This window comes from Pristiophorus japonicus, chromosome 20 (assembly GCF_044704955.1).
Source record: "Pristiophorus japonicus isolate sPriJap1 chromosome 20, sPriJap1.hap1, whole genome shotgun sequence".
Taxonomy (NCBI): Eukaryota; Metazoa; Chordata; class Chondrichthyes; family Pristiophoridae; genus Pristiophorus; species Pristiophorus japonicus.
Window position 1 is genome coordinate 6273051 of NC_091996.1, and position 72089 is coordinate 6345139.

Sequence of the window (72089 nt, forward strand, 5' to 3'; positions counted from 1 at the left end):
TGCAGGAAGAATGTTCCCAATGTTGAGGAAGTCCAGAACCAGGGGTCACAGTCTAAGGATAAGGGGTAAGCCATTTAGGACCGAGATGAGGAGAAACTTCTTCACCCAGAGAGTGGTGAACCTGTGGAATTCTCTACCACAGAAAGTTGTTGAGGCCAATTCACTAAATATATTCAAAATGGAGTTAGATGAAGTCCTTACTACTAGGGGGATCAAGGGGTATGGCGAGAAAGCAGGAAGGGGGTACTGAAGTTGCATGTTCAGCCATAACTCATTGAAAGGCGGTGCAGGCTCGAAGGGCTGAATGGCCTACTCCTGCACCTATTTTTCTATGTTTCTATGTTTCATCACAGACTGGCTCGCCCCTGTGTTGATCTCCATGGAGACGGGACCCCATCGATATCCACTTCCATCATCCACGAAGAACTTCCAGTGTACCGGTAAGGTGTGTGCAGTGTAAGGGTACATTCAATGTGGCATAACAGTGTTACAGACATCACACAGTAAATAGGCATGCATACACAACAGGTATGGGGAAAAAAACCAAGTAATTGCTTTTGAGAAAATCAGAAACATTTTATGCTCCAACAAGCTGCTTGTATTGTATAACCCATGTAAAAGACTTGTGCTAGCATGTGATGCATCGTCGTATGGAGTTGGGTTTGTATTACAAGCTAACGTTGCGGGGAAGTTGCAACCTGTCGCCTATGCCTCCAGGAGCTTGTCTCAGGACGAGATGGCCTGCAGCATGATTGAGAAAGAGGCATTAGCTGGTGTGTTCGGGGTAAAGAAAATGCATCAGTACCTGTTTGGCCTCAAATTTGAGCTGGAAACCGATCACAAGCCCCTCATATCTCTGTTCGCTGAAAACAAGGGGATAAATACTAATGCCTCAGCCTGCATACAAAGGTGGGCACTCGCGCTATCAGCATATTATACCATCCGCCGCTGGCCAGGCACCGAGAACTGTGTGGATGCTCTCAGTCGGCTACCATTGCCCACCACGGGGGTGGAAATGGCGCAGCCTGCAAACTTGTTGATGGTGGCGCAGCCCGCAGACTTGTTGATGGTCATGGAAGCGTTTGAAAATGATAAATCACCTGTCACGGCCCGCCAGATTAGGACTTGGACCAGCCAAGATCCTCTGCTGTCCCTAGTAAAAAACTGTGTATTGCATGGGAGCTGGGCCAGCATCCCCGTTGAAATGCAAGAGCTAATCAAGCCGTTCCAGCGGCGAAAGGACGAGCTGTCCATTCAGGCAGACTGCCTGTTGTGGAGTAACCGCGTAGTGCTACCCAAAAAGGGCAGGGAGACGTTCATCTCGAATCTCCACAACACACACCTGGGTATAGTAATGATGAAAGCGATAGCCAGATCCCACGTGTGATGGCCCGGTATCGACTCTGACTTAGAGTCCTGTGTACGGCAATGCAGTGTGTGTGCTCAGTTGAGCAATGCGCCCAGAGAGGCACCACTAAGTTTGTGGTCCTGGCTCTCCAGACTTTGGTCGAGGATCCATGTCAACTATGTGGGCTCATTTCTCGGTAAAATGTTCCTGGTGGTGGTGGATGCTTTTTCAAAATGGATTGAATGTGAAATAATGTCGGGAAGCACCGCTACCGCCACCATTGAAAGCCTGAGGGCCATGTTTGCCACCCACGGCCTGCCTGACCTACTGGTCAGTGACAACGGGCCATGTTTCACCAGTGCCGAATTTAAAGAATTCATGACCCGCAATGGGATCAAACATGTCACCTCGGCCCCTTTTAAACCAGCCTCCAATGGGCAGGCAGAGCGGGCAGTACAAACCATCAAACAGAGCCTTAAACGAGTCACAGAAGGCTCGCTCCAAACCCGCCTGTCCCGAGTACTGCTCAGCTACCACACGAGACCCCACTCACTCACAGGGATGCCCCCGGCTGAGCTACTCATGAAAAGGACACTTAAAACCAGACTCTCGCTGGTTCACCCCAACCTGCATGATCAGGTAGAGAGCAGGCGGCAGCAACAAAATGTAAACGATGGTCGCGCCACTGTGTCACGGGAAATTGATCTGAATGACCCTGTGTATGTGCTAAACTATCGACATGGTCCCAAGTGGATCGCGGGCACGGTGATAGCTAAAGAAGGGAGTAGGGTGTTTGTAGTCAAACTAGACAATGGACAAATTTGCAGAAAGCACCTGGACCAAACGAGGCTGCGGTTCACAGACTGCCCTGAACAACCCACAGCAGGCACCACCTTTTTCGAGCCCACAACACACACCCAAAGGATCAACGACACCACGCTGGACCAGGAAATCGAACCCATCACGCCCAACAGCCCAGCAAGGCCAGGCTCACCCAGCAGCCCTGCAGGGCCAACAACACGCCAGCCCAGCGAGGGCACAGCCAACACACCAGAACAGACATTTGTACCGAGGCGGTCCACCAGGGAAAGAAAGGCTCCCGACCCCCTCACCTTGTAAATAGTTTTCACTTTGACTTTGGGGGGGGGGGGGGGGGAAGTGATGTTGTGTATCTGTAAAGCATGCACTCCCATGTTCCGCCACCAGGGAGCGCATCCCTTGACGTCCCAAGGGATCCCAGCATCCCTTGGGAGCACTGTATATAAGCCGGCCCCTAAGGCCTGTTCCTCACTCTGGAGTGTCTTAATAAAGACTGAGGTCACTGTTACTTTAACCTCCCTGTATGCAGTCTCATCTGTGTTAGGAACACAATAGATGCGAAAGAGGTGATGCGGAGAAACCGGTACATGTGGTGACTGGGGTCGAGGCACAGATCGTCCACAATGTCCTCGAATGGCAGGACAGGCTCGGGGGTTTGTGGGGGGCATAAAAGCTGCCATCGTTACTATTCCGAAGCAGAGCGGGGGATGGGGGGGGAGTTACCCAAGTGTCCTGGGGCCAATATTTATACCTCAATCAACCACTTCGACAAAACAGATTGTTTGGTCATTGCAAACAGAGAGAGAGAGAGAGAGAGAGACAGAGGGAAAGAGAGAGAGACGGAGAGAGAGAGATGGAGAGAGACAGAGACATAGAGAGAGAGAGACAGAGAGAGAGATAGAGATAGAGATAGAGAGACATAGAGAGAGATGGAGAGAGACATAGAGACAAAGAGAGAGAGACAAAGAGAGAGAGACAGAGAGAGAGAGACAGACAGAGAGAGAGATAGAGATAGAGAGAGAGACATAGAGAGAGATGGAGAGAGACATAGAGAGAGATGGAGAGAGACAGAGAGAGAGGCAGAGATCGACAGAGAGAGAAATGGAGAGAGAGGGAAATGGAGAGAGAAATGGAGAGAGAAACGGAGAGAGACTTAGAGAGACAGAGAGAGAGAGATGGAGAGACAGAGAGAGGGAGACAGAGAGAGAGAGAGAGAGAGAGAGAGAGAGACAAGAGTGACTATTCTTCAGTCTGTGAAGGGTTTCTGGGACACTGAAAGGCGCTGTATGGATGCCCGAGGTTGACAGGAGGTGCGTGGAGACGGAGGATTTTGTGATGTAGGGGAGATGTTTTTCTAACCCCTCTCCCCCCGCTGCGACGTGCAGCCTGTGAGCTGGGGCCGGATCAGTCGCCAGTCTCCATTACCGAGTCAGTGGGACTGCCAACATTCCGAACAAGCCCTCCTAAATCAACACTTGACTCAGGAGTATCACAGCGGGGAATAGAGAATATCGCAGACATGGCCCTGGGCTGCTGGTGTCTCAACACGGAATGCTTTCACAGGGCACAGGGTTAGCCCAGCCCTAACCCTGTCTAAAACAGAAAGACTTGCATTTCTATAGCGCCTTTTACAACCATTGGATGTCCCAAAGTGTTTTACAGCCAATTATGTATTTTTGGAGTGTAGTCACTGTTGTAATGTGGGAAACAAGGTAGCTAATTTGTGTACAGCAAGCTCCCACAACAGCAATGTGATAATGATAATCTGTTTTTGTGATGTTGATTGAGGAATAAATAATGGCCCCAGGACACTGGGGAAAACTCCCCTGCTCTTCTTCAAAATAGTGCCATGGGAAATTTTTCGGTTACCTGAAAGAGCAGACGGGGCCTCGGTTTAACATTTCATCTGAAGATGGCATCTCCGACAGTGCGGCGCTCCCTCAGTACTGCCCCTCCGACAGTGCGGCGCTCCCTCACTACTGCCCCTCCGACAGTGCGGCGCTCCCTCAGTACTGCCCCTCCGACAGTGCGGCGCTCCCTCACTACTGCCCCTCTGACAGTGCAGCGCTCCCTCAGTACTGCCCCTCCGACAGTGCGGCACTCCCTCAGTACTGCCCCTCCGACAGTGCGGCACTCCCTCAGTACTGCCCCTCCGACAGTGCGGCGCTCCCTCACTACTGCCCCTCCGACAGTGCGGCGCTCCCTCAGTACTGCCCCTCCGACAGTGCGGCGCTCCCTCAGTACTGCCCCTCCGACAGTGCGGCGCTCCCTCAGTACTGCCCCTCCGACAGTGCGACGCTCCCTCAGTACTGCCCCTCCGACAGTGCGGCGCTCCCTCAGTACTGCCCCTCCGACAGTGCGGCGCTCCCTCAGTGTCATGTATTCAACCAGCATTGTAACCCATGTATAATCTGATCCAAGTTGTACACTGTGAGAACACTGACCACAAGGTGGTGAACTTGTGGGAGACACTCCTAACCTGGACCTTCCCAAATTGAGCACGCTGCTAGAGCCGCTACACGTGCTTCTACGCAAAGATTGCGAATGGGTCTGGGGGGACAGCCAGGAAAGGACTTTTAATAGAGCACGCAATTTGTTATGTTCCAACAATCTGTTAACGCTATATGACCCATGTAAGAAACTTGTGTTAACGTGCGATGTGTCGTCCTATGGTGTCGGGTGTGTGTTGCAGCATGTCAATGCCAAAGGTCAGATTATACATGGGTTACAATGCTGGTTGAATACATGACACTCAGTACTACCCTTCCGACAGTGCGGTGCTCCTTCAGTACTGCCCCTCCGACAGTGCGGCGCTCCCTCAGTACTACCCCTCCGACAGTGCGGCGCTCCCTCAGTACTGCCCCTCCGACAGTGCAGCACTCCCTCAGTACCGCCCCTCCGACAGTGCGGCGCTCCCTCAGTACTGCCCCTCCGACAGTGCGGCGCTCCCTCAGTACTGTCCCTCCGACAGTGCGACGCTCCCTCAGTACCGCCCCTCCGACAGTGCGGCTCTCCCTCAGTACTGCCCCTCCGACAGTGCGGCGCTCCCTCAGTACTGCCCCTCTGACAGTGCGGCGCTCCCTCAGTACTGCCCCTCCGACAGTGCGGCGCTCCCTCAGTACTGCCCCTCCGACAGTGCGGCACTCCCTCAGTACTGCCCCTCCGACAGTGCGGCACTCCCTCAGCACTGCCCCTCCGACAGTGCGGCGCTCCCTCAGTACTGCCCCTCCGACAGTGCGGCGCTCCCTCAGTACTCTACCGGGAGTGTCGGCGTGGATTTATGTGCTCAAGTGTCTGGAGTCATATTGACTCTGAAGTCTGGAGGTCTTTAAAAAAAAAATCACTACATAGTGGAATAAATGTGCTCCCAATTGTGTGACTATTTAACTGAATATTTTAATGGAAGATATATGTGCGATGTGTTTCATTTCAAAATGGAATGTTGCCATCCGCATGGGCGTGTGAGCGTGGGAAATAGTTTCCGCCGCAGATCGATATGGAAAGTTGTGCGTTTGCCTTTGTATTGAAACGCAGTTTGTTTAGTACAATATATTTCAGCGCCATCTCTCTAACAGCTCAGTAGTGTGACTGTCCCTGTTTACAGCGGTGCTTGCGAGGCTGCTGGAGGTGGTGTTGTGGTGGGAGTGGGGCCGGGGCCGGGGCCCGGGGCGAGTGGGCCAGAGCCGCTCCAGTATCCCTCCACGCCCCCTCCATCGTGCTCGTGTTTGCGGTGACTGATTATACCACGCTGGATTTTTATTACCCAGGTCTCTCCTACGTAAACTAGAGGTGAGCCAAAACACAGCTGCCCCGTGTCCGAACTCGCACCAAGTCCCACTCACCCAACACCCCCTGTGCTCGCTGACCCGTGTCCGAACTCGCACCGAGTCCCACTCACCCCTCACCCCCTGTGCTCGCTGACCCGTGTCCGAACTCGCACCAAGTCCCGCTCACCCCTCACCCCCTGTGCTCGCTGACCCGTGTCCGAACTCGCACCAAGTCCCGCTCACCCGTCACCCCCTGTGCTCGCTGACCCTTGTCCGAACTCGCACCGAGTCCCACTCACCCGTCACCCCCTGTGCTCGCTGACCCGTGTCCGAACTCGCACCGAGTCCCGCTCACCCGTCACCCCCTGTGCTCGCTGACCCGTGTCCGAACTCGCACCAAGTCCCACTCACCCGTCACCCCCTGTGCTCGCTGACCCGTGTCCGAACTCGCACCGAGTCCCACTCACCCGTCAACCCCTGTGCTCACTGACCCGTGTCCGAACTCGCACCGAGTCCCACTCACCCGTCAACCCCTGTACTCACTGACCCGTGTCCGAACTCGCACCGAGTCCCACTCACCCGTCAACCCCTGTACTCACTGACCCGTGTCCGAACTCGCACCGAGTCCCACTCACCCGTCACCCCCTGTGCTCGCTGACCTACATTAGTTCCCGGTTAATCAACGTCTCGACTTCACAATTCTCATTCTTATTTTCAAATCCCTCCATGGTCTCACCCCTCCCTATCTCTGTAATCTCCTCCAGCCCCACAACCCCCGAGATATCTGCGCTCCTCTAATTCTGCCCTCCTGAGCATCCCTGATTATAATCGCTCAACCAGTGGTGGCCGTGCCTTTATTGCCTGGGCCCCAAGCTCTGGAACTCCCTCTCTACCTCTCTTTTCTCCCAAGATACTCCTTAAAACCTACCTCTTTGACTAAGTGTTTGGTCACCTGCCCTAACTTCTCCTTATGTGGCTCGGTGTCAAATCTTTTGGTCTAATAATACTTCTGTGAAGCGCCTTGGGACATTTCACAACATTAAAGGCGCTATATAAATACGAGTTGTTGTTGAGCAGATGCACATCCCAAAATACTTCCCACTGACTCAGGAGAGTCAGTATATATCAGCCTCAGAGAGATTCAATATTATTCAGGGACATCGAAAAATAGAAACATAGAAAATAGGTGCAGGAGTAGGCCATTCGGCCCTTCGAGCCTGCACCACCATTCAATAAGATCATGGCTGATCATTCACCTCAGTACCCCTTTCCTGCTTTCTCTCCATACCCCTTGATCCCTTCAGCCGTAAGGGCCATATCTAACTCCCTCTTGAATATATCCAATGAACTGGCCTCAACAACTCTCTGCGGTAGAGAATTCCACAGGTTAACAACTCTCTGAGTGAAGAAGTTCCTCCTCATCTCAGTCCTAAATGGCCTACACCTTATCCTAAGACTGTGTCCCCTGGTTCTGGACTTCCCTAACATCGGGAACATTCTTCCCGCATCTAACCTGTCCCGTCCCGTCAGAATCTTATACGTTTCTATGAGATCCCCTCTCATCCTTCTAAACTCCAGGATATAAAGGCCCAGTTGATCCAGTCTCTCCTCATATGTCAGTCCAGCCATCCCTGGAATCAGTCTGGTGAACCTTCGCTGCACTCCCTCAATAGCAAGAACGTCCTTCCACAGATTAGGAGACCAAAACTGAACACAATATTCCAGGTGAGGCCTCACCAAGGCCCTGTACAATTGCAGTAAGACCTCCCTGCTCCTATACTCAAATCCCCTAGCTAAGAAGGCCAACATGCCATTTGCCTTCTTCACCGCCTGCTGTACCTGCATGCCAACTTTCAATGACTGATGAACCATGACACCCAGGTCTCGTTGCACCTCCCTTTTTCCTAATCTGCCACTGTTATGTAATGATGTGTGTATCGTCCCAGTACCTTAAATGTAATGTAAGTACTATGCCACACCACAGAGGGCGCTGCGGTGGGAAACCCTGGTAGTACCTGTAACAAGGACTATATAAGGCTGACCACCACACCTGAGAGGCACTCTGGAGCTGAACAATAAAGGACGAAGGTCACAGCAGTTAGACTTACACCAGACCGTGTGGAGTCAGTGATTTGTGTGCTCCATACACCACATTGGCGACAAGGAAGCGGACGAACTCCACGCAACCATGGCAACTCTGGGCTCGCTAAAGGATTTTACCGTGGGCAATGATTGGAGGCCTTTACGGAAAGGCTCGAGTACTACTTCACAGCAAACAACCTGACGGAGGACACATACGCAATGAGAAGCGGAAGGCGATATTGCTCTCCAGTTGTGGAGATGAGGTTTACTGTCTCGTCAGGGATTTGCTGGCACCCGGGAGCGCCAGGGACAAGTCATACGAGGAGCTGACTGAACTCATTCGTGAGCAGTTGAAACCGAAGGAGAGCATCCTCATGGCCAGATACAAATTTTACCATCACTGCAGACCTGAGGGCCAGGATGTCACCAAATATGCTGCGGACCTCAGGAGACTCGCGGCGCCGTGTGATTTTTGGCGCACACCTTGACGAGGCTTTGCGGGATGTTTTTGTTATGGGGATTGGCCACGAGGATCTCCTTCACAAGCTGCTGGCCACGGAACCCACAGTCACTCTGACAAAGGCCATCACCATCACCCGGGCATATATGACCTCGACTTGCAGCACCAAGCAAATGATCCACACAGTCCCGAACCCGGCAGGCACTGTCCACAGGATAGCGCCCACCACGGACAAAACTGCAGAACGTGGCTCTGCCCGGGGCAGAGAGCACGGACCTCGGGGTCCTGGAGCTCAGAGTCCGCCGAGGGGGGCCAATCAAGCAGCACCATGCTGGCTCTGTGGAGGAAGCCATGGGGCTCACCGGTGCAGGTTTGCGGAGTACACGTGCAATACCTGCCACGTTAAAGGCCACCTTCAGCGTATGTGTAAAAGAAATCGGACTCACCGTGTGTCTGGGGAGATGGGGGATGATCCACTGTTCAGCGAGGAGCAGGTAGAAGAAGATGAGGTGCTTGGACTGTACACGTGCACCGACAATTTGCCCCCAGTGATAAGTGAAGTAAAAATCAACGGAGTCCCAGTGAGTATGGAAGTGGACACGGGCTCGGGTCCGTCGTTGATGAGTCGGAGAACTTTTGATAAACTGTGGATTAACCCAGCTGCACGACCCAAGCTGGTCCCGGTCACGGCGAAGCTGCGTACCTACACCAGGGAACTGATACCTGTTCTCGGCAGAGCGATGGTGCAGGTATCCCACGGGGTCGAGACGCACGCTTTACCTCTGTGGGTCGTTGCAGGCGATGGGCCGACGCTCCTCGGCCGGAGGTGGATGGGGAAGGTCCGTGGGAGCTGGGAAGACTTCATCACCCCACAGGCTGCTGCTCCCCGGGGTGCTGCCGTGCCCCAGGTCCCCAGAGAGCAGCGCCGACCGAGCTGGAGCTGCAGCCTCAATCCCCCCACAGGCAAGTCCCAGGCCCGGGCCTCACACAGAGACCCTGCAGCCCCAGCCCCCACAGGCAAGCCCCAGGCCCGGGCCTCACACAGAGACCCTGCAGCCTCAATCCCCCCACAGGCAAGCCCCAGGCCCGGGCCTCACACAGAGACCCTGCAGCCCCAGCCCCCACAGGCAAGCCCCAGGCCCGGACCTCACACACAGACCCTGCAGCCTCAATCCCCCCACAGGCAAGTCCCAGGCCCGGACCTCAGGCCCCAGCCCCCACAGGCAAGTCCCAGGCCCGGACCTCAGGCCCCAGCCCCCACAGGCAAGTCCCAGGCCCCAGAGATCCCGCAGCCCCAGCCCCCACAGGCAAGCAGCCCTGCAGGGAGGGGCCCAAGGGGGTGGTGGGGGGTTGAGCCGGCGGGGCGCTGCGGGCGGGGTGCTGAGGGATCCAGGGGCCGGCGGATCGCAAGAGCCCCGCAGAGAAGCTGTTAGCGTCGGGCGGCGGCAGCAGCTGGAGGTCGGGGGCTACGGAGGCCGCGAGGGACGCGGCAAGTGCGGCCGCTGGACAGGCCACGACGGCCGCAGGAGAGGCGGCAAGTCAGGTGGCAGCGGAGGCTGCATCGTGTCGGAGCTGCAGAGCATCAAAGATGGCGGCGCCCAAGGAGAAGCCTCGTGGAATCCTCCTGCATCAAAGATGGCGCCTTAAAGAGGAAATGCACCTGGGAGTCTTAAAAGGGCCTTACAAAGAGGTGGTCCCCACAAAGGACTTCTATTTGGCAGAGCGAGTCCAGCTATGTTAATGTGAGATCGTGAATTTATAATAAGAATTACTTTTTTTATGCTGAATGGCCACTGTAATTGTGTAAAATAATGGATGAAGTACAATTAATGATAACGGTTAATAAGGAAATCAAGGTTCCGCTACCAGTCAATAACCAGTTAATGTACCAGATAATATGTACCATACTAACGCACTGTCTATGCCCACCTGCCTTCCGTTGGACAAGTGTAATGTTATGTAATGATGTGTGTATCGTTGTCCTGCGTCCAGGTGTGGGGGGAAGGTGATGTTATGTAATGATGCGTGTATCGTCCCAGTACCTTAAATGTAATGTAAGTACTATGCCACACCACAGAGGGCGCTGCGGTGGGAAACCCTGGTAGTACCTGTAACAAGGGCTATATAAGGGTGACCACCACACCTGGGAGGCACTCTGGAGCTGAACAATAAAGGACGAAGGTCACAGCAGTTAGACTTACACCAGACCGTGTGGAGTCAGTGATTTGTGTGCTACATATACCACAGCCACCATTCAGATAATATTCTGCCTTCGTGTTTTTGCCACCAAAGTGAATAACCTCACATTTATCCACATTATACTGCATCTGCCAGGCATTTGACCACTCACCTAACCTGTCCAAATCACCCTGCAGCCTCTTAGCTGCCTCCTCACAGCTCACACCGCCACCCAGTTTAGTGTCATCTGCAAACTTGGAGATATTACACTCAATTCTTTCATCCAAATCATTAATGTATAATGTAAAGAGCTGGGGTCCCAGCACTGAGCCCTGCGGCACCCCACTAGTCACTGCCTCCCATTCCGAAAAGGACCCGTTTATCCCGACTCTCTGCTTCCTGTCTGCCAACCAGTTCTCTATCCACGCCAGTAGATTACCCCCAATACCATGTGCTTTGATTTTGCACACCAATCTCTTGTGTGGGACCTTGTCAAAGGCCTTTTGAAAGTCCAAATACACCACATCCACTGGTTCTCCCTTGTCCACTCTACTAGTTACATCCTCAAAAAATTCCAGAAGATTCGTCAAGCATGATTTCCCTTTCACAAATCCATGCTAACTTGGACCGATCCTGTCACTGCTTTCCAAATGCGCTGCTATTACATCTTTAATAACTGATTCCAACATTTTCCCCACTACTGATGTCAGGCTAACCTGTCTATAATTCCCCGATTTCTCTCTCCCTCCTTTTTTAAAAAGTGGTGTTACATTAGCTACCCTCCAGTCCATAGGAACTGATCCAGAGTCGATAGACTGTTGGAAAATAATCACCAATGCATCCACTATTTCTAGGGCCACCTTCTTAAGTATTCTGGGATGCAGACAATCAGGTTCTGGGGATTTATCGGCCTTCAACCCCATCAATTTCCCCAACACAATTTCCCACCCAATAAGGATTTCCTTCAGTTTCTCCTTCTCACTAGACCCTCGGTCCCCTAGTACATCCGGAAGGTCATTTGTGTCTTCCTTCATGAAGACAGAACCAAAGTATTTGTTCAATTGGTCTGCCATTTCTTTGTTCCCCATTATTAATTCACCTGAGTCTGATTGCAAGGGACCTACATTTGTCTTCACTAACCTTTTTCTCTTTTACATATCTATAGAAGCTTTTGCAGTCAGTTTTTATGTTCCCGGCAAGCTTCCTCTCGTACTCTATTTTCCCCCTCCTAATTAAACCCTTTGTCCTCCTCTGCTGAATTCTAAATTTCTCCCAGTCCTCAGGTTTGCTGCTTTTTCTGGCCAATTTATATGCCTCTTCCTTGGATCTAACACTATCCTTAATTTCCCTTGTTAGCCACGGTTGAGCCATCTTCCCTGTTTTATTTTTACTCCACCCAGGGATGTACAACTGTTGAAGTTCATCCATGTGATCTATAAATGTTTGCCATTGCCTATCCACCATTAACTCATCAGGGGAGGACAGCAGCAGCCAAGTTCATGGCACTGTGGCTGGCTCTGCTGCACAGAAGGGTGGGAAAAAGAGCGGGAGAGCTATAGTGATAGGGGACTCTATTGTAAGGGGAATAGATAGTAGTTTCTGCGGCCACAACCAAGACCCTGCTAATGCAGTTCGGGAGTGTTTAAACTAATATGGCAGGGGGATGGGAACCTATGCAGCGAGATAGGGCGAAGTAATATGGAGTCAGAAACAGATGGTCGAAAGCAATAGTGGAAGGCCGAGTAAACAAAGGCAAGAAACAAAAAGGGCCACACTACATCATAATTCTAAAAGGACAACGGGTGTTAAAAAAACAAGCCTGAAGGCTTTGTGTCTTAATGCAAGGAGTATCCGTAATAAGGTGGATGAATTAATTGTGCAAATAGATGTTAACGGATATGATGTGATTGGGATTACAGAGATGGTATGTTGCCTCCCTGGTGCAAGGGTAAAGGATGTCTTGGAGCGGCTGCAGAGCATTCTGGAGAGGGAGGGTGAACAGCCAGTTGTCGTGGTACATGTAGGTAACAATGATATATGTAAGAAGCGGGACGAGGTCCTACAAGCTGAATTTAGGGAGCTAGGAGTTAAATTAAAAAGTAGGACCTCAAAGGTAGTAATCTCTGGATTGCTACCAGTGCCACGTGCTAATCAGAGTAGAGGGAGCAGGATAATTAGAATAAATACGTGGCTTGAGCAGTGGTGCAAGAGGGAGGGATTCAAATTCCTGGGACATTGGAACCAGTTCTGGGGGAAGTGGGACCTGTACAAAAGGGACGGTCTGCACTTGGGCAGGACTGGAACTGATGTCCTAGGGGTAACATTTGCTAATGCAGTTCGGGAGTGTTTAAACTAATATGGCAGGGGGATGGGAACCTATGCAGCGAGATAGGGCGAAGTAATATGGAGTCAGAAACAGATGGTCGAAAGCAATAGTGGAAGGCCGAGTAAACAAAGGCAAGAAACAAAAAGGGCCACACTACATCATAATTCTAAAAGGACAACGGGTGTTAAAAAAACAAGCCTGAAGGCTTTGTGTCTTAATGCAAGGAGTATCCGTAATAAGGTGGATGAATTAATTGTGCAAATAGATGTTAACGGATATGATGTGATTGGGATTACAGAGATGTAGCTCCAGGATGATCAGGGCTGGGAACTCAACATCCAAGGGTATTCAACATTCAGGAAGGATAGAATAAAAGGAAAAGGAGGTGGGAGCATTGCTGGTTAAAGAGGAGATTAATGCAATAGTTAGGAAGGACATTAACTTGGATGATGTGGAATCTATATGGGTAGAGCTGCAGAACACCAAAGGGCAAAAAACGTTAGTGGGAGTTGTGTACAGACCTCCAAACAGTAGTAGTGATGTTGGGGAGGGCATCAAACAGGAAATTAGGGGTGCATGCAATTGAGGTGCAACAGTTATCATGGGTGACTTTAATATGCATATAGATTGGGCTAACCAAACTGGAAGCAATACGGTGGAGGAGGATTTCCTGGAGTGCATAAGGGATGGTTTTCTAGACCAATATGTCGAGGAACCAACTAGTGGGGAGGCCATCTTAGACTGGGTGTTGTGTAATGAGAGAGGATCAATTAGCAATCTCGTTGTGCGAGGCCCCTTGGGGAAGAGTGACCATAATATGGTGGAATTCTACATTAGGATGGAGAATGAAACAGTTAATTCAGAGACCATGGTCCAGAACTTAAAGAAGGGTAACTTTGAAGGTATGAGGCGTGAATTGGCTAGGATAGATTGGCGAATGATACTGAAGGGGTTGACAGTGGATGGGCAATGGCAGACATTTAGAGACCACATGGATGAACCACAACAATTGTACATCCCTGTCTGGCGTAAAAATAAAAAAGGGAAGGTGGCTCAACCGTGGCTATCAAGGGAAATCAGGGATAGTATTAAAGCCAAGGAAGTGGCATACAAATTGGCCAGAAATAGCAGCGAACCCAGGGACTGGGAGAAATTTAGAACTCAGCAGAGGAGGACAAAGGGTTTGATTAGGGCAGGGAAAATAGAGTACGAGAGGAAGCTTGCAGGGAACATTAAGACGGACAGCAAAAGTTTCTATAAATATGTAAAGAGAAAAAGGTTAGTGAAGACACACGTAGGTCCCCTGCAGTCAGAATCAGGGGAAGTCATAAGTGGGAACAAAGAAATGGCAGACCAATTGAACAAGTACTTTGGTTTGGTATTCACCAAGGAGGACACAAACAACCTTCCGGATATAAAAGGGGTCAGAGGGTCTAGTAAGAAGGAGGAACTGAGGGAAATCCTTATTAGTCGGGAAATTGTGTTGGGGAAATTGATGGGATTGAAGGCCGATAAATCCCCAGGGCCTGATGGACTGCATCCCAGAGTACTTAAGGAGGTGGCCTTGGAAATAGCGGATGCATTGACAGCCATTTTCCAACATTCCATAGACTCTGGATCAGTTCCTATGGAGTGGAGGGTTGCCAATGTAACCCCACTTTTTAAAAAAGGAGGGAGAGAGAAAACAGGGAATTATAGACCGGTCAGCCTGACATCAGTAGTGGGTAAAATAATGGAATCAATTATTAAGGATGTCAAAGCAACGCATTTGGAAAGAGGTGACATGATAGGTCCAAGTCAGCATGGATTTGTGAAAGGGAAATCATGCTTGACAAATCTTCTGGAATTTTTTGAGGATGTTTCCAGTAGAGTGGACAAGGGAGAACCAGTTGATGCGGTATATTTGGACTTTTAGAAGGCTGTCGACAAGGTCTCACACAAGAGATTAATGTGCAAAGTTAAAGCACATGGGATTGGGGGTAGTGTGCTGACATGGATTGAGAACTGGTTGTCAGACAGGAAGCAAAGAGTAGGAGTAAATAGGTACTTTTCAGAATGGCAGGCAGTGAGTAGTGGGGTACCGCAAGGTTCTGTGCTGGGGCCCCAGCTGTTTACATTGTACATTAATGATTTAGACGAGGGGATTAAATGTAGTATCTCCAAATTTGCGGATGACACTAAGTTGGGTGGCAGTGTGAGATGCGAGGAGGATGCTATGAGGCTGCAGAGTGACTTGGATAGGTTAGGTGAGTGGGCAAATGCATGGCAGATGAAGTATAATGTGGATAAATGTGAGGTTATCCACTTTGGTGGTAAAAACAGAGAGACAGACTATTATTTGAATGGTGACAGATTAGGAAAAGGGGAGGTGCAACAAGACCTGGGTGTCATGGTACATCAGTCATTGAAGGTTGGCATGCAGGTACAGCAGGCGGTTAAGAAAGCAAATGGCATGTTGGCCTTCATAGCGAGGGGATTTGAGTACAGGGGTAGGGAGGTGTTACTACAGTTGTACAGGGCCTTGGTGAGGCCACACCTGGAGTGTTATGTACAGTTCTGGTCTCCTAACTTGAGGAAGGACATTCTTGCTATTGAGGGAGTGCAGCGAAGGTTCATCAGACTGATTCCTGGGATGGCGGGACTGACCTATCAAGAAAGACTGGATCAATTGGGCTTTTATTCACTGGAGTTCAGAAGAATGAGAGGGGATCTCATAGAAACATTTAACATTCTGACGGGTTTAGACAGGTTAGATGCAGGAAGAATGTTCCCAATGTTGGGGAAGTCCAGAACAAGGGGTCACAGTCTAAGGATAAGGGGTAAGCCATTTAGGACCGAGATGAGGAGAAATTTCTTCACCCAGAGAGTGGTGAACCTGTGGAATTCTCTTCCACAGAAAGTTGTTGAGGCTAATTCACTAAATATATTCAAAAGGGAGTTAGATGTAGTCCTTACTACTCGGGGGATCAAGGGGTATGGCGAGAAAGCAGGAATGGGGTACTGAAGATGCATGTTCAGCCATGAACTCATTGAATGGCGGTGGAGGCTCGAAGGGCCGAATGGCCTACTCCTGCACCTATTTTCTATGTTTCTATGTTTCTAACCCTTTAAGTATCATTTGCCAGTCTATTCTAGCCAATTTGCGCCTCATACCGTCAAAGTTAGCTTTCCTTAAGTTTAGGACCCTAGTTTCTGAATTAACTTTGTCACTCTCCATCTTAATAAAGAATTCTACCATGTTATGCTCACTCTTCCCCAAGGGGCCTCGCACAACATGTTTACTAATTAGTCCCTTCTCATTACACATCACCCAGTCTAGGATGGCCAGCTCCCTGGTTGGTTCCTTGATATATTGGCCTAGAAAACCATCCCTAATACACTCCAGGAAATCCTCCTCCACCGCATTGCTACCAGTTTGGTTAGCCCAATCAATATGTAAATTAAAGTCGCCCATGATAACTGCTGTACCTTTATTGCACACATCCCTTATTTCTTGTTTGATGCTGTCCCCAACCTCACTGCTACTGTTTGGTGTTCTGTACACAACTCCCACTAGCGTTTTCTGCCCTTTGGTATTCCACAGCTCCACCCATACCGATTCCACATCATCCAGGCTAATGTCCCTCCTTACTATTGCATTAATTTCCTCTTTAATCAGCAACGCCACCCGCCTCCTTTTCCTTTCTGTCTATCCTTCCTAAATGTTGAATACCCCTGGATGTTGAGTTCCCAGCCTTGGTCATGTCTCTGTGATGCCAATTACATCATATCCATTAACTGCTATCTGCGCAGTTAATTCGTCCACCTTATTCCGAATACTCCTAGCATTGAGGCACAGAGCCTTCAGGCTTGTCTTTTTATCACACCTTGCCCCTTTAGAATTTTGTTGTAATGTGGCCCTTTTTGTTTTTTGCCTTGGGTTTCTCTGCCCTCCACTTTTACTATTCTCCTTTCTATCTTTTGCCTCTGTCTCACTCTCTTGTTTCCATCTGCCTCCCTGCATAGGTTCCCACCCCGCCTGCCATATTAGTTTAACTCCTCCCCAACAGCACTAGCACCCACGGTGCCATGAACTTGGCTGCTGCTGCTCTCCTCTGATGAGTCATCCCCCTCAACAGTACCCAAAGCGGTGTATCTGTTTTGCAGGGGGATGACCGCAGGGGACCCCTGCACTACCTTCCTTTTGGTCACCCATTTCCTATCTGGCTGTGTACCCTTTACCTGCAGTGAGACCAACTCACTAAACGTACCTATTCACGTCATTCTCAGCATCGTGCATGCTCCAGAATGAATCCACCCGCAGCTCCAGTGCCGCAATGGAGCTGGGATGCGGGGGGGGGGGTGGGGGGAGGGGCGAGACATTTCAGTCGAATTAAAGATGTAAAAACTGAATTGAAAGTAATTGCCTCCTTTACAGAGAGCATTTTTGCGACGGGGAAATTTCTGCAGAAAACCCTGCGGACCCAATGAAAGGAATTCTCCGAATGAGCCCCGGAGGGTCAGAGAGAGAGACTCGGGTGGGGCCGACCCCATGAACTGTCCCAACAACCCTCAGGAGCTTTCGCTGCCACCCACGGTCCATCCTCAGCTGCTCCTCTGCCAGATCGTTCCTGCTGGATTCTGCATTCTTGGTCCAACAGTGTGACCCAGGCCCTGGACTCACTGATATATCCATACGGCATCACTAACCACACGATACAAGATGGCTCCAATGACCCTTTTATTGACACACATCAGTAATTGCATTACCTCAGTTGTCTACTCGGCAGAGTTCTATATTACAACTACATCATAGCTCAATGTCGAAGACTCATATGGCTAGACTTTCCACTATGACCCACAAAAATGGGCGATATTTCCGGCCTTAGTGCTTTTTTATTATTTTTCAGGATCGTTGGAATATCGCCCATTTAAAAAAAAAACGCTAGTTTCGCCTTCTTAATTTGGGCGACAGCCTTAGCGATGTGAAATGGGCCTGAGCGATGTATTCAGTCATGCAAGGCTGGCTTCCATAGCAACGGCCGTTCTGCGCATACACGTTTTTTTTTTCCAGGCAAAGAACTTTTCCCGCGATTCGGGATGCGCATGCTCAGAAGAGTGAAAGAGAGGGAGAGAGAGAGAGAAGGAAGGTGGAAAGAAGTCTGTGCAAAATGTCCAACTAATCTAGCGATAATGGTATGCAGGAGGAGCTGTCAGGGAGAAGGAGGGCGAAAGCCTTCTCTGATGAAGCCAATGAGGCCCTGATGAATGATGTCGAAAATCTGTGGGGCCAATTAACCCGGGGAGGCCGTGGGAAACCTCCTCCCCTCATATATCAAAAAATATAGGGCGATATCACTGCCCGAGTTTCATCGGTGGCCCACGATAGGCGTGAGGCAGACCAGTGCCGCAAGTGATGGAACAGTCTGATTGCATCGGCAAGAGTAAGTATTCAATTATTACATTTTAAATTGTAATGGTGCACTGACTCATTAATTAGAATGTAAATCTGCCGGATTGTAATTAAGCCGGGTAATCTTGGGTAGCTTCCCTGTTAAGATTTGGACTGGGGTCGGAACCTGTGCCCTTTAAGTCTAATTTTGCTGAGATGCCCTTACATTTAATCAACAGCATTAATTATTATTATTTAACGGCTTTGATCGAAAATTGTGACCAAAGGAATGACTGGAAACAGACAGACCGCAAACATTTGGCATTTCTACCACTTCAGTTTAGAAGGAGAATTATTAAATTATATCGCTGCTTGTGTGCTGTGAGCAAGTCTTTCACTTGGGCACCGTCTCCTTTTTGGTTAGGTCGATGGATGGGGCACTGAGGGGTCCGGTCACCTTTACCCGGACTGTGTGAGTCTCTCCGGCTGCTGTCACTCACACAGTGACCCAGCCTGGACTGGGGGGGGAGAGCTGCCCTGGCTCACTGTCTGCCCTGGGACACTTTGGGACATTAGCTCCGGCCACACGGAGGTCTCTGAGCACAGCCCATGGACACGGTGCCCCCTCCCATTGCAGTCCTGCCATTGCCGAGCTCACCAGCAGTCCTGATTCCCTCCCTCCCCCCCACCCCGGGGGGGACCTCCATCGATTCAAATAAACCGTCTACCTCCCCTCAGGCGCCGAATGGCACGGCCCGCGGATGGGGCCTTTCCTGGAGATTGTACGCGAGATGTTTGGTGTCAAGCATTAGTTCATAAACACGATCTTATTAAATATTTTCTCTGAACGTAGATGTTATAACCATGCATCCATTGTGGCTACAAGCCGTATTAGCATATAACGTTAATGTTAACGACGAATAGCATGTGGGGTGACTAATTGTGGATTACAATATCTGTTGTGTTTCCGTAATAATACCTCGGCAAATTAGCTTATGCCATGCTCTTGTCACGTTTGCAGAGGAAGATATCTAAGAATCAGGCGGAGCGGAGGCAGACCAGAGGAGGGCCTGCTGACCTGCACCCGCTGACTGATTTGGAGGAACATGCCACAGCACTAGTGGGCACCCATAACCGTTCTGCCACCCTTGGTGGTGCAGATCCCGTTGTTGCACCACGTGAGTAATGTGTAATGCAGTGGTAAACCAGTGAGAATTTAAAGTAATTTCATGGCATTTCATTATAATATATGAATGATGTAAAGTTATGCATGCAGTTTCTGTACTCTCATGTTAATCATATGTAATGTCTCTCGTTCACATTTATTGCAGTAGTGTTGCTCCTCATACATATGCCAGCGCAGTGCAAGCACTCTCATGTCTCCCCTTCTCTTCTAGTAACCTCAATGATGTTTTCCAGCTCCCCAGACTCCACCGGCCACAACGGGAGGTCCCCTGCACCAACACTGGTACTGCTGCAGGTCGTGATCACCACGGGTGAGGAACAGCAAAGTGAGGAGGAGGGTGTCAACGAAACCGAGCCTGACGTCTCCTCTGTGGTACCTGTGGCCACGTCATCCTCCACGGATATAAGTAGCGGGGCCAAGCCGCTTGCAGCAGGCCACTCCGAGTCGCCCGGTGCCCACTCTGACCCCGCGGAGGTTGTGCCGGCGAGGTAGGCACGCGCTGCGACGGGGCAGTTGTCAATGAGGACACGGTGTCACTGTCGAGGGCGAGTGTCGACGACGGCCGAGGGCTCCTCCAGGCGCTTGGTGGTGGGTCGACCGGCAACATTGCCACACTGTCTGCGAGAATAACGGAGATCACGGAGCCGATGGTTGCGGCAATGGGGCGAACGACCGGCTCTGTCGATGCCTTGCGGCACGCAATAGTTTTGGGAGATGGCACTGCGCCCCGAGGAGCCGTACCACCAACCGCCACAACAGATGGGGAGCAGGAGGAAGAACTTCCTTCTGACTCGGAAGACGTTTCTTTGCAAACGTCTTCTCCTCCAGCCACTGAGTTAATTCCGCTGACGTCACCCACCCCACCCCCACAGCAGCAGGCCTTGAGGTGCTCTGCTGCAAGACCTCTTGGTCCCGTTGCTCGGGAATTACGTGGTAAACTGGGGGTTACAACAAGGGGGTGTCAAGGCACAGGAGGGAAGCAAGGCCGCAGGTGAGCGGGGGGCATATATTATCATTGTTATTAAAAACAATTGTTGAATGTTGACTGTTGGGGATGGTGGGAGAGCGTTGTTGTTATATTGTTTGTTAAAAATGTTGTTCACTGTTGGGGGTTGGGGGTGGGGGCGGGGCCGGTGTTATATATGTGTGTTAAAAAATTTAAATTACCTGTTAAATTATTAACATTTTTTATTTAAGTTTACAACAGTCGTGAAGTGTCTTCCAATACAAGGGTTGGAAACAATGGCCAGGCCAGGCCAGGCCAGGCCAGGCCAGGCCAGGATGAAACATAACGCAATTGTAACTGTCACCAACGTAACTTCATGCAAAGCGTTCATTTATGAGCTGCTGACGCAAGAGTTTTGCAGCTGCGTAACTACCACGGGGCTTTTCCAGTGGTGAGGGGTGGCATGGGGGCTTGGGTTCATCGCCAGGCTGATTGTCCTCTCCGAGGTCCTCGTCCACCTCTTCTGCCTCCCCTCTCTCCTGAGGTGGACTGGCGGTCCCATCTGGCAATTGTTGTCCTTTCCTGATCGCTCGGTTACGCAAGATTAGCACACCACAACGAACTCAGCGACCTGCTCAGGGTGATATTGTAGGCTGCCTCCTGAGTGATCTGGTCAGAACTCCAATTGTCTTTTCCACGATATTGCATGTGAATATATGGCTTTAGTTGTAACGCTTCTCGGCTACCATCTGGGGACTACGCAGAGGGGGGGGGGGTCACGAGCCAGCAAGCATTTATCCCCCAGCATCCAACCGTGTCCTTGTGGCTGACTCTTAAAGAGGCCAGAGACAGTACTAAAACGCAAGATGTGCGCATCATGGATGCTCCCTGGAAAATTTGCATTTACTGCCATGATTATTTACTTGTGGTCGACAGCGAGCTGCACATTCAGGGAGTGGAATCCCTTTCGGTTCCAAAACACCTCTGCATCCTGTAAAGGTGCTCACAGGCTGATATGCGTACAGTCTATTGCTCCCGGCACCTTGGGGAAGCTTGCTATTCTCGAGAAACCCAAAGCCCTCTCACTCTGTGCTTCCCTGGTCATAGGGAAGTTTCTAAAGTCCACCCTGCGTGCGTAAAGGGCTTCCGTCACTTGTTGAATGTGTGGCGTGCTGCGAGGTACCGCAAATGTTGCCAGCTGAGGCCTGAAAGAAGCCTGATGCATAGAAGGAAAGTGCTGCAGTAATCTTAACCTCAACGGGCAGTGCGGTCCTGATGGTGCTGGCAGGCTGCAGATCTCCCTTAATGAGCTGGCATATCTCACTGATGACCTCCTTTTGGAAGCGCAGCCCTGTAACGCACATGTTATCAGACAAGTCCAGGTATGATCGCTTATCCCTGTAAATGCGTTTGCTGTAAGGTCTCCTCCTCCTCAGCAGTCTGCCATCTCTTTGATTGGGCACATAATGCTCTTCAATGAACCTTCTCCCATCTCTATTCTGCAGCATGTGATTAGTCATCGATACTGCTTGAGAAATTACAGGCCCCGTCGCTATGAATCACTTATAAATGCCCTTCATTTGTCCTCAACAAATACAAATGTGATTAGATGATTGGCAAGAGCCAAAAACGCCCGTAAAATCACTCACAACTTGCTTCTCCTGACAAACACTTCAAGCAGCCTTTTATTAAAGATCCTCCAAGTTACAAAACAGAGTCCCTAGTGCCGAGTTAAGGTCAGATGATTGCAGCTTTTCTTCAGCGTCTTTTTGGGCGAGCGATCATTTGGGCGAATTATGGGCGAAATGTCGAAACGCTTGGCGATAACCTGGGCCATAATCGGGCGCAAGTTTCCATTTGTCATCCAAAATGGGCGATAGCCTGATCTCTGCTTCTATGGGCGCGAAATGGACAATGATGTGCTGAAAGTGAATCATAGAAAGGTTACAGCACGGAAGGAGGCCATTCGGCCTGTTGAACCCGTGCTGGCTCTCTGCAAGAGCACCTCAGCTCGTCCCACTCCCCCGCCCCTTTCCCCGTAGCCCTGCCAATCTTTGTTCCGACAGGTACTTATCCAATTCCCTTTTGAAAGCCACGATTCAATCTGCCTCGACCACCCTTTCAGGCAGCGAGTTCCAGACCCCCATCACCCTCTGCGTGAAGAAATTTCCCCTCAAATCCCCTCTAAATCTTCTACCATTTACTTTAAATTTATGCCCCCTGGTTGTTGACCCCTCTGCTAAGGGAAATAGGCCCTTTCTATCCACTATATCTAGGCCCCCTCATCATTTTATCCACCTCAATGAGGTCTCCCGTCAGCCTCCTCTGTTCCAAGGAAAACAAACCCAGCCTATCCAATCTGTCCTCATAGATAAGATGCTCCATTCCCCTGCAACATCCTCGTAAATCTCCTCCGTCCCCTCTCCAGTGCAATCACGTCCTTCCTGCAATGCGGTGACCAGAACTGCACGCAGTACTCCAGCTGTGGCCTAACCAGTGTTTTATACACTTCAAGCATAACCTCCCTGCTCTTGTATTCTATGCTTCGGCTAATAAAGGCAAGTATTCTGTATGCCTTCTCAAACACCTTATCCACCTGGCCTGCTACCTTCAGGGATCTGTGGACATGCACTCCAAGGTCCCTTTGTTCCTCTTCACTTCTCAATGTCCGACCATTTAATGTGTATTCCCTCGCCTTGTTAGCCCTTCCCAAATGCTTCAAACACTTCTCTGCTCGAAGGAGAACAAGCCCAGCTTCCCCAGTCTATTCACTGAACCGAAGGCCCTCATCCCTGGAATCATTCTTGTAAATGTTTCCTGCACCCTCTCTAAGGCCTTCACATCCTTCCTAAAGTGCGGTGCCCAGAATTGGACGTGACACTCCAGCTGTAGGAGTAGTTCTATTAAAGACAACCAAAAGGTTTTATAGGATGAGATGGACGTTTTATGGTGTCACCACAGCAGCACCTAGGAACAGAAAAACCAATGCTCAGATGGACATCTATCGGAACAGCAGGAGGCCATTCAGCCCCTCGAGCCTGTTCTGCCATTTAATCGGATCACGGCTGATCTGTATCCTAACTCTATCTACCTTCACTCTATATCCTTGTCCAGCAAAAATCTATCGATTTCCGATTTTAAATAATTAATTGGGCGAGCATTGACTGCTTTCTATGGGAGAGAGTTCCACACATGTATCACCCTTTGTATGAAGAAGTGCGTACCCTAACTTCTCTCCTGAACGGCCTGGCTCTGATTTGAAGGTTATATCCACTTTCTACGTGCAAACAGCGAAAGGAACGCACGACAAATCAAGCACCCGACCCACCCATCCCTCCAACCACCGTCTGCCCCACCTGTGAGTGAGACTGTAGGTCCCGCATTGGTCTCATCAGTCACCTGAGAACCCATCTTAGTGTGGAAGCAAGTCATCCTCGACTCCGGGGGACTGCCTAAGAAGAAGAAAGAAGAAGATATCCCCTTTGTCCCAGACTTCACCATCAGAGGAAAAAGTTACTCTCTATCTACCCCATCAATTCCTTTCAAAATCCTAAAATCCTCTATCAAATCGCCCATTAACCTTCGCTATCCCAAAGAATACAAGCCTAGTTTATGTAATCTCTCCTCATAATCTAACTCTTGGAGCTCTGGTAATATTTTCAATCCGGTAACATTCTCAATCCGGTAACACTCTCAATCTGGTAACATTCTCAATCTGGTGACAGCCTCAAAGAGTAACATTCTCAATCTGGTAACACTGTCAACCGGTAACATTCTCAATCTGGCAAAACTCTCAATCCGGAAACATTCTCAATCGGAAACATTCTCAATCGGAAACATTCTCAATCTGGGAACATTCTCAATCCGGTAACATTCTCGATCGGTAATATCCTCAATCTGGTAACACTCTCAATCGGTAACATTCTCAATCCGGTAACATTCTCAATCTGGTTTACACGCTCAATCCGGTAACATTCTCAATCGGTAACATTCTCAATCTGGTAACATTCTCAATCTGGTAACACTCTAAATCTTGTAACACTCTCAATCCGGCAACATTCTCAATCTGGGAACATTCTCAATCCGGTAACATTCTCAATCTGGTAACATTCTCAATCTGGTAACACTCTCAATCCGTGGTAACATTCTCAATCTGGTAACATTCCCAATCTGGTAACATTCTCAATCTGGTAACACTCTCAATCCGTGGTAACATTCTCAATCTGGTAACATTCTCAATCTGGTAACACTCTCAATCTTGTAACACTCTCAATCCGGCAACATTCTCAATCTGGTAACACTCTCAATCCGTGGTAACATTCTCAATCTGGTAACATTCTCAATCTGGTAACACTCTAAATCTTGTAACACTCTCAATCCGGCAACATTCTCAATCTGGTAATATTCTCAATCTGGTAACATTCTCAATCAGGTTACACTCTCAATCCGTGGTAACATTCTCAATCTGATAACACTCTCAATCTGTTAACATTTTCAATCCGGTAACATTCTCAATCCGGTAACACTCTCAATCCGGTAACCCTCCCAATCTGGTAACATTCTCAAACCGGGAACACTCTCAATCCGGTAACATTCTCAATCTGGTAACATTCTCAATCGGGTAACATTCTCAATCTGGTGACACTCTTAAACCGATAACATTCTCAATCTGGTAACATTCTCAATCTGGTAAAATTCTCAATGTGGCAACACTCTCAATCCGGTAACATTCTCAATCTGGTAACATTCTCAATCGGGTAACATTCTCACTCTGGTAACAGTCTTAAACCAATAACATTCTCAATCTCATAACATTCTCAATCCGAAAACATACTCAAAGTGGTAACATTCTAAATCCGGTAACTGTCTCAATCCGGTAACACTCTCAATCTGATAACACTCTCAATCTGGTAACATTCTCAATCCATGGTAACATTCTCAATCTGGTTACATTCTCAATCTGGTAACACTCTCAATCCATGGTAACATTCTCAATCTGGTTACATTCTCAATCTGGTAACACTCTCAATCCGTGGTATCATTATCAATCTGATAACATTCTCAATCTGGTAACATTCTCAATCTGGTAACACTCTCAATCCGTGGTAACATTCTCAATCTGATAACATTCTCAATCTGGTAACACTCTCAATCCGGTAACACTCTCAATCTGGTAACACTCTCAATCCGATAACATTCTCAATGTGGTAACATTCTCAATCCAGTAACACTCTCAATCTGGTTACAATCACAATCCGGCAACATTCTCAAAGTGGTAACATTCTAAATCCGGTAACTGTCTCAATCCGGTAACATTGTCAATCTGGTAACATCCGGAAACACACTCAATCTGGTAGCATTCTCAATCCGGTAACTGTCTCAATCCGGTAACATTCTCAATCCGGTAACACTCTCAATCTGGTAACACTCTCAACCCGGTAACATTCTCAATCTGGTAATACTCTCAATCTGGTAACACTCTCAATCCTATAACATTCTCAATCCGGTAACACTTTCAATCTGGGAACACTCTCAATCCGGTAACATTCTCAATCCGGTAACCCTCTCAATCTGGTAACAATCTCAATCTGGTAACACTGTCAATCTGGTAACACTCTCAATCCGGTAACACTCTGAATCCGGTAACATTCTGAATCTGGTAACATTCTCAATCCGGTAACATTCTCAATCTGGTTACATTCTCAATCCGTTAACATCCCCAATCCGGAAACATTCCAAATCCGGGAACCTTCTCAATCCGGTAACATTCTCAATCAGTAACATTCTCAATCCGTTAACATTCTCAATCCGGTAACATTCTCAATCGGTAATATCCTCAATCTGGTAACATTCTCAATCTGGTAACACTCTAAATCTTGTAACACTCTCAATCCGGCAACATTCTCAATCTGGGAACATTCTCAATCCGGTAACATTCTCAATCGGTAACATTCTCAATCTGGTAACATTCTCAATCTGGTAACACTCTCAATCCGTGGTAACATTCTCAATCTGGTAACATTCCCAATCTGGTAACATTCTCAATCTGGTAACACTCTCAATCCGTGGTAACATTCTCAATCTGGTAACATTCTCAATCTGGTAACACTCTCAATCTTGTAACACTCTCAATCCGGCAACATTCTCAATCTGGTAACACTCTCAATCCGTGGTAACATTCTCAATCTGGTAACATTCTCAATCTGGTAACACTCTAAATCTTGTAACACTCTCAATCCGGCAACATTCTCAATCTGGTAATATTCTCAATCTGGTAACATTCTCAATCAGGTTACACTCTCAATCCGTGGTAACATTCTCAATCTGATAACACTCTCAATCTGTTAACATTTTCAATCCGGTAACATTCTCAATCCGGTAACACTCTCAATCCGGTAACCCTCCCAATCTGGTAACATTCTCAAACCGGGAACACTCTCAATCCGGTAACATTCTCAATCTGGTAACATTCTCAATCGGGTAACATTCTCAATCTGGTGACACTCTTAAACCGATAACATTCTCAATCTGGTAACATTTTCAATCTGGTAAAATTCTCAATGTGGCAACACTCTCAATCCGGTAACATTCTCAATCTGGTAACATTCTCAATCGGGTAACATTCTCACTCTGGTAACAGTCTTAAACCAATAACATTCTCAATCTCATAACATTCTCAATCCGAAAACATACTCAAAGTGGTAACATTCTAAATCCGGTAACTGTCTCAATCCGGTAACACTCTCAATCTGATAACACTCTCAATCTGGTAACATTCTCAATCTGGTTACATTCTCAATCTGGTAACACTCTCAATCCATGGTAACATTCTCAATCTGGTTACATTCTCAATCTGGTAACACTCTCAATCCGTGGTATCATTATCAATCTGTAACATTCTCAATCTGGTAACATTCTCAATCGGAAACATTCTCAATCTGGGAACATTCTCAATCCGGTAACATTCTCGATCGGTAATATCCTCAATCTGGTAACACTCTCAATCGGTAACATTCTCAATCCGGTAACATTCTCAATCTGGTTTACACGCTCAATCCGGTAACATTCTCAATCGGTAACATTCTCAATCTGGTAACATTCTCAATCTGGTAACACTCTAAATCTTGTAACACTCTCAATCCGGCAACATTCTCAATCTGGGAACATTCTCAATCCGGTAACATTCTCAATCTGGTAACATTCTCAATCTGGTAACACTCTCAATCCGTGGTAACATTCTCAATCTGGTAACATTCCCAATCTGGTAACATTCTCAATCTGGTAACACTCTCAATCCGTGGTAACATTCTCAATCTGGTAACATTCTCAATCTGGTAACACTCTCAATCTTGTAACACTCTCAATCCGGCAACATTCTCAATCTGGTAACACTCTCAATCCGTGGTAACATTCTCAATCTGGTAACATTCTCAATCTGGTAACACTCTAAATCTTGTAACACTCTCAATCCGGCAACATTCTCAATCTGGTAATATTCTCAATCTGGTAACATTCTCAATCAGGTTACACTCTCAATCCGTGGTAACATTCTCAATCTGATAACACTCTCAATCTGTTAACATTTTCAATCCGGTAACATTCTCAATCCGGTAACACTCTCAATCCGGTAACCCTCCCAATCTGGTAACATTCTCAAACCGGGAACACTCTTAATCCGGTAACATTCTCAATCTGGTAACATTCTCAATCGGGTAACATTCTCAATCTGGTGACACTCTTAAACCGATAACATTCTCAATCTGGTAACATTCTCAATCTGGTAAAATTCTCAATGTGGCAACACTCTCAATCCGGTAACATTCTCAATCTGGTAACATTCTCAATCGGGTAACATTCTCACTCTGGTAACAGTCTTAAACCAATAACATTCTCAATCTCATAACATTCTCAATCCGAAAACATACTCAAAGTGGTAACATTCTAAATCCGGTAACTGTCTCAATCCGGTAACACTCTCAATCTGATAACACTCTCAATCTGGTAACATTCTCAATCCATGGTAACATTCTCAATCTGGTTACATTCTCAATCTGGTAACACTCTCAATCCATGGTAACATTCTCAATCTGGTTACATTCTCAATCTGGTAACACTCTCAATCCGTGGTATCATTATCAATCTGTAACATTCTCAATCTGGTAACATTCTCAATCTGGTAACATTCTCAATCTGGTAACACTCTCAATCCGTGGTAACATTCTCAATCTGATAACATTCTCAATCTGGTAACACTCTCAATCCGGTAACACTCTCAATCTGGTAACACTCTCAATCCGATAACATTCTCAATGTGGTAACATTCTCAATCCAGTAACACTCTCAATCTGGTTACATTCACAATCCGGCAACATTCTCAAAGTGGTAACATTCTAAATCCGGTAACTGTCTCAATCCGGTAACATTCTCAATCTGGTAACATTGTCAATCTGGTAACATCCGGAAACACACTCAATCTGGTAGCATTCTCAATCCGGTAACTGTCTCAATCCGGTAACATTCTCAATCCGGTAACACTCTCAATCTGGTAACACTCTCAACCCGGTAACATTCTCAATCTGGTAATACTCTCAATCTGGTAACACTCTCAATCCTATAACATTCTCAATCCGGTAACACTTTCAATCTGGGAACACTCTCAATCCGGTAACATTCTCAATCCGGTAACCCTCTCAATCTGGTAACAATCTCAATCTGGTAACACTGTCAATCTGGTAACACTCTCAATCCGGTAACACTCTGAATCCGGTAACATTCTGAATCTGGTAACATTCTCAATCCGGTAACATTCTCAATCTGGTTACATTCTCAATCCGTTAACATCCCCAATCCGGAAACATTCCAAATCCGGGAACCTTCTCAATCCGGTAACATTCTCAATCAGTAACATTCTCAATCCGTTAACATTCTCAATCCGGTAACATTCTCAATCGGTAATATCCTCAATCTGGTAACACTCTCAATCGGTAACATTCTCAATCCGGTAACATTCTCAATCTGGTTACACTCTTAATCGGTAACATTCTCCATCTGGTAACATTCTCAATCCGGTAACACTCTCAATCCATGGTAACATTCTCAGTCTGGTAACACTCACAATCCGTGGTAACATTCTCAATCTGATAACATTCTCAATCTGGTAACACTCTCAATCCATGGTAACATTCTCAGTCTGGTAACACTCACAATCCGTGGTAACATTCTCAATCTGGTAACATTCTCAATCTGGTAACACTCTCAATCCGTGGTAACATTCACAACCTGGTAACATTCTCAATCTGGTAACACTCTCAATCCGGAAACACTCTCAATCTGGTAACATTCTCAATCCGGTAACATTCTCAATCTGGTGACATTCTCAATCTGATAACACTCTCAATCTGGTAACATTCCAAATCCGGGAACCTTCTCAATCCGGTAACATTCTCAATCGGTAATATTCTCAATCCGGTAACATTCTCAATTCGGTAACATTCTCAATCAGTAACATTCTCAATCCGTTAACATTCTCAATCCGGTAACATTCTCAATCGGTAATATCCTCAATCTGGTAACACTCTCAATCGGTAACATTCTCAATCCGGTAACATTCTCAATCTGGTTACACGCTTAATCAGTAACATTCTCCATCTGGTAACATTCTCAATCCGGTAACACTCTCAATCCATGGTAACATTCTCAGTCTGGTAACACTCACAATCCGTGGTAACATTCTCAATCTGGTAACATTCTCAATCTGGTAACACTCTCAATCCGTGGTAACATTCACAACCTGGTAACATTCTCAACCTGGTAACACTCTCAATCCGGAAACACTCTCAATCTGGTAACATTCTCAATCCGGTAACATTCTCAATCTGGTGACATTCTCAATCTGATAACACTCTCAATCTGGTAACATTCCAAATCCGGGAACCTTCTCAATCCGGTAACATTCTCAATCGGTAATATTCTCAATCTGGTAACATTCTCAATTCGGTAACATTCTCAATCAGTAACATTCTCAATCCGTTAACATTCTCAATCCGGTAACATTCTCAATCGGTAATATCCTCAATCTGGTAACACTCTCAATCGGTAACATTCTCAATCCGGTAACATTCTCAATCTGGTTACACGCTTAATCAGTAACATTCTCCATCTGGTAACATTCTCAATCCGGTAACACTCTCAATCCATGGTAACATTCTCAGTCTGGTAACACTCACAATCCGTGGTAACATTCTCAATCTGGTAACATTCTCAATCTGGTAACACTCTCAATCCGTGGTAACATTCACAACCTGGTAACATTCTCAACCTGGTAACACTCTCAATCCGGAAACACTCTCAATCTGGTAACATTCTCAATCCGGTAACATTCTCAATCTGGTGACATTCTCAATCTGATAACACTCTCAATCTGGTAACATTCTCAATCTGGTAACACTCTCAATCCTGGTAACACTCTTAATCCGATAATATTCTCAATCTGGTAACATTCTCAATCTGGTAACATTCTCAATCCGTGGTAACATTCTCAATGTGGCAACATTCTAAATCCGGCAACTGTCTCAATCCGGTAACATTCTCAATCCGTTAATATTCTCAATCCGGTAACATTCTCAATCTGGTTACATTCTCAATCCGTTAACATCCCCAATCCGGAAACATTCCAAATCCGGGAACCTTCTCAATCCGGTAACATTCTCAATCGGTAACATTCTCAATCCGGTAACATTCTCAATTCGGTAACATTCTCAATCAGTAACATTCTCAATCCGTTAACATTCTCAATCCGGTAACATTCTCAATCGGTAATATCCTCAATCTGGTAACACTCTCAATCGGTAACATTCTCAATCCGGTAACATTCTCAATCTGGTTACACGCTTAATCGGTAACATTCTCCAGCTGGTAACATTCTCAATCCGGTAACACTCTCAATCCATGGTAACATTCTCAGTCTGGTAACACTCACAATCCGTGGTAACATTCTCAATCTGATAACATTCTCAATCTGGTAACACTCTCAATCCATGGTAACATTCTCAGTCTGGTAACACTCGCAATCTGGTAACATTCTCAATCTGGTAACATTCTCAAACTGGTAACACTCTCAATCCGTGGTAACATTCTCAATCCAGTAACATTCTCAATCCAGTAACATTCTCAATCCGGTCACACTCTCAATCGAGTAACACTCTCAAACTGGTAACATTCTCAATCCGGTAACAATCTCAATCCGGTAACACTCTCAATCCAATAACATTCTCAATCTGGTAACACTCTCAAACTGGTAACATTCTCAATCCGATAACATTCTGAATCGGTAACATTCTCAATCCGGTAACACTCTCAATCCGGTAACATTCTCAATCGGTAATATCCTCAATCTGGTAACACTCTCAATCTGGTAACATTTTCAATCCGGTAACATTCTCAATGCGGTAACATTCTCAATGCGGTAACATTCTCAATCCGGTAACATTCTCAATCCGGTAACACTCCGGTAACACTCTCAATCCGGTAACACTCTTAATCCGATAACATTCTGAATCAGTAACATTCTCTATCTGGTAACATTCTCAATCCGGTAACATTCTCAATCCGGTAACACTCTCAATCCGGTAACACTCTTAATCCGATAACATTCTGAATCAGTAACATTCTCAATCTGGTAACATTCTCAATCCGGTAACATTCTCAATCTGGTAACATTCTCAATCCGGTAACATTCTCAAACTGGTAACATTCTCAATCCGATAACATTCTCAATCCGGTAACACTCTTAATCCGATAACATTCTGAATCAGTAACATTCTCAATCTGGTAACATTCTCAATCCGGTAACATTCTCAAACTGGTAACATTCTCAATCCGATAACATTCTCTATCCGGTAACACTCTTAATCCGATAACATTCTGAATCAGTAACATTCTCAATCTGGTAACATTCTCAATCCGGTAACATTCTCAAACTGGTAACATTCTCAATCCGATAACATTCTCAATCCGGTAACACTCTCAATCCAGTAACACTCTTAATCCGATAACATTCTGAATCAGTAACATTCTCAATCTGGTAACATTCTCAATCCGGTAACATTCTCAATCTGGTAACATTCTCAATCCGGTAACATTCTCAAACTGGTAACATTCTCAATCCGATAACATTCTCAATCCGGTAACACTCTTAATCCGATAACATTCTCAATCAGTAACATTCTCAATCTGGTAACATTCTCAATCCGGTAACACTCTCAATCCAGTAACATTCTCAATCCGATAACATTCTCAATCCGGTAACACTCTCAATCCGTTAACACTCTCAATCCAGTAACATTCTCAAACTGGTAACATTCTCAATCCGATAACATTCTCAATCTGGTAACACTCTCAATCCGGTAACATTGTCAATCAGTAACATTCTCAATCCAGTAACATTCTCAATCCGGTAACACTCTCAATCCAGTAACATTCTCAATCCGGTAACACTCTCAATCCGGTAACACTCTCAATCCGGTAACATTGTCAATCAGTAACATTCTCAATCCGGTAACATTCTCAATCCGTGGTAACTTTCTCAATCCGGTAACATTCTCAATCTGGTAACACTGTCAATCCGTGGTAACATTCTCAATCCGGTAACATTCTCCATCCGGTAACATTCTCAATCTGGTAACACTCTCAATCTGCTAACATTCTCAATCTGGTAACACTCTAAATTGGTAACATTCTCAATCTGGTAACTCTCAATCCGTGGTAACATTCTCAATCCGGTAACATTCTCTGTCTGCCAGAACGTCCTTTCTCAGGTGTGATGCCCAGGTGTGATGTACGCAGTCCAGATGTGGGCTAACAGCGTCTTTACACACACACACACACACACACACATATATTTATGTATATACATATTCGCACACATATAAGAATATATTATAGATATGTATGCGTGTATGTACATGTAAAATATATAATTGTATGTCTATGATGTATGTGTAATGTATTTGCTTTATGGGTTCTTTGCTTAAGAATTCATAGCAACACATTGCTATTAAGAACTAGTTGGTTTATTAGCAAAGGTTTAACAATCACACTACACATTACCAGTTCATCCACCAGGCTCACCACCACCTGTCTCATCGTGGATCTCCCGAACCCAACTGGGTTTTATTGAAAATTGTGAACATCACGTGACCAGCTAAGCCACTCCCAACTCAACAGCGCTGCAAACCTGTGAGCATCCTCACGGGTGCAGACGTTACAGGATGTATGTGTATAAAGGGCTGGATTTTTGGCTCCTCTGCACTCCGATTTTCACCTGGAGTGGCGGCAATGGTGGCGGTGGTTTGTTCTGGGCGGGCGGTCAGCCTCCAGCGATCCTCGGGTCCGGTTTTGCGGCAGGGCGGAGCAGCACTGCTTGGAAGAGCTGCATCCAGTGCGCAACACCCCTGGCTGTGACACTGGCGCGAGTTTGAGCTATTGCCCGATCCGCCCGTCTCGCAGCGCGCCCCGCACTGACCGCCTGGGAAATTAGGGCAGTCCGACTATCCCGACAGCGGAGAGGTGAGTAATGGGCTCCTGAGGTAAGTGTGCTTGTTTTTTTTATGAATTATTTTTGCGATTTGTGTTGTGATGGGACGGGCAATCTTTTGGGAACGTTGTTGAGTTTTTATTTTTGGCTTTCCCGCCCCCGGTGTCTCTCGGAGCGCTCCCGGCCCAGCACTTTAGCTCGGGAGTTTCCCGTCCTAGCGCCAGAGAGAGGTGTACAACGCCTCCCTTAGCGCTGCGCCTCCTGACTCAGGGAGCAGATGCCCAATTTTGCTGACTGAGGCGCAAACTGTTCCCGGCCGCACACTTTACCGCCCCACCGCCATTACCGCCCCAGAAACATCAAAGCCAAAATCCAGCCCTATTATAATGTCTATCTGTGTGTGTGCATGTGTGCCGGGGCAGTGTGTGAAGGGGTTTCAGGGACTTGGTGCTTTGCGAGGGTCGAGGGTTAAACAGCCAGGCTGTTGACCCTCTCACCGTTGGCCCCCGTTCCGTGGCCTGATCTTCATCTCGACGGATTTGAGCGAGTACTGCCAGCCGGTCCAGGAGGACCACTCAATGCCATCGGCGTAGGAAGTGTGGTGGCCGCGGAGGTACTGGCCATTGAGGTTGGAGGTGTGGCAGTTGTGGTACCACCAAGCACCCCGGTAGAACGCAGCGCAGTTATTCTCCGAGTGATCGCCGTCCCGGTCCTTGGTGGTGAATCTCATGCCGCCGTGCTTCAGGAGCGAGTCGCCTGCAGGAAGAAATCACTGGTTACTGCACCCGTTACCGAATGCCTGGAGCCTCTCGCTTACCCCACCCTCTCGGAGACCCCCGTCGCTCAGCAATTGTTGTCGGTCGCGGCTCAATGGGCAGCTTTCTCGCCTCCCAGTCAGATAGGTCATGGGTTCAAGACCCACTCCGGGGACTTGAGCACAAACTCCAGGCTGACACTCCCAGTGCTGTGCTGAGGGAGCGCCGCACTGTCAGAGGGGCAGTACTGAGGGAGTGCCGCACTGTCAGAGGGGCAGTACTGAGGGAGCGCCGCACTGTCAGAGGGGCAGTACTGAGGGAGCGCCGCACTGTCGGAGGGGCAGTACTGAGGGAGCGCCGCACTGTCAGAGGGGCAGTACTGAGGGAGTGCTGCACTGTTGGAGGGGCAGTACTGAGGGAGTGCTGCACTGTCGGAGGGGCAGTACTGAGGGAGCGCCGCACTGTCGGAGGGGCAGTACTGAGGGAGCGCCGCACTGTCGGAGGGGCAGTACTGAGGGAGTGCCGCATTGTCAGAGGGGCAGTACTGAGGGAGCGCCGCACTGTCGGAGGGGCAGTACTGAGGGAGTGCTGCACTGTCAGAGGGGCAGTACTGAGGGAGCGCCGCACTGTCAGAGGGGCAGTACTGAGGGAGCATCGCACTGTCAGAGGGGCAGTACTGAGGGAGCATCGCACTGTCGGAGGGGCAGTACTGAGGGAGCGCCGCACTGTCGGAGGGGCAGTACTGAGGGAGCGCTGCTCTGTCGGAGGGGCAGTACTGAGAGAGTGCTGCACTGTCGGAGGGGCAGTACTGACTACACTTCAAAAGTACTTCATTGGCTGTAAAGGGCTTTAAGACGTACTGATAAGGTCTGCCCCCGATGACCTGCTCTTGCCCACCGAGAACCTCCTCCCTCCCCTAATGACCTATTCCCTCCCCTGATGACCTCCTCTTGCCCCCTGATGACCTTCTCCCTCCCCTGATGACCTGCTCCTCCCCCCCCGATGACCTCCTCCTGCCTCCCCCCCCCCGATGACCCCGTGCCCATTGACCCAGGGCCTGAGTGAGGTAAGCAAGGGGGCGGAGACCTGCAGTCCCGGCGTACTCGGCCACAGTCAGCGGATAGCCGTCCCGCTCGGGGTCCACGGAGAATAGTCCGATCCCAAAGGTCCCGTACTGGGCGAAGGCGGTGCTGTTCTCAAAGTCTTCCATCTCCACACGGAGCTCGTAGTGCGACTGAGCGGTGAGCGCGTGAATCCTCTTCAAACCTGCAGGGTGGGGAGAGGAGGGGGAACGAGAAGTTTCACTTTCAGTAAACACTTCGCAACACACAGTCGGCAGTGCCATGCTTTGTGGATGTTGGCATCAGGCTGAGTGTGGGTCAATCGGGATTGACCGGGAGCGCCGGAGGGTCAGACTGTGAACACACTGCAGACAGTGAGGTGATCAGTCCCCAGAAAATGCGAAGTGGGGTAAAAAAAACAAAGGACTTGCATTCACATAGCGCCTTTCACGACCTCAAAGGCCCAAAGCGCTTCACAGTCACAGTCTTTCGGATGAGGCGTTAAACCGAAGCCTCGGCTGCACCACCATGGCTTTATTTCGAAGAAGAGCGGGTGGCGTTCGCCAATATTTATCCCTCAATCAACATAACAAAAAAACAGATTATCTGGTTCATTATCACTTTGCTGTGTGTGGGAGCTTGCTGTGCGCAAATTGGCTGCCGCGTTTCCCACATTACAACAGGGCCTACACTCCAAAAGTACTTCATTGGCTGTAAAGCGCTTTGGGACGTCCCAAGGTCAAGAAAGGCGCCATAGAAATGCAAGTTCTTTTTATTTCTTCCACATGAAATAAAACAACCAGTTTCACACCTGGGTTAAATCGCACACAGAAGGACAGTTCATGGGGAAAGCCCACTGGGCAGTGAGCGAAGTCTCAGCCTTCAGTGCTGTCCTTTAAAGACAAAAGTGAGACCAGCTCCCGAACTGCGTATTGCCGGGTGTAGAGTCTGCACCTGTGAGTATGCTCACTGGTTTGTTAATCAAAAAAAAAAATAGTTGTAGAGCTGTTGAGAGGAGGTGGGGGTCCCCAATGGAGTGCTCTCTACGCGGGAGTCCTCCCTCTATTTATTGGGGACTTGGCCTGGAGTGTGTTGCACGGAGCAGTCCCGTGCAATTGGTTTTTAAGTCGGTTCACGGACTCCCAGGCCGCTTGTAATTTCTGCGGTCTAGAGGTGTCCATGTTCCATGTATATGTAGAATGTGCAAGGTTACAATCCCTCTTCCACTATTTGAAGGGGTTGCTCCTCAAATTCTGCTCTTAGGCACGGCCAAGATGCCCATTAACCGGTCCAGGCAGCGGGCGGTCGAGGGGGTCGTTCAGCCCCACTGAAATACCCCCTCGGTTACATCCGCAGTTACATCCGAGCCAGGGTGTCCCTGGAGTTGGAGCACACAGTGTCCACCGGTACGCTCGCGGCCTTCCGCGAGAGGTGGGCACCGGAGGGACTGGAGTGCATCGTCACCCCCAGCAATCACATTTTAATTTGATCCAGTTGACTGTCCAAAGTTTAATTTGTTTAATTGTGTCAGTTTTGTGTGCTCCCTTTAACCAGGGGCACTCGATTTGCAGATCAACTTAAAATAATTGTTGAGCTGTTGAGTTGTGAGTGGCTTAGACTCAATAAAACCCCAGCCAGTTGGGTTCGGGGGATCCACGATGAGGCAGGTGGTTGTGAGCCTGGTGGATGAACTGGTAATGTGTCATGTGATTGTTAAACCTTTTGTTAATAAACCAACTAGTTCTTCATCGCAATGTGTTGCTCTGAATTCTTAAGCAAAGGGCCCATGAAGCCAATACATTACAGGAAGAAACGTACATATCTGTGAGAGTTGCTTTGATCTCAAGACTGAGCAGTGGGGGAGAGAGTGATGTGCCAAACCAAACAGCCTTATGTTATTTACAAAAACGGGAAGTGAAAGATTTTACCCAGGAGGTAAAATTGAATTAGAGAAAGTGGATTGAGTTAAAATTCCCTCGAGTGAGTCAGGGACTGCTGAGCTCGACGGGAGGGCATCAATTATCAACATATGCTCCAGCAGGATATTGCATTCACAATCAACTTATGTCAAATGGGCAGAATAAAACCCTCTTCAGTCTGACAGCTATCAGGGCTGCCTGTGGAGCAGGCCACCTGGGTAGTTTTATGGACACATTTATTTGTACTGTGAAAATGGTCGCCATGCTCTGCCCTTTGTCTCTGATTGGTCCCCTTGGAGGATAAGCCACACCCTGAAGTTTCACAGGAATGTGTAACTGGAACCGCCCAGCCCAGGGTCTCACTGACTTTACAAATTGTAACTCGATCCACTTTGACTTCCTGAAGCGACAGAGGACAGAGCTCCCCAGAAGACAGTAAGGGCCAACCAAAGTGCCTTACCCCAGTCCATCCCTCCCCCAGCCGAAGTGCCTTACCCCAGTCCATCCCTCCCCCAGCCGAAGTGCCTTACCCCAGTCCATCCCTCCCCCAGCCGAAGTGCCTTACCTCTGTCCAAGTGGATGCCTCCCCCAGCCGAAGTGCCTTACCCCAGTCCAAGTTCATCCCTCCCCCAGCCGAAGTGCCTTACCCCAGTCCAAGTGGATGCCTCCCCCAGCCTTACCCCAGTCCATCCCTCCCCCAGCCGAAGTGCCTTACCTCTGTCCAAGTGGATGCCTCCCCCAGCCGAAGTGCCTTACCCCTGTCCAAGTCCATCCCTCCCCCAGCCGGTGCCTTACCCCAGTCCAAGTGGATGCCCTCTCCCCACCACACCATAGATGGGACAGGCATTGTGTACGGATCGTTAACAGGTTTATTGGGCATGAAGTGAATAGTGACAGTGTCGTGACTTCTGGATATCATCCACTCCAACGATGTCCCTTGTAGGGGGTTGGAAGAACGTGATCCGTCTTCCCCCTCTTCCCCCCTCCCCCAGCCTCTCTCTCCCACCAACCTCTCACTCTCCCCCGACCCCCAGACTCTCTCGCTATCAGGCCCACGCTGGCCGCTCTCGGGCCAAGGACCTCTGCTATCAGCGAGGGAGAGAGTCGCGGCCTGAGCGGGATCTCGGCTCAGGTCCTGCTCCTCGGCACCAGGCGGAGGGAATGATTCGGTCGGAGGGGATGGGGGCGGAGCTCGACAGGGGGCGGGGCTGGACTGATGGCTGTCTGTCAAAATAGTGCAGTACAAATAGTTAATCCATGGTTTTATACAGCAAGCTCCCAGCTCCCTTGTGGGATCGCTGCAATAGGAACCGGATCGATTAGAGCAAGACTGGCGGCTGACGTGTTTACGCAGCAACTCCCCGATCCCACAGGAAAGTTAAACAGCGCGATTCCGCGCAGAGCCATTACAGTTGAAGTTGAAATCGCTGTCTTGGACATTCATCCCGCTGTCGTGGCTCAGTGGCAGGGGGTTGTGGGTTCAAGTCCCACTCCAGGAACTTCAGCACATAAATCCAGGCTGACACTCCCAGTGCAGTACTGAGGGAGCGCCGCACTGTCGGAGGGGCAGTACTGAGGGAGCGCCGCACTGTCGGAGGGGCCGTCTTTCAGATGAGACGTTAAACCGAGGCCCCATCGGCCCTCGGAGGTGGACAAAAAAAATCCCACGGCACTATTTTGAAGAAGAACAGGGGAGTTATCCCGGTGTCCTGGGGCCAATATTTATCCCTCAGATAATCAACATCACGAAAAACAGATGTTTGTGGGAGCTTGCTGTGCACAAGTTGGCTGCCACGTTTCCCACATTACAACAGTGACTACACTCCAAAAGAATTTGTTGGTTGTAAAATGCTTTCATACATCCGGAGGTCTGTTGTAATAATGTTGATTGAGGGATAAATATTGGCTCCAAGACACCAGAGAGAGCGCCCCATCTCTTCTTCAAATTAGTGGCCATGGGATCTTTTCTGTCCACTTGAGAGGGCAGAGGGGCCTCGGTTTACTGTCTCATCTGGAAGGTTCGAGGGGCCGAATGGCGGATCAGACTTGAGGGGCCGTATTGCCTTCTCCTGTTCCTCATAGAACACGTGTACACTTACCCAGCCAGTGCTCCCCTGTAATCTTTCCGAATCCGTCTCTGTAGGCATCCCATCCCTGGAAAAAATTAATGGATCCATCCTTCCGCCGCTGAAATACCTGCAACGCAATGAAATACGGGGAGAGCTGTGGAACCTGAACAGTGTCATCGAGCGCCCGATGTCCGACATTACAAAACATCAGCAAGTGAAGACCCCTCTTGTCTCAGCCAAGCAGCGCTCCCTCAGTACGGCCCCTCTGACAGTGCGGCACTCCCTCAGTACTGCCCCTCTGACAGTGCGGCACTCCCTCAGTACTGCCCCTCCGACAGTGTGGTGCTCCCTCAGTACTGCCCCTCCGACAGTGTGGTGCTCCCTCAGTACTGCCCCTCCGACAGTGTGGTGCTCAGTACTGCCCCTCCGACAGTGCGGCGCTCCCTCAATACTGCCCCTCCGACAGTGCGGCGCTCCCTCAGTACTGTTCCTCCCTCAGTACGGCCCCTCTGACAGTGCAGCACTCCTTCAGTACGGCCCCTCTGACAGTGTGGTGCTCCCTCAGTACGGCCCCTCCGACAGTGCGGCGCTCCCTCAGTACTGCCCCTCCGACAGTGCGGCGCTCCCTCAGTACTGTTCCTCCCTCAGTATGGCCCCTCTGACAGTGCAGCACTCCCTCAGTACGGCCCCTCTTACAGTGCTGTGCTCCCTCAGTACTGCCTCTCCGACAGTGCGGTGCTCCCTCAGTACTGCCCCTCCGACAGTGCTGTGCTCCCTCAGTACTGCCCCTCCGACAGTGCTGTGCTCCCTCAGTACTGCCCCTCCGACAGTGCGGCGCTCCCTCAGTACTGCCCCTCTGACAGTGCGGCGCTCCCTCAGTACTGCCCCTCTGACAGTGCGGCGCTCCCTCAGTACTGCCCTTCCGACAGTGCGGTGCTCCCTCAGTACTGCCCCTCTGACAGTGCGGTGCTCCCTCAATACTGCCCCTCTGACAGTGCGGTGCTCCCTCAGTACTGCCCCTCTGACAGTGCGGCACTCCCTCAGTACTGGCACTAGGGTGTCAACCTAGATTTTTACGCTCTGGAGTGGGGACTTCAACCCACAACCTTCTGCCTCAGAGGCGAGGGTGCTGCCCACTGAGCCACGGCTGACACACTCTAACAGGCGTCCTTCATTCTCGAAGACTTTCCTAGTTCCCAGGAATGGGCTCGGGGAAGGAAGCTGTTTGAGTGCAATCCACTATTTCCGCATCGGTTCCCACGGCATGTGGCTGAGCCTCGTGAACCCTCAGCTCTCCTCCCCTCACTGAGGTATCGAGCCAGGAGCTCGCGAAGCTGGGATCTGTCGAACTGGCTGGGGACCAGCCCTGCTCATTGACTGAGAAAATCCTGCCATTACGCACTCTCCTCCCACTTCAAAGGGGAAGTGGCATTAAAGGCCGACGTGCAGGATTAGTGCAGCGAGGTGTTTGATGGACTCAAAGGAAATCCGTGGGGGGAATAGAATCTCTTCAGTTAATACGTTCTGACTTCTGTACTGTTGCTCTGTACTGACGATGAGAGGGCTGGCAGTCTGCACAGCGGTAATCCGTGTTTATACCGTGTCCTACACTGCCGCAGCGATGTGCCTCACGGGCGAGGGGCGCCATTCGGCCCCTCTATCTCCACCTTCCTAAGAAACCAAAGGTCCCACCCCAACCCCCTCCCCGGAAACAGCCCCCTAACTGCTTCTTGAATCAATGTAGATACTTTGGCTCACTCTGTCGTTCTCTGACATCAGTCATGCCGCTTACCCCTCATACCTCTGGCCTGGGTTAGACGTGAAATAGTGACTCTCGATGTACCCATCATATTGAAGCACTGACCACACTCGATCAGCTCCGCTGGGCAGGCCAGACAGGAGACTCCCCAAAGCAAGCGCTCTACTCGGAACTCCTTCACGGCAAACGAGCCAAAGGTGGGCAGAGGAAACGTTACAGGGACACCCTCAAAGCCTCCCTGATAAAGTGCAACATCCCCACCGACACCTGGGAGTCCCTGGCCAAAGACCGCCCTAAGTGGAGGAAGTGCATCCGGGAGGGCGCTGAGCACCTCGAGTCTCATCGCCGAGAGCATGCAGAAACCAAGCGCAGGCAGCGGAAGGAGCGTGCGGCAAACCAGTCCCACCCTCCCTTACCCTCAACCACTGTCTGTCCCACCTGTGACAGGGACTGTGGTTCTTGCATTGGACTGTTCAGCCACTTCAGGACTCATTTTAAGAGTGGAAGCAAGTCTTCCTCGATCCCGAGGGACCGCCTGTGATGATATCCCTGCAGCCATGGCTCGGTGGGTAGCAGGCATTGAGGAAAGCAAATGGTATGTGTAACTGCCTGAGCCTGACGCGATGTGACGGATAAACCTGGGGAATTCCGACTGCTGTTGGACTTTAAGTGCTTTACGTAAAACAGTTTTTTTTAAAAAAAAAAACATTCTCTGCGTCGAAAGATTCCCATTGGAAACGGAGGAGAGTGGGTTGAAGAGGGCGGATACAGGTGCCTTTGATGCACAACATCAGCAGCAGAACTGTCCCAGCTTTATGACCATGTCGGTCGCGTTGGTCCCTATCACCGGGCCTGTCGCACTACATGTATCGGGCTGGATTTTTGGCGTTGATGTTTTTGGGGCGATAATGGTGGCGGGGCGGGAAAGTTAGCGCCCGGGAGCAGTTTACACTTCAGTAAGTTTGAGCAGCTCGGGCCCTGAGTCAGGGAGCGCAGCGCTAAGGGAGGTGTTACACACTGCTCTCTCGGGATGGGAAACTCCCGAGCTAAAGAGCCAGGCCGGGAGCGTTCCGAGAGACACCTGGGGGGGAAGGGGGGTGGCGGGAGGGGGAGGGGAACACAAAAACATTCCCTGCACATTGTCCACGCCTCCACAACACATAGAAACATAGAAACATAGAAAATAGGTGCAGGAGTAGGCCATTCGGCCCTTCTAGCCTGCACCGCCATTCAATGAGTTCATGGCTGAACATGCAACTTCAGTACCCCATTCCTGCTTTCTCACCATACCCCTTGATCCCCCTAGTAGTAAGGACCTCATCTAACTCCTTTTTGAATATATTTAGTGAATTGGCCTCAACAACTTTCTGTGGTAGAGAATTCCACAGGTTCACCACTCTCTGGGTGAAGAAATTCCTCCTCATCTCGGTCCTAAATGGCTTCCCCCTTATCCTTAGACTGTGTCCCCTGGTTCTGGACTTCCCCAACATTGGGAACATTCTTCCTGCATCTAACCTGTCTAACCCCGTCAGAATTTTAAACGTTTCTATGAGGTCCCCTCTCATTCTTCTGAACTCCAGTGAATACAAGCCCAGTTGATCCAGTCTTTCTTGATAGGTCAGTCCCGCCATCCCGGGAATCAGTCTGGTGAACCTTCGCTGCACTCCCTCAATAGCAAGAATGTCCTTCCTCAGGTTAGGAGACCAAAACTGTGCACAATACTCCAGGTGTGGCCTCACCAAGGCCCTGTACAATTGTAGCAACACTTCCCTGCCCCTGTACTCAAATCCCCTCGCTATGAAGGCCAACATGCCATTTGCTTTCTTAACCGCCTGCTGTACCTGCGTGCCAACCTTCAATGACTGATGTACCATGACACCCAGGTCTCGTTGCACCTGCCCTTTTCCTAACCTGTCACCAAACCGCTAAAAACTTTTAAAAGAAAAAAAACCAATCACACTTACCTCAGGAGGCCATTACTCACCTCTCCGCTGTCGGGATGTTTGGACTGCCCTGATTTCCCAGGTGGCCAGTCGCGGGGCGCGCTGCGGGTCGGGCAATAGTCCAAACTCGCGCCGATATTGCAACCAGGAGCGTGGCAACAGTTCTTCCGGGCGGTGCTGTTCCGCGCTGCCTCAAAACCAGACCCAAGGATCGCTGCGGGGCGCTGGAGGCTGACCGCCCGCCCAGAACAACCTCACCGCCGCCATTGCCGCCACTCCGGGGCAAAAAATGGAGCGGAGAGGAGCCAAAAATCCAGCCCATGGGGTTAAACGCTATGACCCTATTAGTTTGCAGATGTCGGGGAAGTAAAGCTATCACAAGCTGCTATGAAATGAGATGTGAGGATTGTCCTATGAGGAGAGATTGAGTAGACTGGGCCGATATTCTCGAGAGTTTAGTAGAATGAGAGGTGATCTCATTGAAACATACACAATTCTCAGGGCTTGACAGGGTAGATGCAGGGAGGATGTTTCCCCCCTGGCTGGGGAGTCGAGAACCCAGGGGGTCACAGTCTCAGAATAAGGGGTCGGCCATTTAGGACTGAGATGAGGAGAAACTTTTTCACTCAGAGGGTGGTGAATCTTTGGAATTCTCTACCCCAGGGGGCTGTGGAGGCTCAGTCTTTGAGTATATTCAAGACAGGGATCGATAGATTTTTGGATATTAAGGGAATCAAGGGATATGGGGATAGCGGAGTTGGGGTAGAAGATCAGCCATGATCTCATTGAATGGCGGAGCAGGCTCGAGGGGCCGAATGGCCTGCTCCTGCTCCTATTTCTTATGTTCTTGAAAAAGGTTCAACACAATTTTCTCTAGAAAGGAGAAGGTGTGACCCGATAGAGGTCTTTAAGATTCTGAAGTGGTTTGATTGGGTAAGCATAGAGATGTTTCCACTTGTGGAGAAGGTCAAAACTAGAGGCCATCAATATAAAATAGTCAGTAATCCAATAGGGAATTCAGGAGAAACTTCTTGACCCAGAGAGTGGTGAGAATGTGGAACTCACTGCCTCAGAGAGGGGTTGAGGTGAATAGTATCGATGCATTTAAGGGGAAGCTGGGTAAACATGAGGGAGAAAGGAATAAAAGGATATGCTGATAGGGTGAGATGAAGAAAATATAGTGAGAGGAGGCTGGTGTGGAGTGTAAACCGTGTGACAACTGAATGGCCAGTTAGTGTGCTGTACACTGTGTGTGATTCTCGGTAATATTTCAGGCAGCTGATTCGGACAGATCTCAATGTTCTGGTTCAAGGCTCAACCACCAATGGGCCGATCGTGCTGCGAGCAGCCTTCCCAAACCAACAGTCCCAGGTCTTTTGGAAAATAACAGGCTCTCAGCCTAGAAATAGATTCGAAGTGATATTAGCGGGCGGGCATCGAAACAGATCGTGATTCAGGAAATAGAATGGAATGGGATTGGGATTGGGAGGGAATGGAATGGGATTGGGAGGGAATGGGATTGGGGAGATGGGAGTGGGAATGAGATTGGGAGATGGGATGGGATTGGGAGATGAGATGGGATTGGGAGTGAATGGGATTGGGAGATGGGAATGGGATTGGGAGAGGGAATGGAATGAGATTGGGAGATGGGAATGGGATTGGGAAAGGGAAATGGGATTGGGATATCGGAATGGGATTGGGATAAAGGAATGGGATTGTGAGAGGGAATGGGATTGGGGCGATCGGATGGGACTAACAAGATTTGATGTTGCCAGTTAGGATTGACTACTTACTGTCCAGCCTCCCCCGGCCACCGTCATATCGCAGGAGACCTGAAATCCTGCCGGATAGTGGGTGGGAAAAATGGAATAGATTCCATCCTCCCTCTGCCCCTTCATGTAGATATCATAGCAGTCTCTGGGCGGAAGGCCTGCAAGGGGTTTCCAAAGGAGAAAGAGAGGGTTCAGTGATCTCCTTTATGATGACCATAAGGGCACTTGGAATAATAAAGATTAAAGGTCAGAAAAGTAGAGAACTGAAATAAAGACCCACGTTTATATAGCGCCTTTCACGACCACTGGACCGCCCAAATGCTTCACAGCCAATTACGTACTTTTGGAGTGCAGTCACTGTTGTAATGTAGGAAACGCGGCAGCTCAATTTGCGCACAGCAAGCTCCCACAAACAGCAATGTGATAATGACCAGATAATCTGTTTTAGTGATGTTGGTTGAGGGATAAATATTGGCCCCAGGACACCGGGGAGAACTCCCCTGCTCTTCTTCAAAATAGTGCCGTGAGATATTTTACGCCCACCCGAGAGACCAGACGGGGCCTGGGTTTAACGTCTCATCTAAAAGACAGCACCTCTGACAGTGCAGCGCTCCCCTCAGTACTGCACTGGGCGTGTCAGCGTTGAATTTAATGCTCAAGTCCCTGGAGTGGGACTCGAACTCACAACCTTCTGACTCTGAGACGAGAGAGAGTGCTGTCCCCACTGAGCCACGGCTGAAGTTCATTGAAGAACTGTGTGTGGATTGCAAATGGTGAAGATTATGAAATGATTCGTAATAAATGGTGATAGATGTGTGGCAGGCTTCAGAAGTAAATCCAAGCCCCCAGAAATTCGCTGCTCAAAATACTGTGGTGCGCTTATCACCTTTAAATGGGAGTGCAAGGCAGAAAGTATCCTGTTCCCAACACGTCTAACGCCCTCGCCATACTGCATATACATGATGTGTCTTCAGATCAGCCATGATCTTATTGAATGGCGGAGCAGGCTCGAGGGGCTAGATGGCCTACTCCTGTTCCTAATTCTTATGTCTTTAACATAAGCAGAGATATTTTATGTGGATTCAACATCCAGTGGGCCATCTATAAACTGACAAAATTATTTACAACCCACATCTGTACCTTTGCGACCTCCAGACTTGACTATTCCACTGTTCTCCTGGCCGGCCTCCCATCTTCCACCCTCCATAAATTTGAGCTCATCCAAAACTCGGCTGCCCATGTTCCAACGCGCACCGAGTCCCGCTCACCCATCACCCCCTGTGCTCGCTGACCTACATTGGCTCCCGGTTAAGCAACGCCTCGATTTTAAACCTTATCCTTGTTTCCAAATCCCTCCCTATCTCTGTAATCTCCTCCAGCCCCACAGCCCCCCGGGATCTCTGCGCTCCTCTAACTCTGGCCTTTTGGACATCCCTGATTTACTTTGCTCCACCATTGGCAGCCCTTAAACCGAGGCCTCTTCTGCTCTCTCAGGTGGACGTAAAAAATCCCATGGCACTATTTTGAAGAAGAGTAGGGGAGTTATCCCTGGTGACTTGGCTAATATTTATATCTTTACCAACATTACTTAAAAAAACAGATTATCTGGTCATTATCATGTTTTTTTATGGGAGCATGCTGTGTGCAAATTGGATGCTGTGTTTCTGAGATTACAACAGTGACTACACTCCAAAAGTACTTCATTGGCTGTGAAGTGCTTTAGGACATCCTGAAGTCATGAAAGGTGCTGTATTAACACGTTCTTTGTTTGTTTCTCTTTCTTTCTCTTTTTTTCTTTCGCTCTCTTTTTCTCTCTCGCTCTCTCTTTCTCGTTCTTTCGCTCTCTCGTTCTTTCGCTCTCTCTTGTTCTTTCGCTCTCTCTCGTTCTTTCGCTCTCTCTCGTTCTTTCTCTTTTTTTTCCTCTCCCACTCCCACTCTCCCCTCTCCCCCCCCCCCACTCACTCTCTCTCTCCCACTCCCTCTCTCTCCCCCACTCTCTCTCTCTCTCTCTCCCACTCCCTATCTCTCTCTCTCTCCCAACTCTCTCTCTCTCTCTCGGAGGGTACCCAGACTCACCGTTGGGACAGCTCCTGGGCCGGGGTCTGGGCGGCCCCTTCAGGAGGTCGGCCTTGCCGTGGGCCTTGGCTCCCGGTGCCCTTTGCAGGGCGCCCAGTGCGTCGCTCACCGATCCCACCACCTTCACCAGGTTAACCTGGCTCTCCGAGAGCAGCTGTGGGGAAGAAAATTAGGAGAAATAGAAAGAACAAGACTTGCATTTATATAGCGCATTTCACGACCACCGGATGTCTCAAAGCGCTTTACTGCCAATGAAGTACATTATTTTTTTATGTATTGTCGCTGTTGTAATATAGGAAATAGGGACCTGCGGGGTCACCAGATCTGGTTCCACTATTCTTGGAGGTGTCATCACATGACCTTCTGAGTGGAACCGCTCCCCCCCACTCCCCCGCCATTGGTCACCCGACATGTCCAGTGCGGCGCTCCCTCAGTACTGCCCCTCCGACAGTGCGGCGCTCCCTCAGTACTGCCCCTCCGACAGTGCGGCCCTCCCTCAGTACTGCTCCTCCGACAGTGCGGCGCTCCCTCAGTACTGCCCCTCCGACAGTGCGGCGCTCCCTCAGTACTGCTCCTCCGACAGTGTGGCCCTCCCTCAGTACTGCTCCTCCGACAGTGCGGCGCTCCCTCAGTACTGCCCCTCCGACAGTGCGGCACTCCCTCAGTACTGCCCCTCCGACAGTACGGCGCTCCCTCAGTACTGCCCCTCCGACAGTGCGGCGCTCCATCAGTACTGCCCCTCCGACAATGCGGCACTCCCTCAGTACTGCCCCTCCGACAGTGCGGCGCTCCCTCAGTACTGCCCCTCCGACAGTGCGGCGCTCCCTCAGTACTGCCCCTCCGACAGTGCGTCGCTCCCTCAGTACTGCCCCTCCGACAGTGCTGCACTCCCTCAGTACTGCCCCTCCGACAGTGCGGCGCTCCCTCAGTACTGCCCCTCCGACAGTGCAGCATTCCCTCAGTACTGCCCCTCCGACAGTGCGACGCTCCCTCAATACTGCCCCTTCGACACTGCGGCGCTCCCTCAGTACTGCCCCTCCGACAGTGCGACGCTCCCTCAGTACTGCCCCTCCGACAGTGCGGCGCTCCCTCAGTACTGCCCCTCCGACAGTGCGGCGCTCCCTCAGTACTGCCCCTCCGACAGTGCGGCGCTCCCTCAGTACTGCCCCTCCGACAGTGCGACGCTCCCTCAGTACTGCCCCTCCGACAGTGCAGCGCTCCCTCAGTACTGCCTCTCCGACAGTGCGGCGCTCCCTCAGTACTGCTCCTCCGACAGTGCAGCGCTCCCTCAGTACTGCCCCTCCGACAGTGCGGCGCTCCCTCAGTCATCATCCATCATAGGCAGTCACTTGGAATCGAGGAAGACTTGCTTCCACTCCTGAAGTGAGTTCTTTGGTGGCTGAACAGTCCGATACAAGAGCCACAGACCCTGTTACAGGTGGGACAGACAGTCGTTGAGGGAAGGGGTGGGTGGGGAGTCTGGTTTGCCGCACGCTCTTTCTGCTGCCTGCGTTTAATTTCTGCATGCTCTCGCGTTGAGACTCGAGGTGCTCAGCTCCCTCCCGGGTGCATTTCCTCCACTTAGGGCGGTTTTTGGCCAGGGACTCCCAGGTGTCAGTGGAGATGTCGCACTTTATCAGGGAGGCTTTGAGGGTGAACGGCCTTCTGACTCACTGGTGGAAGTGCTGCCCACTGAAGCACGGTTGTCTACAACTGGGGGGAGTATTGGGCAGGGTGTAAAGCGGGTCACTGATCCGCTGTCAGTGAAACCCTGGATTGTGACGTGGAAGTTTAGGCCAACAGCCAATGTTCCTGTGTTGCAGCTGCTGATGTATCCCAAGTACTTGGTCATTTTAATCTCATTCTAACCGAAAAGTGGCCCTTGATACTACTAAGAAGACAAGATGTTTTGTAAATACAGAAAGAGTTGTGGTGGAAAATCTTTTATAGAATGATGCAGCACAGAAGGAGGCCATTCGGCCCATCGTGCCTGTGCTGGCTCTTTGAAAGCCAGCCATTCAATGAAATCGTGGCTGATCTGATCTTGGATGCAGAGGAGATTTACCAGAATCATACCGGGGCTGAGGCACATCTGTTAAGTGGAGAAGCTGGGGTTGTTCTCCTTGGAGTAGAGAAGGTTAACATAAGACTTAGGAGTGGGAGTAGGCCATTTGGCCCTTCGAACCTTCCATCGCCATTCAATGAGATCATGGCTGGTAATCTACTTCAACACGTTCCTGCACTATCCCCATATCCCTTCATTCCCTTAATATTCAAAAATCTATCGATCTCTGTCTTGAATATACTCAAAGACTGGGCCTCCCCAGCTCTCTGGGGTGGAGAATTCCAGAGATTCACCATCCTCTGAGTGAAGAAGTTTTGCCTCATCTCAGTCCTAAATGGCCGTCCCCTTATTCCGAGACTGTGACCCCTGGTTCTAGACTCCCCAGCCCGGGGGGAAACATCCTCCCTGCACCTACCCTGTCAAGCCCTGTAAGAATTTTGGACATTTCAGTGAGATCACCTCTCATTCTTCTAAACTCGAGAGAATTTAGGCCTAGTCTACTCAATCTCTCCTCATAGGACAATCCCCCCCCCCCCCGCCCCCCATCCCAGGAATCAGCTTCTCCAGTGTCACTGCATTTCAGTGTGAAGCGATAATCGGGTATCCCTTACGGCGAAGTCACAGCCGGCAAGGAACCGAGAAAGTGGGGAGCAATGTCAGTGTGTTCAGGGCTTAACGGCCTGACCTGACAGGCTTTAGGGTGAACCCAGCTTCTCAGTGCTCCTGTCGATGAACGGTGAGAATACCACCGCTCGAATGGCTTCGTTGCTGAAGAATTCATCGCAACACATTGGCCCAGAAATTCCGACCTCCCCGGGTGTGTACGGACCCGGGAAGGCATTGCAACAAAAGCCGGCTTTCCTGATCTGTCAAGCTGGATCTCGGGAGCGAGGACATTTGCCAGGGCAAGATTGCGGGATTTACCCATATCTTGCCCAGCAAATGTCCTCAAAATTCTGCGCCTGATAAAAGCAGGCGCATTGCCTACTGTTACAGGCGTATGATTTAAAATACACAAAAACATTTTGAAATAAAAGTATAAACACATTTTATTGTTTAAAAACCCTCCCCGCTACGGTAAGTTTATTTCAAACCATAATTAAAAAAATGTTTTTAAAAATCGAGAAAAAAAAATATTTTTTATAACACACAAATAACTTTAATTTAAATTAATAAAAATATGTGGTGTATGTTTTCTATTTTTTATTAGAGTTTTGTGTGTGGGTGGGGGTGGGTTTCTCATTCATAATGGGAACTCCAAATTACGGAGTTCCCATTATTATGAATGAGAACATACTTTACCATGATTGGCTGCCCAGAGCCATGTGACTGCAGCTCCAGTCCTGCACATGTCCTGACGTGCACGCGCTGCGACACGCAGTCAGTGGAGGCCTCAGGACCGGGATCTCTCGTGAGCGCAGCAGGAACAGGTAAGTGCGCTTCTTTTTAAAGTTTTTCTCTTGATCGCCTGCGGGGAGCAGCCGACTGGGATTTCTGGGCCATTGCTGTTAAGAACTAGTTGGTTTATTATGAAGTATAAAAGCAGAGAAATCCTAGTACAACTGTACAGGGTATTGGTCAGGCCACACCTGGAGTACAGCGTACAGTTTTGGTCTCCGTATTTAAGGAAGGATATACTTACATTGGAGGCTGTTCAGAGAAGGTTCACTCGGTTGATTCCTGGGATGATACGGGTTGTCTTATGAGGAAACGTTGAGCAGGTTGGGCCGATACTCATTGGGGTTTAGAAGAATGAGAGGTGATCTTATTGAAACGTATAAGATTCTGAGGGGGCCGGACAGGGTAGATGCAGAGAGGATATTTCCCCTCGTGGGGGAATCTAGAACTAGGGGACATAGTTTCAGAATAAGGGAGATGAAGAGAAATTTCTTCTCTCAGAGTTGTGAATCTTTGGAATTCTCTGCCGCAGAGAGCTGTGGAGGCTGGGTCATTGAATATATTTAAGGTGGAGATAAATAGATTTTTGAACGATAAGGGAGTCAAGGGTTATGGGGAGCGGACAGGGAAGTGGAGTTGAGGCCAAGATCAGATCAGCCACGATCTTATTAAATGGCGGAGCAGGCTCGAGGGGCCGAATGGCCTACACCTGCTCCTATTTCTTATATTCTTCGCAAAATGTTTAACAATCGCACTACACATTACCAGTTCATTCACCAGGCTCACAACCACCTGCCTCATCGTGGATCCCCCGAACCCAAGTGGCTGGGGTTTTATTGAGTCTTGTGAACATCACATGACTGGCTAAGCCACTCCCAACTCAAACAGTTCTACAACTATTTTAAAGTAACATTAAGTCAAGTGCCCCCTTTTAATAAGGGCACGAGCACCCACAAATTTCCAAATAAAACTTTAAAGGAAGCTTAAATCAAATTAAAATTTGGTTGATAATGCGGGGGTGATGATGCACTCCAGTCCCTCCGGCGTCCACCTCTCGCGGAAGGCCGCGAGCGTACTGGTGGACACCGCGTGCTCCATCTCTAAGGACACCCTGGCTCGGATGTAACCGCGGAAGAGAGGCAGGCAGTCGGGGCTGAACGGCCCCCTCGACAGCCCGCTGCCTGGACCGGCTGATGGCACCCTTGGCCGTGCCCAGGAGCAGTCCTACGAGGAGGCCCTTGGACCTACCCGCTCCCCTCCGCACAGGGTGCCCAAAGATCAGGAGTGTGAGACTGAAGTGCAACCAGAATTTGAGGAGCAGACCCTTCAAATATTGGAAGAGGGGCTGCAACCTCACACACTGAACATACACGTGGAACATGGACTCCTCTAGACCGCAGAAAATACAGGCGACCTGAGAGTCTGTGAACCGACTTAAAAACCTATTGCACGAGACTGCTCCGTGCAACACCCTCCAGGCCAAGTCCTCAATAAATAAAGGGAGGACTCCCGCGTAGAGAGCCCTCCATTGGGGACCCCCGCCTCCTCTGGACGGCAAGATGGTACGCCATGACATGTCTGGACGTCAGACGAGGATGGCAAGGTGGAGAGTGTACAAGGGCAGCCCGTACAGGAAACCCCTCCGCGCAGGAACGAAAGGCACGGTGGGGATTTCCCCGGAGAGGCTCAAGTTGTGAGGCGCTGGCTTCCTCGAGGGAGGTTTCGGGGCTTTGGCCTCCGACGAGGAATTACGTCCCGGACCCCAATGTCCCGAGGAGCCCGCGAGCACGCGCGCAGGTGCGTTCGCCCCGAACCCGCCTTACCTCGATCAGGCGGCCTTGCTCGGACTGGAGCGAGTCCAGCTCCCGGCCCAAGCCGCCCTGGCCCAGTTTCAGGGCCTGGCAGTCCTGCCTCAGCTGGGCCGTGCGGGCTGCCAGCCTGGAGAGCTGGTCGGCCACCGTGACCAGCAGGGCCCTGTCCTGCCCCCGCGAGGCCCGGGCCTCCTCCCCCCGGCCCGAGACGGCGGCGAGCACCGAGGACTGGAGGCCGGCGAGACGGGCCAGCTCGCTGCCGTGATCCGGGCAGTTGGGGTCGATGAAGACGCTGACCCTCGAGCGGTCGGCCTGGTCGATGGTGACCAGGGCCTGGGCGCTGTCCTGGTTGGTGCTGATGAGAGGCGGGGCCACAGCGGCGGGGTGGTAGTGATTGAGGAAGAGGAGGGCCCCGGTTACTGCCATGGTCAGCAACACTGCCAGGAAGAGTAGCACCATGCACAGCACATAGCCACAGCTCAGCTTCTGCAACGAGGAGAGCACTCAATCAATTCAGCTTCTCACACATATACCACAAAATCTTACATTTATACAGCATCCTTGACATAGTAACACCTCTCAAGCTGCCTCACCGGAGCAATTATCAAACAAAATTTGACACCAAGACACATAAGGAAATGTTAGGACAGAAAGAAAGATTTGCATTTATATAGCACCTTTCACGACCATCGGACGTCTCAAAGCGCTTTACAGCCAATGAAATATTTTGGGGGTGTAGTCACTGTTGTAATGTGGGAAACACGGCAGATCATTTGCGCACAGCAAGCTCCCATAAACAGCAACGTGATAATGACCAGATAATCTGTTTTTTTTATGTTGATGAAGGGATAAATATTGGCCAGGACACCGGGGATAACTCCCCTGCTCTTCTTCAAAATAGTGTCATGCGATCTTTTACATCCATCTGAGAGAGCAGACGGGGCCTCGGTTTAACGTCTCGTCCAAAAGACGGCACCTCCGACAGTGCGGCGCTCCCTCAGTACTGCCCCTCCGACAGTGCGGCGTTCCCTCAGTACTGCCCCTCCGACACTCCCTCAGTACTGCCCCTCCGACAGTGTGGCACTCCCTCAGTACTGCCCCTCCGACAGTGCGGCGTTCCCTCAGTATTGCCCCTCCGACACTTCCTCAGTACTGCCCCTCCGACAGTGCGGCACTCCCTCAGTACTGCCCCTCCGACAGTGCGGCACTCCCTCAGTACTGCCCCTCCGACAGTGCGGCGTTCCCTCAGTACTGCTCCTCTGACACTCCCTCAGTACTGCCCCTCTGACAGTGCGGCACTCCCTCAGTACTGCCCCTCCGACGTTCCCTCAGTACTGCCCCTCCGACACTCCCTCAGTACTGCCCCTCCGACAGTACGGCGCTCCCTCAGTGCGGCGTTCCCTCAGTACTGCCCCTCCGACAGTGCGGCACTCCCTCAGTACTGCCCCTCCGACAGTGCGGCACTCCCTCAGTACTGCACTGGGAGTGTCAGCCTAGATTTAAGTGCTCAATTTCCTGGAGCGGGACTTGAACTCACAACCTTCTGACACAGAGGCAAGGGTGCTGACCACTGAGTCACAGCCCTGGGGCCGCGAAAGGTGCTGTATAATTGCAAGACCTTTTGTTCTTTGGCCGTGAGCAGCAGTAGTGAGGAAACCTGTTTCTGAAGGGCTGATATTTGCAGCAATGCTCTTGGAGCATTAGAAATGATTCTGTAAACTGTGCCAGCGTTTTATCTCATTAATTCAGCAATAACAGAGCAAAATCCACAGCATAAATCCTCTCACTGTTTCTTTTATAACATATTTGCATTCTGACTCATTATGTGCCATGAAAAATTTTAATTTGCATCAAACACTTTCAAACACCTTCAGTCAACAAGGCAAGTTTATGATAAAATCAAATTAGCTCATTCAAGCTAACTGGGGACTGCAGGCGCCGCACTGTCGGAGGGGCAGTACTGAGGGAGTGCTGCACTGTCGGAGGGGCAGTACTGAGGGAGCGCCGCACTGTCAGAGGGGCAGTACTGAGGGAACACCGCACTGTCGGAGGGGCAGTACTGAGGGAGTGCTGCACTATCGGAGGGGCAGTACTGAGGGAGCGCCGCACTATAGGAGGGACAGTACTGAGGGAGCACCGCGCCGTCAGAGGGACAATACTGAGGGAGCGCCACAGTGTCGGAGGGGCAGTACTGAGGGAGCGCGCACTGCCGGAGGGGCAGTGCTGAGGGAGCTCCGCACTGCCGGAGGTGCCGTCTTTCGGATGAGACGTTAAACCGAGGCCCCGTCTGTCCTCTCAGATGGTCGTAAAAGATCCCATGGCACTATTTTGAAGAAGAGCAGGGGGAGTTATCCCCGGTGTCCTGGGCCAATATTTATCCCTCAATCAGCATCACTAAAAACAGATTATCTGGGTCATTATCACATTGCTGTTTGTGGGAGCTTGCTGTGCGCAAATTGGCTGCCGTGTTTCCTACATTACAACAATGGCTACACTCCAAAAGTATTTCATTGGCTGCAAAGTGCTTTGAGACGTCCGGTGGTCATGAAAGGCGCTATAGAAATGCAAGTCTTTCTTTTTTTTGAGCTGCAGCATCTGCCTGAGGTTGATTATCCAGCTTTAAAAATCTAGCCAATGCTGCAGGAGTCAAATTTGTTTTCCCTTCTCTCCTATCAGGAATGCATTGCAATGAATATTTGGGAGTGGCGTCTGTCACAGAATGGTTTGCGGGCCGGTGTGATCCTGGAGTTGTGCTCGCGTGCGTGGGGCTGGTCTCTGGCGCAATTTCACATCCATTTTTATTTCTGATGTTGTTGTTCAGATCCCTGCTGAATTGCAAAGGTGGAAAACGGTATCGATTGTTTTCGTAAGCAGAGGGTGGCTGGGGGGGGGGTGGGGGGGGAAAGGATTTGAAAACTGCAAGCGAGGCGAATATTTCCGGCTGTGAGGTTAGATTAGTCGCTGTGACCGAGGGAGAGATGTACAATGGTCACGTGCGTCCTGCTCCAGTATCGTCTGGACTGGGCTGGATACCACCGGGGCAGAGGAAGGGGGGAATGCGAGGAATAAAAGGGTTAAATGCCGAGGACAGGTTGCCTAGATGAGGCTTGCATTCCCTCGCGAATAGAAGATTAAGGGTTGATCTAATTACTGTGTTTAAGGAGATTACTGGACTTGGTCAGGTAGATCGAGAGAAACTATTTCCCCGGGTGTAGTGAGTCCAGAACAAGGGGACATCACCTTAAAATTAGAGCCAGGCTGTTCAGGGGGGGTGATGTCAGGAAGCACTTCTTCACACAAAGGGGAGTGGGAATCTGGAACCCTCTCCCCCCCCCGCCAAAAAGCTGTCGAGGCTGGGGGTCAATTTGATAATTTCAAAACTGAAATTGACAAGACTTTTGTTGGATAAGATTGTTAAGGGTCACAAAAGCAAGGCAGGTAGATGGAATTAAGATCCAGATCAGCCGTGACCTCATTGGATGTGCGGAACAGGTTCGAGGGGCTGAATGGCCTCCTCCTGCGTTCCCCGGAATAGAGTGAAATAGCACGGGATGTCGATGAATAGTGTGTGTTAGTTGGAGTAGAATGGGTTGGTGTGGAATAGTGTGAAGTAGCATCACATAGTGCGGAACACTAAGGAGCAACATGGAACAGTGGGAATATTGAAGATGTGTGAAATAGTGAAGAATGGCATGGACGTTATGGAATCGTTTGACATGGTGTGGATAATGTGGTCGCGTGAGATCGTGTGGGATTGTGCAAATTGGTGTTGGATAGAGCATCAGTGTGAAATAGTGTCAAATACTGAGTATTAGTGTGAAATATTGAGTATTAATGTAAAATAGAGTATTACTGTAAAATAGTGTAAATATTGAGTATTAGTGTAAAATAGTGAGTTGGTGTGAAATAGTGTCAAATAATGAGTATTAGTGAGTATTAGTGTAAAATAGAGTATTGGTGTGAAAGTGTCAAATAGTGAGTATTAGTGTAAAATAGTGTAAAATGTTGTATTAGTGTCAAATAGTGAGTATTAGGGTGAAAGTGTCAAATAGCGAGTATTAGTGTAAAATAGTGTAAAATGTTGTATTAGTGTCAAATAGTGAGTATTAGGGTGAAAGTGTCAAATAGTGAGTATTAGTGTGAAACAGTGAGTATTAGTGTGAAATAGTGAGTATTAGTGTCAAATAGTGAGTATTAGTGTGAAATAGTGAGTATTATTGTGAAACAGTGAGTATTAGTGTGAAATAGTCAGTATTAGTGTGAAATAGTGAGTATTAGTGTGAAATAGTGAGTATTAGTGTGAAATAGTCAGTATTAGTGTGAAATAGTCAGTATTAGTGTGAAATAGTGAGTATTAGTGTGAAATAGTGTATTAATGTGAAACAGTCAGTATTAGTGTGAAATAGTCAGTATTAGTGTGAAATAGTGAGTATTAGTGTGAAATACTGAGTATTAGTGTGAAACAGTGTTATAAAGACAAGTTCTACCATAAACAAACAAATAAACACATTAGTGTACAGTGGAGCCACAATAAATAATAAATTATGGGAATATATACTTGAAATACATAAATATAGAATAAAATAATCAATACATGAAAATGAAAAATGTGCAGGGCTATGGGGAAAGAGCAGGGAGCGTAGGACCAATAGGATCGCTCTTTCACAGAACAGGCACAGACACGATGGGCCGAATGGCCTCCTCTGTGCTGTGAGATTCTACAATTCAGAGGGAGTTGGTGAATACCCGAGAGAGAAACAACAGCTCAATTCACTCTTTGTCAGCCTGCACTCCCGAATGCTAACCTCCCTTTCCCTCTTTCAGAGGCTGTGTGTGTCCAGCAGTTTCTGGATTTTATCTCGGGTCTGTGTTTTTTTTTCCAATGTAATCTTTGCTCTGCTTCTGGCGTAACAAATACTGTGGGTTTGGTCAGATCGTTAATAACTAAGTCTTGCCGCCTGTGACCTAGCCCAGCGCCCATTCAGCCCACTCCCCGCTCCCAGGCTGCATATTTGAAACTGTGGGATCCCGTGTCTGAGTAAAGCAGGTATAAGATCAGTACAAGAGGAGGAATGCAATGTTGCCTGAGTGGTAGATGCAGAAACACGGGAGGTAGCACCCCTTCAACCCTCCCAGTCCTGCACTGTGCAACAGAAATCCGATATTATCTCACAGAACCATAGAAATTTGCAGCACGGAAGGAGGCCATTCGGCCCATCGTGTCCGCACCGGCTGACAGAGCTATCCAGCCAAATCCCACTTTCCAGCTCTCGGTCCGTAGCCCTGTAGGTCACGGCACTTCAAGTGCACATCCAAGTACTTTTTAAATGTGGTGAGGGTTTCTGCCTCTACCACCCTTTCAGGCAGCGAGTTCCAGACCCCCACCAACCTCTGGGTGAAAATTATTTTCCTCATCTCCCCAATTACTTTAAATCTATGCCCCCTAGTTGTTGACCCCTTTGCTAAGGGAAACAGGTCCTTCCTATCCACTCTATTTAGGCCCCTCATAATTTTATACACCACAGTCAGGTCTCCCCTCAACTTCATCTGTTCCAAAGAAAACAACCCCAGCCTATCCAATCTTTCCTCATAGCTAAAATTCTCCAGTCCTGGCAACATCCTCAGAAATCTCCTCTGTACCCTCTCCAGTGCAATCACATCTTTCCTGTAATGTGGTGACCAGAACTGCACGCAGTATTCAAGCTTAAGAACATGAGAAATAGGAGCAGGAGTTGGCCATTTGGCCCCTCGAGCCTGCTCCGCCATTCAATAAGATCATGGCTGATCTGATCATGGACTCAGCTCCACTTCCCTGTCCGCTCCCCATAACCCTTTACTCCCTTATCGCTCAAAAATCTGTCTATCTCCGCCTTAAATATACTCAATGACCCAGCCTCTACAGCTCTCTGGTGCAAAGAATTTCACAGATTTACAACCCTCTCAGAGAAGAAATTTCTCCTCATCTCAGTTTTAAATGGACGGCCCCTTATTCTGAGACTATGTCCCCTAGTTTTAGTTTCCCCGATGAGTGGAAATATCCTCTCTGCATCTACCCTGTTGCGCCCCCTCATTAACTTATATGTTTCACTAAGATCATCTCTCATTCTTCTTAACTCCAATGTGTATAGGCCCAACCTCCTCAACTTTTCCTCATAAGGCAACCCCCTCATCTCCGGAATCAACCGAGTGAATCTTCTCTGAACAGCCTCCAACGCAAGTATATCCTTCCTTAAATACAGAGACCAAAATAGTACATAGTACACCAGGTGTGGCCTCACCAATACCCTGTACAGTTGTAGCAGGACTTCTCTGCTTTTATACTCTATTCCCCTTGCAATAAAGGCCGACGTTCCATTTGCCTTCCTGATCACTTGCTGTACCTGCATACTGACTTTTTGTGTTTCATGCACAAGCACCCCTAGGTCCCTCTGTACTGCAGCACTTTGTGATTTTTTTCTCCATTTCAATTATAATTTGCTTTTCCATTATTTCTGCCAAAGTGGATAATCTCACATTTTCCCACATTATACTCCATCTGCCAAATTTTTGCCCACTCACTTAGCCTGTCTATATCCCCATGCAGATTTCTGTGGCCTCCTCACAATTTGCTTTCCCATCCATCTTTGTATCATCAGCAAACTTGGCGACATTCCACTCGATCCCTTCATCCAAACTGTCGGCCAGAGTGTTTTATACAATTCAAGCATAACCTCCCTGCTCTTGTATTCTATGCCTGGGCTAACGAAGGGACTCTCACTGTGACGGGAAGTGTTGTGAAGCGGAGGTGCTCCCAGCAAAGGGTAGTTTGTCAGTGCAGACAAGCAGCATCTCTCTCATGCAATCTGCTCGATGCTAATTTTGCACTTTTTCCAGTAATGCCAGTCGCCGCAATCGCTTGTGGTTTCAGAATTCAGCTCAGCTCTCCCGCGTACCCCCACAAAACAAAAACTGGGTTAGAAAAGGCTATCCGAGGACTGTTTTAATCTTTGTCGTGGGGGAGAGTTAATGCCGGAGCTCTCTCACCTGCCCGCCACTTGTAAAAGAAAGGAAATGTTCCCGTTACCTGGGGTCTCTGCTTCGGGCCGTCTTGCTGACCCCCATCCATACTTTCCCACCTGTCGTTCACCATCGCCGGGGGCGGCAGCTCAATGTTCACAGGCTCCCGTCCCTTCTCATCACAGACTCAGCACTGTCTCTGCTCGGGAGGGAGAGAGAGAGAGAGAGAGAGAGTGAGATAAGGGGAGAGATAGAATGAGAGAGGGATAGAGAGAGAGAGAGAGTGAGATAAGGGGAGAGAGAGAGAGAGAGAGTGAGATAGGGGAGAGAGAGAGAGAGATAAGGGGAGAGAGAGAATGAGAGAGGGATAGGGGAGAGAGAGTGAGATAGGGGAGAGAGAGAATGGGAGAGGGATGGGGAGAGAGAGAATGAGAGAGGGATGGGGAGAGAGAGAGATAGTGAGATAGGGGAGAGAGAGAGAGTGAGATAAGGGGAGAGAGATGAATGAGAGAGGGATGGGGAGAGAGAGAATGAGAGAGGGATAGGGAGAGAGAGAGAGTGATAGGGGAGAGAGAGAGAGAGAGAGTGAGATAGGGGAGAGAGAGAGAGAGAGATAAGGGGAGAGAGAGAATGAGAGAGGGATAGGGGAGAGAGAGTGAGATAGGGGAGAGAGAGAATGAGAGAGGGATGGGGAGAGAGAGAATGAGAGAGGGATGGGGAGAGAGAGAGAGAGTGAGATAGGGGAGAGAGAGAGAGAGTGAGATAAGGGGAGAGAGATGAATGAGAGAGGGATGGGGAGAGAGAGAATGAGAGAGGGATAGGGAGAGAGAGAGAGTGAGATAGGGGAGAGAGAGAGAGAGTGAGATAAGGGGAGAGAATGAGAGAGGGATAGGGAGAGAGAGAGAGAGTGAGATAGGGGAGAGAGAGAGAGTGAGATAAGGGGAGAGAGAGAATGAGAGAGGGATAGGGAGAGAGAGAGAGTGAGATAGGGAGAGAGAGAGAGAGTGAATGAGATAAGGGGAGAGAGAGAATGAGAGAGGGATAGGGGAGAGAGAGAGAGAGTGAGATAGGGGAGAGAGAGAGAGAGAGTGAGATAAGGGGAGAGAGAGAATGAGAGAGGGATGGGGAGAGAGAGAATGAGAGAGGGATAGGGAGAGAGAGAGAGAGTGAGATGGGGAGAGAGAGAGAGTGAGATAAGGGGAGAGAGAGAATGAGAGAGGGATAGGGAGAGAGAGAGAGAGTGAGATAGGGGAGAGAGAGAGAGAGTGAGTGAGATAAGGGGAGAGAGAGAATGAGAGAGGGATAGGGAGAGAGAGAGAGATATAGGGGAGAGAGAGAGAGAATGAGAGAGGGATAGGGAGAGAGAGAGTAAGATAGGGGAGGAGAGAGAGAGAGTGAGATAGGGGAGAGAGAGAGAGTGAGATGGGGGAGGGGAGAGAGAGAGAATGAGAGCGGGATAGGGAGAGAGAGAGAGAGAGATAGGGGAGAGAGAGAATGAGAAAGGGATAGAGAGAGTGAGATAGGGGGAGAGAGAGAATGAGAGAGGGATAGGAGGCGAGAGAGAGAATGAGATGGGGGGGAGAGAGAGAATGAAAGGGATAGGGAGAGAGAGCGTGAGATGGAGGAGAGAGAGAGAATGAGAGAGGGATAGGAAGAGAGAGAGAGAGTGTGTGAGATGGGGGGAGAGAGAGAGATGGGCGAGAGAGAGAGAGAAAATGAGAGAGGGATATAGAGAGAGAGAGATAGAGGGAGAGAGAAAGAATGAGAGAGGGATAGGAAAAGAGAGAGAGAGAGAGTGAGATAGGGGGAGAGAGAGAGAATGAGAGAGGGATATGAAAAGAGAGAGAGGGAGTGAGATAAGGGGAGAGACAGAGAGAATGAGGGAGGGATAGGAAGAGCGAGAGAGTGAGATAAGGGGAGAGACAGAGAGAATGAGGGAGGGATAGGAAGAGAGAGGGGGGGAAGAGAGATAGGGGGAGAGAGGATAGAGAGATAGTTAGAGCGAGAAATAGATAAACAGAGATAGATATAGAGGGATATAGAGAGAGAGAGAGAAATAGAGTTATGGAGCGAGGGAGAGGGGGCTAGAGAGATAGATAGAGATAGAGCGATATAGTGAGAGAGAGATAGATAGACAGACACAAAGGTGGAGAGAAATTGCGAGCGAGATGGAGAGAGGAAGGTTTAACTCAGTGAGCAGCCGTGTTGCTCGGCGCGCTGTTGCTCAGGGTAAATGAAGACTTGGTTGAAGAAGCTGTTCCGTTTTGCGAGGGCACGTTCTGGAGGCGAGAAAGCAAATTAAAATGTCACTTTGTTGCTCGCCCCTCGCCGTCCTGTCGGCCGCTCCTTTGCTGAGCGTGTGTTGGGGTTTGGGGGGTGGGTCAGTTCAGCCACAGCCTCCTGTGGGAGGGGAGGGGAGGGAGGGGCAGTCCTCAGTCATTAGCCCCGACAGCCCGCTGGACACAGCGGGTGGATGGTGTGAGCCGAGTGGGGGGAGCTGCTGGGTACAGACCGGGGCCAGCTTACCCCACCGGGGCCGGAGGCTGTACACAGGAGCAAAGCTTCATTGGCCGGGGGTGGGGTGTAACAAGGGCAAACACGGCCAGGGCAAAGGGCAAACACGGCCAGGGCAAAGGGCAAACACGGCCAGGGCAAAGGGCAAACACGGCCAGGGCAAAGGGCAAACTCCGCCAGGGCAAAGGGCAAACACGGCCAGGGCAAAGGGCAAACACGGCCAGGGCAAAGGGCAAACTCCGCCAGGGCAAAGGGCAAACTCCGCCAGGGCAAAGGGCAAACACGGCCAGGGCAAAGGGCAAACACGGCCAGGGCAAAGGGCAAACTCCGCCAGGGTAAAGGGCAAACTCCGCCAGGGCAAAGGGCAAACTCCGCCAGGGCAAAGGGCAAACTCCGCCAGGGTAAAGGGCAAACTCCGCCAGGGTAAAGGGCAAACATGGCCAGGGCAAAGGGCAAACTCCGCCAGGGTAAAGGGCAAACATGGCCAGGGCAAAGGGCAAACTCCGCCAGGGTAAAGGGCAAACTCCGCCAGGGCAAAGGGCAAACTCCGCCAGGGTAAAGGGCAAACTCCGCCAGGGTAAAGGGCAAACACGGCCAGGGTAAAGGGCAAACTCCGCCAGGGCAAAGGGCAAGCTCCGCCAGGGTAAAGGGCAAACACGGCCAGGGTAAAGGGCAAACACGGCCAGGGTAAAGGGCAAACACGGCCAGGGTAAAGGGCAAACACGGCCAGGGTAAAGGGCAAACTCCGCCAGGGTAAAGGGCAAACACGGCCAGGGTAAAGGGCAAACATGGCCAGGGCAAAGGGCAAGCTCCGCCAGGGTAAAGGGCAAACACGGCCAGGGCAAAGGGCAAACTCCGCCAGGGCAAAGGGCAAGCTCCGCCAGGGTAAAGGGCAAACATGGCCAGGGCAAAGGGCAAGCTCCGCCAGGGTAAAGGGCAAACACGGCCAGGGTAAAGGGCAAACACGGCCAGGGCAAAGGGCAAACACGGCCAGGGTAAAGGGCAAACACGGCCAGGGTAAAGGGCAAACTCCGCCAGGGTAAAGGGCAAACACGGCCAGGGCAAAGGGCAAACACGGCCAGGGTAAAGGGCAAACACGGCCAGGGTAAAGGGCAAACTCCGCCAGGGTAAAGGGCAAACACGGCCAGGGCAAAGGGCAAACACGGCCAGGGCAAAGGGCAAACACGGCCAGGGCAAAGGGCAAACTCCGCCAGGGCAAAAGGCAAACTCCGCCAGGGCAAAGGGCAAACTCTGCCAGGGCAAAGGACAAACACGGTCAGGGTGTTATGTATGTGGACTTGTATTTACTCTGTACAGCCACCAGAGGGCTCATTCCCTGGCATCCCAAGGGACCCCTTGGGAGCACAGGTATTTAAGGACTCTTCACAGGTTGGAGAAACATAAACATATAAACATAGAAAATAGGTGCAAGGCACTCTGGAGACCTGCAATAAAAGACTAAGGTCACACTTTACTTTGAGCTTACAGTGTTCAGTCTGACTCATTCTCGATACACAACAACTGGCGACGAGATACAGATAGCGAACCCAAAGATGCAGAGAACAGTGGGCATCCTGGAGAAATTCTCGGAGGGAGATGATTGGGAAACTTTTCTGGAGCGACTCGACCAATACTTCGTGGCCAACGAGCGAGATGGGGAAGAGAGCGCTGCCAAACGAAGGGTGATCCTCCTCACCGCCTGTGGGGCATCAACATATGGCCTCATGAAGAATCTGCTCACTCCAGCGAAACCCACGGAGAAATCGTACGACGATTTATGCACACTGGTCCGAGAGCATTTGAACCCGAAGGAAAGCGTTCTGATGGTAAGGTACCGGTTCTACACCTGCAAAAGGTCTGAAGGCCAGGAAGTGGCGAGTCATGTCGCCGAGCTAAGACTCCTTGCAGGACATTGCAAATTTGAAGGACATTTGAAGCACATGCTCAGAGACTTTTTCATACTTGGCATTGGCCACGAAACCATACTTCGCAAGCTTTTGACTGTAGAGACCCCAACCTTGAGTAAGGCCATAGCGATAGCCCAGGCGTTCATTGCCACCAGTGACAATACGAAGCAAATCTCTCAGCACACAAGTGCTGCTACAAGTACTGTGAGCAAAGTGATGTTGTTTTCGAATTGTAGCATACAGGCAGGTCACACATACCTGCAGCCTCATGTCTGCAGATGTCTCAGAGTCCACCATCAAGGGTGATGAATGCAAGGTCATTAACACCTTGTTGGCGCTGCGGGGGTGATCATCGTTTCCATTCATGCCAATTCAAAAGATACATTTGCAAGGGCTGTGGAACAATGGGACACCTCCAACGAGTGAGCAGGCGAGCTGCTAGGCCTGCTAAACCTGAAAACCACCACGTTGCAGAGGAGGACACAGCCACGGAGGATCACTATGAAACAGAACCTCTGATAGAGGAGGCAGAGGTACATAGGGTGCACACATTCACCACGACTTGTCCCCCGATAATGTTGAATGTTGAACTAAATGGACTCCCGGTGTCAATGGAGCTAGACACGGGCGCGAGCCAGTCCACCATGGGCAAAAAGACTTTCGAAAGGTTGTGGTGCAAAAAGGCCTCAAGGCCAGTCTTAACTCCAGTTCGCATGAAACTAAGAACTTGACACTAAAGAACTGGTAGTGATACTGTAAAGGTCTCCTATGATGGAGCGGTGCACAAGCTACCATTCTGGGTGGTACCGGGCGATGGTCCCATGCTGCTCGGCAGGAGCTGGCTGGGAAAGATACGCTGGAACTGGGACGACGTCCGAGCGCTATCGCCCGCTGACGACACTTCGTGTGCCCAGGTCTTAAACAAATTTCCTTCGCTGTTCGAACCAGGCATCGGGAAATTCCAAGGAGCAAAAGTACAGATCCACCTAATTCCGGGGGCACGATCCATCCATCACAAGGCGAGAGCAGTACCGTACATGATGAGAGAAAGGGTAGAGATCGAGCTAGACTGGCTGCAAAGAGAGGGCATCATTTCACCGATCGAGGTCAACGAGTGGGCCAGTCCTATTGTCCCAGTCCTCAAGGGAGACGGCACCGTCTATGGTGATTACAAAGTAACTATAAATCGTTTCCCCCTGCAGGACCAATACCAACTACCAAAGGGCGACGACCTCTTTGCAACGCTGGCAGGAGGAAAGACATTCACGAAGCTGGATCTGACCTCAGCCTACATGACGCAGGAACTGGAGGAATCATCGAAGGCCCTCACCTGCATCAACATGCACAAAGGTCTTTTTGCTTATAACAGGTGCCCGTTTGGAATCCGATCAGCGGCGGCAATATTCCAGAGAAACATGGAAAGTTTACTGAAGTCGGTCCCGCACACCGTGGTCTTCCAGGACGACATCTTGGTCACAGATCGGAACACAGTCGAGCACCTGCAGAACCTGGAGGAGGTTCTTAGTCGGCTCAACTGCGTGGGGCTCAGGTTAAAACGCTCGAAGTGCGTTTTCCTGGCGCCTGAAGTGGAATTCTTGGGAAGGAGGATTGCGGCGGACGGCATCAGGCCCATTAACGCGAAGACGGAGGCAATCGAGAACGCACCGAGGCCACAGAACATGAGTGAGCTACAGTCGTTTCTGGGACTCTTGAACTACTTTGGTAACTTCTTACCGGGTCTCAGCACCCGGCTTGAACCACTGCATGTCTTACTGCGAAAAGGGGGCGGTTGGGTTTGGGGCAAAAGCCAAGAAAATGCCTTTGTAAAAGCGAGAAAATTGTTCTGCTCAAATAATTTGTGTTGTAAGCGTTTGGTACGAGCATGTGTCGTCATATGGCGTCGGGTGTGTATTGCAACAAGCTAATGATTTTGGAAAACTGGTTTATTATGCATCCAGGAGTCTGTCTAAGGCCGAGAGAGCCTACAGCATGATTGAAAAAGAAGCGTTAGCGTGTGTCTATGGGGTAAAGAAAATGCATCATTACCTGTTTGTGCTAAAATTCGAATTGGAAATTGACCATAAGCCACTTATATCGAGAGAAAAGGGATGAATACCAACACATCGGCCCACATCCAGAGATGGGCGCTCACGTGTCCGCATACAACTATGCCATCCGCCACAGGCCAGGTACAGAAAACTGTGCCGATGCTCTCAGTAGGCTGCCATTGCCCACCACGGGGGTGGAAATGGCGCAGCCCGCAGATCTAGCCATGGTTATGGAAGCATTTGAGAGTGAGCAATCACCCGTCACTGCCCGGCAGATCAAAACCTGGACAAGCCAGGACCCCTTATTATCTCTAGTCAAAAGCTGTGTGCTTCACGGGAGCTTGTCCAGTGTCCCAGTGGAAATGCAGGAAGAGATAAAGCCGTTCCAGCGGTGCAAAGGTGAAATGTCTTTACAGGCAGACTGCCTTCTGTGGGGCAATCTAGTAGTGGTCCCCAAGAAGGGCAGAGACACCTTCATCAATGACCTCCACAGTACCCACCCAGGCATCGTAATGATGAAAGTAATAGCCAGATCCCACGTGTGGTGGCCCGGTATTGATGCGGACTTAGAGTCCTGCATTCACAGATGTAATACATGCTCGCAGTTAAGCAATGTACCTAGGGAGGCGCCGCTAAGTTTATGGTCTTGGCCTTCCAAACCGTGGTCTAGGGTACACGTCGACTGTACAGGCCCGTTCTTGGGTAAAATGTTCCTTGTGGTTGTAGACGCGTACTCCAAGTGGATTGAATGTGAGATAATGTCGGCAAGCACGTCCGCTGCCGCTACTGAAAGCCTGCGGGCCATATTTGCCACACATGGCTTACCTGATGTCCTGGTGAGCGACAACGGGCCATTTTTACCAGTGCTGAGTTCAAAGAATTCATGACCTGCAACATAATCAAACATGTCACATCTGCCCCGTTTAAACCAGCGTCCAATGGTCAGGCAGAGAGAGCAGTGCAAACCATCAAGCAAGGCTTGAAGAGGGTAACTGAAGGCTCACTGCAGATTCGCCTATCCCGAGTCCTGCTTAGCTACCGCACGAGACCCCACTCACTCACTGGGATCCCACCTGCTGAACTGCTCATGAAAAGAGCACTTAAGACAAGGCTCTCGTTAGTTCACCCTGATCTACACGAACAGGTAGAGAGCTGGCAGCTTCAACAAAGTGCATACCATGATAGCGCAAATGTGTTACACGAGATTGAAATCAATGATCCTGTATTTGTATTAAATAATGGACAAGGTCCCAAGTGGCTTCCCAGCACTGTCGTGGCCAAAGAGGAGAGCAAGGTGTTTCGGGTCAAACTTTCAAATGGACTCATTCACCGGAAACACTTGGATCAAATCAAACTCAGATTGACGGACTATCCTGAGCAACCCACCTTGGACCCTACCTTTTTTGATCCCCCAACATACACACCAGTGGCAATCGGCACCACGGTTGGCCACGAAGCAGAACCCATCATCCACAGCAGCCCCCCAGGGCCCAACACACCAGGCAGCCCAGCAAGGCCAGCTGCACAGCAGTCCAGCGAGGGCCCAACAAATGATTCAAAAACACCAGCTTTCACACCGAGATGATCAACCAGGGCAAGAAGGGCCCCAGATCGACTCCCATTGTAAATAGTTACACCATTGTCTTTGTCGGAGGGCGGTGGGGGAGTGTTGTTATACATGTGGACTTGTATTTACTCTGTACAGCCACCCGAGGGCTCATCCCCTGGAGTCCCAAGGGATCCCATAATTCCTTGGGAGCACAGGTATTTAAGGAGGCTTCACAGGTTGGAGAGGCACTCTGAAGACCTGTAATAAAAGACTAAGGTCACACTTTACTTTGAGCTCACAGTGTTCAGTTTGACTCTTTCTCCATACACAACACAGGGCAAAGGGCAAACATGGCCAGGGCAAAGGGCAAACACGACCAGGGCAAAGGGCAAACACGGCCAGGGCAAAGGGCAAACACGGCCAGGGCAAAGGGTAAACACGGCCAGGGCAAAGGGCAAACACGGCCAGGGCAAAGGGCAAACACGGCCAGGGTAAAGGGCAAACACGGCCAGGGTAAAGGGTAAACACGGCCAGGGCAAAGGGCAAACACGGCCAGGGTAAAGGACAAACACGGCCAGGGTAAAGGGCAAACACGGCCAGGGCAAAGGGCAAACACGGCCAGGGCAAAGGGCAAACACGGCCAGGGCAAAGGGTAAACACGGCCAGGGCAAAGGGTAAACACGGCCAGGGCAAAGGGTAAACACGGCCAGGGCAAAGGGCAAACACGACCAGGGCAAAGGGCAAACACGGCCAGGGCAAAGGGCAAACACGATCAGGGCAAAGGGCAAACACGGCCAGGGCAAAGGGCAAACACGGCCAGGGCAAAGGGAACTCTCCTCCGGAAACTCTGCCAGGGCAAACTCCAGGGTAACTCGACCAGGGTAAGCTGCCAGGGCAGCAGTGGGCACAAGAGCAGGTCTGGTGCACACACAACACCTCTCAGTAAGGGTTCACGGAGCGGGCAGCTTTAAAATATCACCACTGAGCTAATAGATAAATCTAGCTGTTCCATATCACACACACCTGGCTGGAGGCATTTCATCCACTGCATGCTTGCCATTGGATTTAAATTATTCATTCTTGGGACGTGGGCGTCTCTGGCATTTATTACTGACACCTCGCTGGCTGGAGGTGGGGGAGAGAGTGGGAGGAGAGAAGGAGTGAGGGGCAGGTGGAGGAAGTGCAAGGGGTGGGAGGGAGGGAGAGAATGAATAGGGGGCAGGGGGGAGGGAGTATAGTGGGGGGGTGAGGAGGGTGGGGGGAGTGTGAGCGGGCTTGGGAGTAGGAGGCGGGGGGAGTGTGAGGGAGGAAAGGACCGGGGGGAGTGTGAGTGTGGCAGGCAATTGTGAGGGGGGCAGGGGGCGGGGCGAGTGTGAGGGGGCAGGGGGAGTGTGAGGGGAGCAGTGGTGGGGGGTGTGTCAGGGGGCAGGGGGAATGTGAGGGGGGCAAGGGACGCAGGGAGTGTGAGGGGGCAGGGGGCAGGGGGAGTGTGAGGGGGCAGGAAGCGGGGGAATGTCAGGGGGGCAGGGGGGTGGGGGGAGTGTGAGGGGGCAGGGGGCAGTGGGAGTGTGAGGGGGCAGGGGAGTGGGGGGAGTGTGAGGGGGCAGGGGGCAGGGGGAGTGTGAGGGGGCAGGGAGCGGTGCAATGTGAGGGGGGCAGGGGGGTGGGGGGAGTGTGAGGGGGCGGGCGGAGAGTGAGGGGAGTGTGAGGGAACAGGGGGTGGGGGCAGTGTGAGGGGGCCAAGGGTAGCAGAGAGTGTGAGGGGTTGGGGGAGTGTCAGGGGGCAGGGGGTGGGGGGAATGTGAGGGGGCAGGGGGCAGGGGAAGTGTGAGGGGGCGGGGGGTGTGAGGGGGCAGGCGGAGTGTGAGGGGGCGAGGGAGCGGGGGGAGTGTGAGGGGGTGGGGGGTGTGTGAGGGGGTGGGGGGGTCAGGGGGAGTGTGAGGGGGCAGGGGGTTGGGGGGAGTGTGAGGGGGCGGGGGGAGTGTGAGGGGGCGGGGGGAGTGTGAGGGGGCGGGGGGTCGGGGGGAGTGTGAGGGAGCGGGGGGAGTGTGAGGGGGCGGGGGGCGGGGGGAGTGTGAGGGGGTGGGCGGAGTGTGAGGGGGCGGAGGAGCGCGGGGAGTGTGAGGGGGCAGGGGGAGTGTGAGGGGGCGGGGGGCGGGGGGAGTGTGAGGGGGTGGGCGGAGTGTGAAGGGGGCAGGGGACAGGCGAGTGTGAGGGGGTGGGGGGTGTTGCTTTGTAGTGGGTTTGATACCACAGGAAGGTTGCTAGGTTATTACAGAGGGGCAGTTAACTGGACTGGGTCTGGAGTCACATATAGCCCCAGACCGAGGTAAGGACAGCTGGTTAACTTCCCAAAAGAAAGACTTAAAGAAAATGACTTGCATTTCTATAGTGCCATTCGGATGTCTCAAAGCGCTTTACAGCCAGTGAAGTACTTTTTGGAGTGTAGTCACTGTTGTAATGTGGGAAACACAACAGCCAATTTGCGCACAGCAAGCTCCCACCAACAGCAATGTGATAATTACCTCCATAGCAACATAGTTCCCAGCCCTTCCACCATCGTTACAGTGTCAGCTGTGGTTCAGTGGGTCGCACTCTCGACTCTGAGTCAGCAGGTCGTGGGTTCAAGTCCTGAGGGAGCGCCACACTATCGGAGGGGCAGTACTGAGGGAGTGCCGCAGTGCTGAGGGAACGCCGCACTGTCGTTGGGGCAGTACTGAGGGAGTGCCGTACTGTCGGAGGGGCAGTACTGAGGGAGTGCCACACTGTCGGAGGAGCAGTACTGAGGGAGTGCCGCACTGTCGGAGGGGCAGTACTGAGGGAGCGCCGCACTGTCGGAGGGGCAGTACTGAGGGAGTGCCGCACTGTCAGAGGGGCAGTACTGAGGGAGTGCCGCACTGTCGGAGGGGCAGTACTGAGGGAGTGCCACACTGTCGGAGGAGCAGTACTGAGGGAGTGCCGCACTGTCGGAGGGGCAGTACTGAGGGAGTGCCACACTGTCGGAGGAGCAGTACTGAGGGAGTGCCGCACTGTCGGAGGTGCCATCTTTCGGATGAGACATTAAACCGAGGCCCTGTCTGCTCTCTCAGATGGACATAAAAGATCCCATGGGCACTATTTCGAAGAAGAGCAGGGGAGTTCTCCCCGGTGTCCTGGGGCCAATATTTATCCCTCAATCAACATCACTAAAACAGATTATCTGGTCATTATCAGATTGCTGTTTGTGGGAGCTTGCTGTGTGCAAATTGAGCTGCTGCATTTCCCAATGACGACACTTCATAAAGTACTTCATTGGCTGTAAAGCGCTATATAAATGCAAGTCTTTTCTTTCTTTACCCCGACAACACCCATCAGGGGAAGCCCAGGAAATTCCAGGACGAGACCATGGCCAGGTCAGCCATGATCTTATTGAATGGCGGAGCAGGCTCGAGGGGCCGAATGGCCGACTCCTGATCCTATTCCTTATGTTCTTATGAGCCGAGGGGAGAGAAACATCAGGGCGAGTTTACAGGATCCACCAAGTAAACTACGGAATAAATGATCCTTCAATTGAATTACGTCGAATGTTGCAGCACAGAAACAGGCCATTCGGCCCATCGCTCCGTGCCGGTGTTTATGTTCCACACCAGCCTCCTCCCACACCTCTTCATCTCACCCCAGCAGCATATCCTTCTGATCCTTTCTCCCTCCTGTGTTCGTGTGGCTTCCCCTTAAATGCGTCTACACTATAATGCGGTTTGTTATTTAAGTGCAGGAACTGCGAGGGAGAATTCAGAGGATTCTGTGCAGGGTAGGTTCCTGGGGAAATATCCAGGATCCTGGATGCACTCACAGAGGAACCATTTGCAGATTTAATTCTGCGGACGGCAAGGTATTGATTGATGTCGGAATTATACATATAAATACAGAGATGAAAGTCAAAGCATTCATTTTGCTGTCAGATTTATTATGGCTGCAGGCCATATGGTGTGTCGAATCTCAGGACGCGGTGTCAAATCTTCAACTGCAAAGGCAGCAACTTTGGGTTTTCGCGGCAGAGAGAGGACCAGTAAATCTCCTTTCATATCAGCTGTCTCAGTCGGGGATTTATTCGTCACTCTCTTCCAGTACCTACAACGGTAGAATATATTTAAATACATCCGGCCAAATTTCCCTCTTATTTTATTTTTTGGCGGGGGTGGTGGGGGGGCTTTGTCCCTTTAAGTTCCCGCGCAGGCGCGGTTTCTCCCGTGTTGCGGCCGGTGAGCGGCCTGCCTGAGACCTCTGGAATGCAGTCCGGCCGCCAGGCTTAGCGGGAGCAATGCAGCCTGCCACCCTGTGTTTGTCTGCACTGCCTCCCCTCTCCTCCTTAATAGAAAGATAGACTTGCATTTCTATTGCGCCTTTCATGACCACATTACAACAGTGATTACACTCCAAAAATATTTCAT

General features: G+C 50.1%; 1 protein-coding gene across 1 annotated transcript; it reads right to left on the minus strand.

Moving 5' to 3' along the window:
• Window positions 1–20070: 20070 nt before the first annotated feature.
• LOC139233070 (fibrinogen C domain-containing protein 1-like) lies at window positions 20071–59774 on the minus strand. The gene is made up of 8 exons (XM_070863589.1): window positions 59709–59774; window positions 52658–53131; window positions 47372–47525; window positions 45317–45453; window positions 39852–39948; window positions 35859–36038; window positions 34515–34773; window positions 20071–20155 (listed from the first exon to the last, which is right to left on the minus strand). The coding sequence occupies exons 1-8, from the start codon at window positions 59772–59774 to the stop codon at window positions 20071–20073; spliced, it is 1452 nt and encodes a 483-aa protein (XP_070719690.1).
• Window positions 59775–72089: the final 12315 nt, after the last annotated feature.

Excerpts from the sequence above, each read along its gene's own strand:
- LOC139233070 (XM_070863589.1), bottom strand. The coding sequence starts at position 59,774 with ATGGTGAACGACAGGTGGGAAAGTATGGATGGGGGTCAGCAAGACGGC. Across the intron at positions 53,132-59,708 it reads GCCCGAAGCAGAGACCCCAG|AAGCTGAGCTGTGGCTATGT; the intron begins GTAACGGGAACA and ends TCCTCGTTGCAG. Across the intron at positions 39,949-45,316 it reads TGGCCGGGGGAGGCTGGACA|GTATTTCAGCGGCGGAAGGA; the intron begins GTAAGTAGTCAA and ends ATTGCGTTGCAG.